A 70,452-nucleotide genomic window follows, 5' to 3' on the forward strand; every position below is an offset into this window, starting at 1 on the left:
CAAAGGGTACCTCCTCCCTCTTCCCATCCTTCTCCTCTCCCTCTTCCCTTCTTTTCTCCCCAGAAAAGGGAAACGCCCCCTCTCCCTGTATCAACCCTCTACAGCATATTAAACCACATCAGGACTGAGCATATCCTCATCCCCTGAGGCTGGGCAAGGCAACCCCGCTGGGGGAAGTGATCCAAAGGCCGGCAGTAGAGTCCTTTTGGAAACAGTGCCCCCCACCCCCGCCACACACACACACACACACACACACACACACACACACACACACAGGATGAATGCCCTGGCGTTGGCAGCCAGTTAGGACTTGCGAAAAGTAGCTGAAGATACTTATATTCGAGCAAACAATCGTCACACTTGTACAACGTTGTGTCTTAAATCCCAAAGGAACAAAAGGACAGATACTGGCTGTGGGGTTCCCATTCCCTCTAGGTATTTCCATCTTTCCCCCAACGCTTCCACAAGACCCCCAGGGCTCTGCCCCATTCGTGGCTGCAACATCCCAGCATCCGTCTCGACAACAATCCACCCACAAAACCTTTGAGCCAAAAATTACCCTGCCTATAAGAAGTGCAGATATAAAGAGATGGAGGGAACATCCAACCAATGATTGGCCCAACCTGAGACCCACCCCACGGCAGAGAACCAGGCTGACTCTATTAATGATGCTTTGCTACGCTTGGAGACAGGAGCCTCATTTTGCTACTGTTACGAATCATAATGTAAATACCCTGACATGTAGAATACATGATGTGGGGTCCCCCAGAGGGGTCACGACCCGCAGGTTGAGAACCACCGGCAGTCAGAGTCTTGTCTCACGGTGCCATCAGTCACTGAGGCTTGCTGTGTTTTGAACCAGAGTCGGCCTTGTTTCTTAGTGTCAGCCGGAGTCGATCAAGACTTGTGTTTGGACCAATCACGGTCATAGCATCACTCACAGGATCTCTTTGTTAGACCGTGGGATGCGCTCTCCCTCCCGTCAAAAGGGAAACAGTTGCAGGGTCCTCTGAAGTTCATTTAGTACAGGACATTTTTTTCTGGTACTGTGCTTTTAGGAGCTGGATTAATCAGCTGAGGGTTTTGGTTTTCTTTTTGTCTTTGTGTGTGTGTGTGTGTGTGTGTGTGTGCACGCATACATTATGCCCGCCCCATCACTCTCCATCTTAATCCTTTGAGAGAGAGTCTTTCTCATGGAAACTGGAGCTAGCCTCTGTGGGAAATGTAAATGAGACATGCTGTCTTTTCTACCAAAAAAATAGTAAAATAAGGTAAGGCAAGAACCGTTTTTAAAAGAAAATGGCTGTGATGGTTATCCTTGGTTGTTAACTTGTCCTCACCTGGAATTAACTAGCACCTCAAAATGGAGGGGCACACCTTATGAGAGATTTTTGCTTAATCTGAAGAGGGAAGATCCACTTTTAATCCAGATCATTAGAGTGGGAAGACACGCCTCTAATCTGGGCCCTGCCTTCTGCTAGAAGCCAATATAAGGACATAGAAGGAAGCTTTCGCTCTTCGCCTTCTTGCTCTCTCCTGGGCTAGCAAGCCCATTCCTTCACTGGCCTTCTGGGTTCTGGGAGATGCTGAAGTCTATCTGAGACATCCAGCCTCATGGACTGAACAACTACTGGATTCTTGGATCTTCTGTTCACAGGCAGTCATCGTTGGATTCGCTGGACCATTGCCTGTAAGTCATTCTAATAAATCCCCTTTCATAGGCTTAGATTTGCCAAAAACCTACTTTATTTAGGGTTCTTAAACGCTTTTACCTGCCTTCCAACCTACTGACCAGAGGTTGTTAGGAAAGAGGTTGTTAGGAAAAGGGGGTTATGGACCTTTTTAGACGTAGTTCCCGGGGGGGAGGGGGGCAATTCCACTCTTTGTTGTTCAGATACCAGCTTCAAATAGCAAACATCAAACAGCACCATGAATTAACAGAAACAGCGAGATTTCACTGAATCGGCACGAGTCAGGGGAAGCCGTGAGACTTAGCTGGAGTGCCATGAGTTCTCTGGAGCGTTTCTCTCTGAGAAGTGACATGTAGAAAAACGAAGACCAGCAAAGAGATGTGAACCTTACAAAGCGTGGTGATGCGAAAGCATTGTCTCCCTGTCCGTGGGCTTCTATTCATCCCTTCTCAGAGTCCACAAAAGACTGTTTTTCCAGCCGGCAAAAACCACGTTCCTTGCACCCTTGCGTGCCCTCTCATGTGTCTGTTTTCAGCTGATCAAAATCATGTGCCCTCTCACGAGTTTGGTTTTAACTGAGGATGAACTAAAAACATTTTCATAACCCACATTTTGGACCAAAACAAAAGTTAAAAAAAACACACATAAAAGAAACCAAAACTTTCCCTGCACCCTTTCTATATAAAAAGAGGCTCATTTCATAGGTTCTGTTACTCTAGAGAACTGTGACTAATAAGATGTTATTTGGCAAAAATCTTTCCTGAACTCAGCCCATGTGCTCAAGGTTGCATTCTGTCTGTCAACTGCACCATTTTAATTTAGCCAGTCGGGTCAAATGGTGAGGCTACGCTCTAACCAGTTAGAGTGGGGCCTAGGGATAAACCGCTTGCTTCCTTGCTTGCTCGCTCGCTTGCTCGCTCGATTGATTGACTAATTGTTTAATTTGACACAGCTATACAACTTTCTATAGAAGTAAAAATGTTTGCCTCGCTAAAATTCTGTGCTGTTTTTTTTTTTTTTTGTTAGTTTGTTTTGTTTTTTGTTTTTGTCAACTTGGCCCCAAACCTAGAGTCGTTTAGGAAGAGGTGACATCAACTAAGAAAATGCCCACACAATGCCTGTGGGAAAGCCTGTGGTGAATTTTCTTGATTAGTGATTGGGGTGGAAGGGTCTAGCCCATTGTGGGTGGTGCCATCCCTGGGTAGATGGTCCTGGTTGTGCGGGGAGTGTGTAAAAAAGCAAGCCCTGATGAGGAAGCCAGTAAGCACTCCTCAACGGCTTCTCTGTACTTTGACCATGGGCCATAATACAGAAGTGGAGGTGGACGATTGCCTCCCCCAGCTGCTTTTGCTTATGGTGTTTTATCAGAGCCATAGAAAGTCAACTAAAACAAAAAATACTTTGGACCATGCAGTCATTACCCTAGACTCATTTCTTATATCTTTGTACCTAATGTGGCACAAAATCTCTCCATGACTGAAGATCTTAGAGGCTAATTCTCATCCTGTGAAATACACCCGCTGCCTTATAATTGACCTGGATGTAAAGACAGTCCTCCGCTCAGGAACTAATGAAAATCCCAAATTAAAATCAGATCAGCAATATAATGATAAAGCTAAAAGCAAGCAGCACAGTAGCCCACATGAACCAAGGTAGGGTAATTGGATTTTTTAAATTTTGAGATAGGGTTTCTCTGTGTATCCTGGCTGTCCTGGACTCACTTTGTAGTCCAGGCTGGCCTCGAACTCACAGAGGTCCGCCTGCCTCTGCCTCCCTGAGTGTTGGGAGTACAGGTGTCTGGCAGGGCAATTGAATTGTAAAGTCTTTCTGGTCATTGGGTATTTTTGGAGGATAAAAATATAACAGTGGGTAGGTTTGGCAGGCCACTAAATTGATAGTTCTTTTGTTAATAGCAGCCAGGCAACAAGGGAGAATCCAAGAGCTAATTAAATAATCAACTGCCCCATACTCAGTAACTTTACTCATTTACAGAAAAAATAGATATCAGGAGTATTTACAATACACACCTAAAGAACTTATTTACACCAAATAATTTTTAACAAATTTCAAAAGTGCCTTAGCAATGATTAACCCATGCTCAGTTCTCCTGGAGGCTTGCTGAAGTAGCAGAAGTTTCTTTGGCACCAATCAAAATTTTCCTCTGGAGATGCAATCCACCATACCATGGGACTCTATGAACTATGGGAATCTGTCCATTCTTGTCTTTATCCCTTCCCTTCTGTAACCAGAAAGTCACATACCTGTCTTCCCAGTGTGGCTATAGTAAAATTAAGCTTCCTTTTCTAGTTTTATAGACTTCTCTACTCCCTTGTCCTTGGGAGATGAGTATCTAAGTGCAGCTAACTAAGACTCCAAGGAATATTAGAGCCTTTATAAAAGAAGTCATATGGAGGTTGTTTATATGGTAGGAGCACAAAAGTCCTTGTCCCTGAACCAAGAAAGGGGTACAGACCGGACCCTTTGATCTTAGACTTTTTTTTTAAGCTTGCAGAACTCAGAGGAATATATATTTCTGTGGTTGAAAAACCCAGCCCATGCTATTTTGTTTTTCCCCATTCTCTATTGAAATATTTTGGGTTTGTGTGGCTATATGAGTACATATCATAGAATTTACCATTTGAGCCAGTTGGTCACCTGTGAGTACACTCTTGTGCCTGTGAGCTCATTGAATTGTGCTGCTGTGGTTGAACCACTTACTGGAACAACTTTAAAAAACGAAGAATTGGGCATCAGTTTGAAAGGAACAGGAGAGACGCGGTGGCAGGGTTGGCCCCAGGCCAGGACAGGAACAACGCAAAGCAAACTTGCTCACCTCCAGACTAATCAGGAAGCTGAGATCTGGCATGGATAAGACGCACGGCAGCGGCAGCAGGGCACCGATTATGACACAGTCCAGGAAGAAGCAGAGAGCACAGGAGAGTAACAAATTCACCCACAGCCCTCCCTGCCTTCCAAGTCCTCCACCTTATTACCTCTAGTGTCCCATGTCCAGGTAGGGACCCTAATCCTACCACCACCCACCCTGTGGTCCACCCTTTGGGCCCCCCCCATCTCCTGGAATGGACTCTCTAGAATCCGTTTCCCCCCACCCTGTGCTTGCTTTAGGATCTCTTGCCTTGTGCCCTATCCCCACCCCTATTGAGGATCACGTGTCCTGAACATCCTCCTCTAACTCCCCTTTGGCCCCTTTCTCCAGGCAGGGACACGACTCACACTGCCAATGCCACCCTCGTATCCCGTAGCCTGCCTGAGGACCACATATCTCGTGCCTGCTGGCAGGTCCCTGCTCTCCTTAATGGGACCCCAGACTCTTCCTACCAATTTCACCTGCCCACATGGCATGCACGAGGACCCATTCGTACTCGTGTGCCCCATCCCAGATAGGGACCCCAGACTCCCACAGCCACTGCACATACCCCATCCCTGTCAGCAAATTCCTGATCACCTTTTCCAGTCTCTTGGGAACAGGCTGTGAGAACCATCTAACTCTAAAGAAGGTTGGCATCCACGCTTAGAAATATCACCCAGCTGAGCTGAGCCCACAGATAATTTCTGATACCCCAAAACTGAACCCTATATTTTAATGTGGTGTGTGTGTGTGTGTGTGTGTGTGTGTGTGTGTGTCACAGTGGAGATCAGAGGACAACTGTCAAGAGTTGACACTTTCCCTCAGCCAAGTGAATTCTGGGACTGGAACTCATCATTAGGTTTGGTAAGTACCAATAGCCATTGAGCCATGTCACAGGCCCTAGGACTGGATTTCTTGTTTGACTGTAGGTCAGCTATAAAGCAACTCAAAGTTCCAGAAGAGCCAAGATGCATTTTGGGAATCACTCTGGGATAAATTTCTGCATGTTTGAACCCCAGCTTGTTACTTTATAATCATATCTCTTTTCTGTGGAGAGGAATATGCAAATCAGAATTGCTAACAGAGATTAAGAAGGAGTAAGAAGAAAGTAAAAATATAGAAAAATACCATCTAAACGACACAAGGTATAATTAAAGTATCTTCAAGTTTTTTCTTTATATACACCTCAACTTTGTCTGCTGACAGTTTTAAAAGACTCATTTCTGACTCTTACCACACTGAGGCCTATTATATTCTCCTGGAACAGGATTTATATTAAACTTGCTGTACTTTTAAATGAATTTATCTGCCTCCTACAATACACTTCTTGACTTTTCCAGATTTTAAAACGACAGTCTTCGCTTTTGTTCTTCCTTTAAGCCTGTTCCTGTCACTCCTGCTTTTGAGACATCTTGTGTTCTGTCCCTTCCTAGCTCGCTCTCTCTCTCTCTCTGTGTGTGTGTGTGTGTGTGTGTGTCTAGCATCGTCGATTTTCTCCCTGTACCTATTTGCAACATCCTATTAATGGAGGCTTCATTGGCTAAGAAGCAATTGCTCTGATTTGAGTTTTTAAGTTTGTCTTCCAGTTAATTTTTCCTACTATAACACTCCCATTGTGGTCATGTATTTGTTGTAATGTATGACATATCGATATTTTAAAGTAAATTATTTTTAAATATTGGTGGCATACACAGGTAAGCCCCCCCCCAACTATTTGGGAGGCTGAGGCAGAAGGACTATAAGTTCAAAGCCATCCTGGGCTCCATGATGGGTTGAAATTCAGCCTAGGCAACCTAGCAAGACCCATTCATCTCAAAACAAAAATAAAGACCAGGGATGTAGGTCCGAAGTAGTTGGTGCACTTGGCTAGCACAAGGCAGCGGATTCAGTCCTCAGAGGCCACTGTGCCCCGAAATCATTTGTGTGTCTCTCTCTTTGGTTAGCTCTCCTGTGTCCATAGTTCTTAGCGCCCCACAGCTTTGCGGGTGTCTCTATGACTTTGAACCCATTATTTAATGGTTCTGTGCAAAGTTTCCTCATGCATGAAATGATGCATCCATCCAGTCCACGATGGATAACTCTCACCTCCAAAACTGCAACCCAAGACAACAGAGCAATGAGGCCCAGGATATTTCATACTTGGAAACATTTCAGATCCTCTTAGAGGTGTTCAACTATTGAAGTCTGGGGAAATTACTCCAAGATCACATTTCTTTTCAGATTAAACAAAAAATTAAAAGTCTCAAATTTGAAATACATGTAATCCCAAGCATTTCAGATAAGGGATAGTCTACCTGTATCTACCATAGATCGTTGTTTTATTGAGAGAAAGCATGTCTCTTGAGGCAGGGTTTTTTTTTTATAGAAATTAAAGTTTTCTATTCTTTTTTTATATATGTTAGTTTGGTATGTTATAATATGTAATAATGTCACTGCTTTCTTATTGGGAGAAAGTTCAGTTGTCTTAGTTAGGGATTCCATTACTGTGGAGAGACACTGTGACCACGGCAACTCTTAGAAAAGAAAACATTTAATCGGGGCTGGCTCACAGTTTCAGACGTTTAGCCCATTGTCGTCACGGAGGGAAACATGGCAGCGTGCAGGCAGACCCGGTGCTGGAGAAGGAGCTCAGAGTTCTTCCTCTCGATCTGCAGGCAGCTGAAGGAGACTGTGCCACACTGACCAGGCTTGAGCATATGAGAGTCCTCAAAGCCCGCCCCCGCAATGACACACTTCTTCCACATAGGCCACACCTACTCCGACAAGACCACACCTCCTAATCGTGTCATTCCCTATGGGCCAAGCACTCACATGCGTGGGTCTATGGAGGCCATTCCTATTCAAAGCACCACATTCCACTTTTTTTTTTTCTAACTTCTGGAGAAAGTTGTCTGTTATCTGGTGCCCTCTCAATCTTCTCCGTTGATCCCCAATATAATCTTTCATTCCCATTAAGCCATCAGCTCTCAACCTACAGGTTGAAACCATTGGACAGCACATATTTCCGATGCTCCTAGGAACCCCCAACCATAACCTTATTTGCCTTGCTACTCCCACAGCTGAGATCTTGCTGCTGAGCGGTGTCTCAGCTCCCAAGACCATGGGAATTCTGTGTTTTCTAATGGTTGTAGACCACAGGTTGAAAATTGCAGCGTTAAGCCGACTGCCTTTCACCGGAGGTCAGCACAGAGATACTCAGCATTTTGTCCCGTGCCGTCTCCACCTGGAGCATCTTGTACTCTACCTGGTACTCTTTTGGGTTCCACCCATTCTTGTAGCTCTTAACTAAAACATTTCTCTACCGTTAAGTCTCTGCCGGTTCCCCTTCACACTCATCTCAGTCTCTTCTGAGCTCCTCTGACATCTAGAAACTATGTCTCCAGGTTCATAACACATTGTTGTCCTCATCTTGTCTCTCCAGTAAGAATGTAAGTTCCCAGAGGACAGGGAGTGTCCTGTATTCGTTTCATAGGTCCTCTTTCAGATCCCCATTTCTGCACAACTGGATTCTCAGTGGTTATTCATCCATTTAGTAAGCATTCCTGCAGGCATATTGTGCTGGTTAGTTTTATGTCAGCTTGACCCAAGCTACCATCATCTGAAATCAGGCTGCAGGCAACCCTGTGTAGAACCTTTTCTTAATTAGTGATTGATGTGGGAGGGCCTAGCCCACTGTGGGTGGTGCTATTCCATGGCTAGTGGTCCTGGGTTCTATAAGAAAGCAGGCTGAAGCAGCCAAGCCAGTAAGCAACACCCTTCCATGGCCTCTGCATCAGTTCCTGCCTCTAGATTCCTGCCATGTTTTAGTTCCTGCCCTGTCTTCCTTAGATGATGAATTGTGATATGGAAGAATAAGCAAAATAAATCCTTCCGGTCATGGTGTTTGATCACAGCGATAGAAACCCTGACTAAAGCATAAACAATATACAGCAGTAGGTAACAAGCTGTAATGCTTAAGACAAGGTCATGTAACTGGGGGCCCGCTTCCATTCCAGTTGGGAGCGGGGGTATGAATAGTATTCTAGGTAGTGTTTTTTATGGAATCTTTCATAGAAGTTGGTCAGTGTGTGCTCTGAGCGGAGGCTAAGCGGGGCAAATGGCTGGAAGTGAAGACTCCTGATCCACTGCAGTAGCTGCAGCAAGACATGAGAAAAGCCTGGACGAGAGCACTAGAAATAGCGAGGATGGATGCAGGAGCCAACGCAGAGCTTCTAAAAGCAGAGGAACTGTAACCACAGAACATATTGTAGCCCTTCCAAATACCTCCGGGCTTTTACTTGAGCACTGAGGAGCCTTCGGCCTCGGTTGATCATCTTGGAGACAAACCTCTAGGCAGGTCTGTGAGGGCTTTTCCAGAGAGGCTGAATGGGAGAAAGGAAACTCACTCTCTCCATGAGAACCTCCCAGTGAGTGGGCCAGATAGAAAGAGGAGGGCTGAGGAAAAAAAAATCCTATGCTTCCCTGGCTTCATTTATTCTTCTTGAGTAAGTGTGTCCAGCACTGCCGCCGCTGCCCTCTGTTGACGTTACAATCCAGCTTCTTTGGCCTTCCATCATGGCCTGAATACCAGGGACTCACCAGGGATCTTCCAGGCCTGCTGCACCAGTCTGGGACGGGTGAGGCAGCTGAGCAAACTAGGCAGCTGCCAGCTTCTCTGCTTTTCTGGTGTAAAAAAACCAGGTACTGTTGAACTACCCGTCCTTGTTGTGTAAATTAATCCCGAACACACACACACACACACACACACACACACACACACACACACCCAGAGGCACTCAGGCAGGCACGCATGCACCACTCACAAGTACACGCACACACGCATGCATGGGCACGATTGGTTCTGCTCCTCTGGAGAACCTTAACTAATAACAGATTTTTTGGTACCAAGCAGGTACTTAAGGAACAGAATTTTAAGGATAAGTGTTTCTAACATGCCCAGTAGTTTTTGTTGTTTTTGTTGTTTTTCTTTTTAAGAGCTGACTCTAATTTGACTATGCCGACAGTTGCAAAAAGTTTCTTTTGATAATAGAGGGGACATTGTCTGCAGGGAGAACTCTTTAATGGATTATATAAGATGAATGAGTTTGTGACTCCTGATTCACCACTTCTGACAGGCAAGAGATTTAATGATTATATATATATATATATATATATATATATATATATATATATATATATTTTTTTTTTTTTTTTTTTTCTTTAAAGCTTTTCAGTATTTCTGGAAAACTAAGAAACGCAATGAGTCTTAACTGGTTACTGGTAGCATCTGTGGATAAAATAACAGAAGGAAAGAATGAGCCCAGAGATCCCAGCTCCCAGCTCCAGCTATGGGGCTAAAAATCGTCAAAAAATCAGGAACAAGTCACTTAGCTAACTTACCATGAAAGCTTAGGTGTCATCCTTGAAGAGTGTCTACACTTAAAGTGAGGATACTGATTGGAAACACTGGGGTCCTGTAACTTGGACCCCCCCCCCACAAGGAAGGCTTTGCTGTACCTCTGAGCCTCACTGGAGAAGGCTGTGCCATTCCCATAGGGCTGAGGCATTTGTCCTTGACACGGTTGTGCCCATGTCAAGGACACACATTCGCTCAGGGCTTCTGTCACTCAGAGCTTCCTCTGACCCCTACACAACCCTGTCCGCCACTGATTCTTCAAATGCCACCAGGTCTGTGGGTCACCTGTCCCAAGGGGAAAAGCAGCCTGTATGTCAGCCTGGACTTGACTGGTCCCACCTCAGAACTAAAAGATTTAAGCCAGTTGGCATATGGCCAGAGTTATACACCCACGAGAGAAGTGCTCTGCCTCCAAACTCCACATAAGTATTTTACTTCTTTCTTGGTGACAGGAAAGACAGAGTCCTATCAGCGACAGGGGTTAGTGGCTGTATCTCTGGGGGCATTCTGTCCATCTTAGGAAGCTGTCAGAGCTCAGCAAGTTGTCTCCATTTGCTTCACACCAGGTCCACCAGTCCAGGTTTGTGACATTGAAAGAGATGTTTTGGGTGTCTGTCTATCATATCTATGATTCTAGCACATAAGATAAACTGAGGGAAAGGACAGGTCAGAGACTAGTAATAGAATGATGGCTAATAAATGGATCCTCCTTCACAAATACCGTTTGTGAGGGTCAAATACTCATACCCTAAATTAGATTTAAAGTCCCCTTGAAGAATAGGACTTCAATATGTGACTTGGGAGTAGGGGACACACGTGTTCAGCCTATCCCAGGGCCCCACAGCATCCGCCCCCAAGCCAAGTCTTCAGTGTGCTCAGCCCAGGTTTATCATATATAGTTTACCTTGAGTATAGACCTTGAATCTTACAGGCACTGGAACACGTTTTGAAAGTTCATCCTTGATAGTAGGGAGGAAAGAGAGCTTCAAAATGATGATGACAGAAAACTGATGGCACTGATGGGCCACCCAGGAGAACTAAGCCCCAATGGCAGGTGGCCTGGAGCGTGGAGCAGCCGGGCCCTGCCTCCCCTCAGGTTCAAGAAACAGTATCTGCGGGGAGCTGGGAAGGAACAACTGTTCTCACCAAGGAAGAGTTCCCAGGGCCTGAGACCCATAGGCAGGGCCACTTCCCCCAGGGTGGGAAGACTCTGAGGCATCACAGTGAGGGGAGGCCACGTGTGGGCCCTGCAGCTATTTCTAACCTGCCAGGGGAAAGGGAGCCTTGACTGCTTGAAAAGCAGGCTGATTGTCAGGGGCGGAACCCAGCTCAGAGCTGTCATGGAAGCTCCTGGCAGGGGGTGGAGACAGGGGGCTTGGACTGACAGGGCTGTGATTTGGAAAGAGACATCTTGAAGAGAGTGACTTCAAGTAGGAGAGGAATATGATGATTAGGTAACGCCTGTCAGGTTATTTTTTGATGTGTTCTTGGCATTTCATAATCAGCTTGCCCGTAGATGGTAAGCCCTTCCTGGGCCTGGGCCATGAACTGTGCCCCTGGGGTTTCACCCCAGCCCTGGACATGCAGCAGGCATCGGGAGGGATTTGCTGCCTGACCTGTGGTCTCTGTGGTGGAAAGTAAATAATCCCCTAGCAGTTAGTGATGAACCACAAATGTGGGTAAACCTTTACACCTGTGCCCTTTCACACTCACCCAGCAGCCGCCCCGCACCAGGCATGAAACCAGGCCCTAGGGGATCGCAGAGGCCAAGGCTCTGGGAATCCTCACCAGAAATTCAGCCTTCTGAAGGGTAAATGGCTGTGGGGCCCGCCATTGGTGTCAGTTCCTGGTCCTCATCCTCTGGACCCACTTCTCCCTAGACCCCCTCTGTCATGACAGCCAGCTCAGCCCTTAAGCTCAGCATGGCGCTCCGGTTCTGCGTCAGAAATGCTTTCAGAAGCCGGTTTCCTCTTGTTCCCCTTGGCCGTGGGCACATCAGTCTCTGCCGAGATCTCGGGAACTGCACACAGCAGCTTGCTGGCTGGTTGTGCTCCCCCCTTTGCTAGGCCTAGCCAGCCCTCCTCACTGCTGCAGTCTCCCGGTTCAGAATCAGTACAGCATCTCTTTCTAACCCGGTCCAACTTCCCGGCAGGCCAGGGGCCTGTGCTGAAGGCTCTTAAGCCAGAATGTGCCCTGCTCTTTGTCTGATACACAGCAAGAGAGGTGGAGAGGTTTTTCTTCTCAGTTTCGGTTCAGACCTGAGGCTTTGCATGTATGTATCCATACTCTACATTCATGTCACACTCCCAGCCCCTGGACGGGGTTCTTAAAGGTAGCGGGCTTCTTCAGAAATCTTCTCCACGGCCCATTCAGAAAGCTCAATTTGGCCAGAAAATCTTTAGAAATTGCTGCAGAAGGAGACTTTCAACGGCAGGGATAAGTGCCTTTGAGGCAGCAAAGGAGAAACAGAAATGACCACACAAATACACACACACAACACACCACACATACATACATACACACCACACACAGACACACACACACACCTTCCCCGTGCCTAATTCATGTACACGGGCTAGCTCAGAACCGAATCCCACTCCAAAAACCTCCCCCAACCTCCAGTTTACACCCTCCTTTTGAAATGTATGCTGGAATATTTATCTGAACAGGAAAACAACCATTAAATCATAAATCGGAACACGTGACAACAAGAAATGAAGTCGGCATGGGAGGTTTTACTCTCTGGGGACACTTGAGTCCCTCCCGATACTCTGAGAGTCAAGAATTAATGGTCACCAAGGACATTTTTGTTTTTGACAGCTTTTTTTTTTTTTTCTTTCTTTCTTTCATTGCTAGCTTCCTTCAAACAGCTCATCCGTTTTTTTCCGAAAAGTCCTTGGGGAGCCTTGCCTGCCCTGGAGACTCTTGCTGGCAGCACTTTCTGCCTGCTTGGGCGGACAGCACCAATGGCGACTCCTTCACTCTGGAGCAGGTTTTAGGACCAAGGTTTCCTTCGACTGGGAGGTGACTGTGAGTCCCAGGTCCTCTTCCTTCTCTGAGAAAGGAGCATGGCTTCTGCCTCACCAGCGCCGAGGATCGCCTGCCTTTCATTCCACCAGGCACTGTATCTGGGACGTGTCAGCTGCTTTGTGATTCCTAAACAAACCCAAAACATCAGCCCGACCCCGAACCTGATCCAGTCAATCATGAAGTGTCCTACAAATGCTTCTGCAAAATGATTAATTCTGAGCTGACATGACAATAGCATGTCATATTTTAAAACCAATAAGCCTTTATTTAAAGTCTGAAACGTTTAGCGGGGCATAGTGGGACTTGCCTGTCATCCCAGCACCCAGGGAGGCAGAGGCAGGTGCGTGTCCGTGAGTTCAAAGCCAGCCTGATCCAGAAAGCGAGTTCAGAATAGGCTACACAGAGGCTACACAGAGAAGCCCTGTCTTGAAAAACCAAAAAAGGCAAAAACAAAATAAAATAAAATCTGAGACATTGAACGTGTGGATGGGTGTGGTGGTTTGAATGGGGTTGGCCCCCATAGACTCCTGTGTGAATGCTTCGCTCGCATGGAGTGGCACTATCAGGAAGTGTGGCCTTAGTGGAGGAGGTGTGTCACTGTGGGGGTGGGCTTTGAGGTTTCCTGTGCTCATCCTCCACCCGATGTGACATCCCTCTGGTGGAGATGCTGCAGCACACCAGAAGTTCCAACAGGGAGACGGGGTTACTGCAGTGTACTGGCTACCTGTGTCTACCTGACACAGGCTGGAGTCATCAGAGAGGAGGGAGCCTCAGTTGAGGAACCGCCTCCGTGAGATCCAGCTAAGGCTTTTCTCAATCAGTGATCAATGGGGGAGGGCCCAGTGCATGGTGGGTGGGGCCGTCCCTGGGCTGATGGTCCTGGTTCTATAGAAAGCAGGCTGAGCAAGCCAGTGGAAGAAGCCAGTAAGCAGCACCCCTCCACGGCCTCTGCGTCAGCTTCCGCCTCCAGGATCCTGCCCTTTGGTGATGAACAGCAAAGTGGAAGTGTAAGCACAATAAACCCTTTCCTCCCCAGCTTGCTTTCTGGTCATGGTGTTTCATCACGGCATAAAAACACTAACTGAGCTGTGTGTACAAACAAACAAGGAGGCAGGGTTATTATTAACTACAGTGGAATAAGGAATCAGGGTTATACCATACAGAGAAACAAGAAAGGCCTTATGGGCCTGGAGAGGTGGCTTAGTGGTTAAGAGCACTGTCTGCCCTTCCCAAGGACCTGGGTTCGATTCCCAGCGCACACATGGCAGCTCCCAAATGTCTGCAACTACAGTTCCAAGGGACCTGGCACCTTTGTAGGAATGCACATAAAATAATTAAAAAAAAAAAAAAGAAAGGATTTATGGTGTACAGATGAATCAAGGAGGCAGGTTTTGCTGTTCTCGGTAGGAGGGGAGGAGTCTTCAAGCTGTAAATATCTGGAGAGAGAAAGCTATGATGGACGTTTCCTGTACACGCTGTCAACACACACACAGACCAGAAGGCTTTGCCATCCGTCTGAGCCTCACTGGGCCACTGTGGGGAGGCCTTAGCGTTTCCACAGAGCTGCAGGCTGTCCCCATGGCCGTGTCCATGTCCACAGCATCCGTTCACTCAGGTATTCTTCCATTCCCAGAAGAAACTGATCTGCAGTCATTTCTTCTGTTTAGTGCCCGTTAGGGGAAGTTTCAGAGAGGAAAACTATGACCTAAGATAAAGGTCTGACCCAGCTTTACGTTGTGACTCAGGGTAGCCTGAAACTTGATCCCGGCCCAGGCTGGCCTCACGCTAGGAATCCTGCTGTTTCAGCCTCCCCAGTACTGAGAGTACGAGCGTGTACCACCATGCTCAACTCTGCTTGCAGGTTTGAGGATCCGGCCACAGGTCTGGGAAGGCAGCAGCCGGACTGAGCTTTCACTGAGCGGAGCTGGGAAGTCTACGTTTGTTCCCAGGTGATCCTCTCTCCACCCCACCGTGGCCAGTCCAGCCATTGCCAGTCACTTCTTCACCACCATTGACCTTGTGAACCAGGTGTGTCCCCGGCCCTACCTAAGGGAAGTGGAGATACCACACCCATCTCCTTACTGTCAAGTGAGTCCAAGATGGCCAAGGCTACACAGAGAGAAACACACACACACAGATTATCTGAGTAGCCCTGGCTGTCCTGGAACTCATTTTATAGACCAGTCAGACCTTGAACTCAGAGATACACCTGATTTGCAATAATCATCTGTTAAATTGTCATCAGAGAGAAAAAAAAAATTTTTTTCATCAGAGCATCTATCGGTCATTAGTTTCCCTCCCTCCAGAGCCTGTCTGATTTCAGGCCACCTAAGGAACACAGTGGTTCAGTTATTCAAGGCAAGGCATTACTTTCAGAGGCAGGCTGACCTCGCATGCATTTCCCAGCCCTGAGAACTGTGGGTACCTAGTGTCTCCCTGCTCCAGGATTATAAACCCAAGCTTGTCTGTCCCCTTCCTTGCTGGCTTCCTCACAGCCCATTGCTGGCCTGCAGAACAGTGAACAAACACTTGCTGCTTGCCCATTGAATTCAGACCCTTGTCTCCCTTTAACTCTGATTCTTAACCTGTGGCTAGTGAACTTCTTGGGCCCCTTTCACAGGAGTCACCTAAGGCCATGGGAAAACACGGAGATTTCCACTGCAATTCGTAATAGTAGTAAAATTACAGTTATGCAGTAGCAAAATGAAAATAATTTTATGGTCGGGGGTCACCACAACATGAGGAACTGTATTAAAGGGTCGCAGCATTAGGAAGGTCGAAAACCACTTCAAGTTTAACTGCCTGGGCCCCTTGCTGCGCTTGGTCTGGCTGAGGGATCTGGAATGACTGTCCTGGTGCTGCCACCTAGAGGTTTACCTTGGCATTGCACTTAATTCACAGGAACACTACCCTGGTGAGTTTACTTCTGAAGGTGGAAAGGTGTATGTTCCTGAACTTTACTGTCGGTGGGCCTCAGCTCCTCCCCACCCCCACCCCCACTCCATTCCACCCACTCCCTCTGGGCAGGGTCTGCTCCCAGCCTGTGCCTGCTCTCTGGCCACCTTGGAAGGGAGCACCGAGTCTCTGCTTCCTTGCATGTAGTGTGTGAGTCCATGGCTAGGGTGTGGATCCTTCATGCGGGGGGCACCTTGTTCCCCAAGTGGGGATCAAACAGGAGTGGGACTGGCCTCTCTGCCTCCTCAGGACTATGTGAAACTGGACCATGAAGATATGGGGGGCCTTTGTGAGCTCTCTAGAAGGGGTAGGGGGACTCTCGCATAGGTCCCCATCTTTCTTCTTTCTCCCCCCGCCCCAGCTATAATGATGACGTCCCCTGAGTCAGCATAGGTTGTCATGGGTTCAGGAGTCCTCAGGTGGTTGTGATCTGAGGACAACAAGCAACACACCTCTGCTAGAAGTCCGCACCCCAAGGGCTCTCTTACCAAAGAGCTACCTTACCTGGCTCGGTGAAGGCCATAAAGGTTAAACATCTCTTGTCTAGATCCCTTCATGTGGCCATCTGGTGGGACTGGGGTCACTGTCCCTTTTTCATCAAGCTGCTTTAGTTCATTAAGTAAACTGTGTTCTTTAAAGTGTTTCCTTTTTTTCTCTCACAATATAATCATGCGTGGACACCATCTTCTTAAAACAAGCCTTTTGGGCTGGAGAGATGGCTCAGAGGTTAAGAGGACTGACTGCTCTTCCAAAGGTCCCAAGTTCAACTCCCAGCAACCACATGGTGGCTCACAGCCATCTGTAATGAGATCTGGTGTCCTCTTGTGTTATGCAGGTGTACATGTAAGCAGAACTCTGTATAAATAATAAATAAATAAATTATTATTTTTTTTAAAAAAAAAAAAAACAAGCCTCTTTAAGTCCAGTGTGGTAGCTTCAGTCATTTTGCTGTTACCAAGTTTGGAAAACCCATCCGTGCATAAATATCTTTCTCCCACCCCACCCCCAGCCAAGGGCTTTTTTGAATCTTTACTGTCGTGTATTTCACTCTTTTCTGAGGAGCTGCACTCCCATCTTCTCGACTCTGGTCTGGCAGAGAAGAGGCTTTTGCAGTAGTTCTGAGGTCTTGATTTTCCTGATTTTCTTGTTAGGGGCATCACTTCCTTTTATCTCAGAATGATCCTGGAAGTTAGGAATTCCATGGACGGTCTTTCGGGCCCCCTCCTTGTTTTGGTGACATGGCCAACTGGTTCCCTCTCAGCTTGTTCCTCGATGTTAATTTGTATCTCATCGCAGGAGAATGCAGAAGATTGATTTTCATCCCTCAGGTTTAGCCCAGACCAGGTCACAGTACTCCTCTGCAAAAAGGATGGTCATTGTGTTTTTCAGTCCCGGCAACACCCAAAAAAACTTCCAGACAACTCAAACAGCACTGTCTAAAACTGGCACCCAAACAGCAGGGAACACCGTATAAGGAACCAAAAGTCCCAAATCAGCAGGAAGTAGCCTATAAAGACCTCTGCTCCCTTTCCCCTCTAGCCTTCTTCCTCTCTTACCTAGTGTTGGGGGGTTGGAAGGTGGCAGAAATATAAGAACCCCAATAAAAAAGCTAAGAAGATAGCCGTGTTTATAGTTGGTTTAGATTGGTTTTTGTGTTTGTTTTGAGACAGTGTTTTGCTGGGCACTCCTGGCTGGCTTAGAACTTGTTTTGTAGACCAGGCTGGCATGAACTCAAAGAGATCTGCCTGCCTCTGACCCCTGAGTGCTGGGGTTAAAGGTCTGTGCCATCATGCCCTGCATACGTGTGTGCAGGCTCCTCTGTGTGTGTGTGTGTGTGTGTGTGTGTGTATTCTAGATGACAGGCAGATTTGAGATATGTTTCCTGGAGCTGGCTGAAGCTGTCAAAACCCAACTACAGCCCCACCATCCTGGCTCCAGCCCTTGCCTCCCTAAACCAGTTAGGTGTGGGGACATATAATGTCCCAGTGTGTGACTTTTAAAGTCTATTGACAAGGTTCTAAATATCCAAGCAGGAGGCAGGCCAACTAGAAAAGTTAGCTGCTAAAAATGAGTACTTTGTTTTCTTCTAAGGTGTTAGAAATACTCTGAGATGGTTCAACAATCTTGGGCATTTATTAAGTAAAACTGTATTAGAAGTGTTTCATTCGTTACACAAATTCTACCTCAGTTTAAGAAATCCCTGGATGTTGCTTATGCTAAAGGGTTTGAAATTAGACACAGAGGATGCTCCAGTGTGGCGGGAGTTTTAGTTCCTTTAAAAACCCAGTTATAGCACATGAATATGTTTTTCTTTTAATCCCAGGTGTGGGATAAGAGGCTGCTTCACAGCAGGTGGTTATGATTTGACTCGTGCTCTAGCAGGGGCATGACCTTTGCCAGCTTCAGACATTTTAATTCTGGGGACTCTAGCACAGCTATGCCAGAGCCCAGGAATGGGCATGGGGTGCTCTGAGGCAGCGGCTGGTCCCTGCTGCTGTTTACTTTTGCTATTGATAGATTGTGGGATGGCTGGATAGTATGAAGACAAAGATTGGGTTTGATCCAAGGAACCCCACATCCTGAATCAGCAGTAAGTAGTCTACAGAAGTCTATGGCCCCTTTCCCCTCTAACCTTCTCTCTCCTACCTAGTGTTGGGAGTTGAAGGGGATTAAGGTGGAATAGGGATTGGAAGGGAGGCAGAGGTATAAGAACCGAAATAAAATAGCTAATAATAATAATAATAAAGAAAAGGAAAAAAATGCCAACACTCCAGTGCTGAGGTGCCAGTTTCCTGAGGGTCCACTTTGGAGAGGCTGTGTGCCTATGGAGGATGCCAGCACACAGAGAGTCACAGAGACCACAGTGTTCTGCTTTGGTTTTGCTGATGCTAAAACACTAGCCTTAAGAAACTAGGGGGAGGAAAAGATTTATTTGGCTTATGACATCCTGTCATAAAGGGAAGCCAGGACAGGCACTGGAGGCAGGAACCAAAGCCCACCTGCCCAGGGGAGGCACCACCCACAGTGGGCAGAGCCTTCCTGTATCAATTAGCAATTAAGAAAATGCCCCCCACCCGAGGGAGGCAATTCTTTAATTGAGGTTTCCTCTTCCCAGGTGTGCTGAGTTGACAACAAAACTAACCAGGGGACAAAGCACAGCTGTGAGCAGGTGGGAGTCTTTCAATGTGACCCCACCTTGGCTACAGGCCCAAATTCTTCAGTTAGGCTCAGACTTACATATGTGTAAAAAGATTTAGGAGAAGCTGGGCACAGTGGCTCATGCCTGTGACCCCAGCACTGTGGGAGGCAGAGGCAGGTGGATCTCTGTGAGTTCGAGGCCAGCCTGGTCTACAAAGCAAGTCCAGGACAGCCAAAGCTACACATTTCTATCTTAGAAATATATATTTAGGACAGAGAAGGTTAAGGCAACCTAGCTCTCACTGGGCTGTCCAGGCTGGTCTTAAACTTTGCTCAGTCATCCTGGCTTAGCTAGGACCCATGGCCCATGCCGCCATGCTCTGTGTGATCGCTGCTCTTATCACTGCTGTCAAAAAATACCTGACAGAGCAACTTGAGGAAAGAGGTGAAAGTTGCTCGTGGTTCTGGGGCAAAGTCCATCACAGCGGAGAAACCATGACGGCAACACCTTAGGCAGCTGGTTACCTTATGCTCACAAAAAGAAGGCGACGGGATTGTGTTCTGCTGCTTGGCCTGCTTTCTCCATTCCATTGAGTCCAGGACCCCAGCCCGTGGAATGGCACTGCCGGTATTTAGAGTTTGTCTTCCCACCCCAATTGCCCAATCTAGAAATCTTCTCACACGTGTTCAGGTGTGGTCATCCCTGTGCCGTTCTAAATAAGTTGAAAATCAGCATAACCGATACAGACACAAAGGTATCTTACAAACGTCATTAGAATTTATAGCCAGCTGACGGAGTGAGATCATAAAACAGCTGTGCCATAAAACCTGGATGGAAATTCCCAGGGCTTCTGTGGGGAGGAAAGAATTGTGTATAGACAGCAGGTGCAGCACTCCGTGAGAGGTCCAATCTGCCTCCTTGACAGCCCTCCCTGAAGTTCTGCCTCTGGTCAGGTCTCACTGATAAAGACTTCGATGCCAAAATCGATCCTACAGGAACAGGATCTTTTTGTCTTTCAAGACAAGGTTTCTCTGTGTAGCCCTGGCTGTCCTGGACTCACTTTGTAGACCAGGCTGGCCTTGAAGTCACAGAGATCCACCTGCCTCTGCCTCCCTGAGCACTGGGATTAAAGGTGTTCCCAGCCAGAAGCAGAATCTTAAGGATGAGTCTTCCTGGTGGCCTTCCCCATGGGCCTCAGGCTTCTCATCATCCCGTCAGGTACTAAATCTCTTGGTGTCTTTTATTTCTGTCCATTTTCTCCTGGTTCCCACTTTGGTGGTTGATCCCTGATTTATGCATTTGGTCACTTTGTTCTCTGCCTATGTCTTTGTATAATGGAGCCACGTGGCCGTCCTGCATTAGCTTTCATGATGGTGGTGGCAGAGATGTCCCATGAAGCTCTTAGGCAGCTGTCAGTGCAGTGCCTTCGTGAGCTGTGTCCCCTGTACCAAACACACAGACAGAGGGGTAGGCCGGGGGTAGAGCTGAGCCTCAAACTGTAGTTGACCAAGAGGGTCAGGGGTGGGAGGTGTGCTCTGTATTTCCACCCTTCCTGTTCCTCACGAGAGAAGGCAGCTAAATCATGTGAACAAGCCCATGTCAGCGACAGGTAGCACCTTGGCTGACAAAGTCCAGTGGAACTGCCTGACCTGTTTACCCTGTCACCAGTAACCCTTCCGTGCTGCAGGAACCTCGGTGCCCTGGGACCCCAGTGTGTTTTCGGTCTGTCCCTATCTACTGGGAAGTAGGAAGGACCCCAGGTCATTCTGGCCATCCAGCTTAGTCTAACCTATTCAGTGACTCCTAGGCCAGAGAAAGACTTTGGCTCAAAAAAGCAGGGGGTGGGGGATGGGATGGAAGGCATCCTGGAGTATGGGCTCCCACAGTTGACCTCTAGCCTCCACAGGCACATACACCCTCAGCAGAGGTAATCAATGAAACCAATCGTTTGTTCTTCAAAAAGATCAACAAAGCCAGTCATCAGCAAAGCTTACTACACAGGCACGAGGGCTTGAGTAAGATCCTCCGGCACCCGTGTGACACGCCTGATCTCTAAGATAGGCCAGCAGACAGGAGGCCATACTGTCTAGCTGACTGACGAACAGGAACTTCAGCAAGAGATGTTGTCTCAAAAGTTCAGACGGATTTGAGCTAGAGGGATGGTGCAGCAGTTACTAGCACTGGCCGGCTGCTCCGGAAGAGGACAAGGGTTGGGTTGCCAGTACGCACACAGCGGCTAACAACCATTGGTTACTCCAGTTCCTGGGGATCCAATGCCCTCTCTGACTCTTACAGGCCCTGCTTGTATGTGGTTCACAGACAAGACACTCACACACATAAAATAAAGATTAAAACAAAAGAAAGATGGCTAGGAGTGGTGGCACCCTCCTTTAATTCCATCACTCAGGAGGCTGAGGCCGGTGGATCTCTTTCAGTTCAAGGCCGGCCTGGCTACATAGCAAGTGTCAGCTGGCTCTGAAGTCCCTACATCATAATCATGCTATATATACACGGTGTGTGTGCGCGTGTGCGAATATGAACGTGCGTGTGCCCCTGCCTGCCTGCCTGTCTGTGTGTCTCCAGACAGGTTGGGAAGTGGGGCAAAGACCCTATTATTTCCTAAGAAATAGCCTGACTGGCTGCAATCAGCTCTTGCCATCTACGGACATAGTACGATGAGGCATTCGCCCTTTACCAGCATGGTCTACTGAGTCGGCAACTTGGCTACTGCGGCTGGCAAATCCCCGGCTGCTTGTTTACCAGAGTATTTCCTCTTAGATCAGATTGTAGTTGTTTACACATCAAGCTAGGGTTCAGTTCTCTGTGCCTGGAGCCTGCTTCGGGCCAAACCTAAATCAATTCTGTAGACAATATTAGACTGAACTTACCTGTTTGACAATATATTTTACCACAGTTTTTTTTTTTCTTTTTTAAATTTAAAAACAGAGTCTCAGTATGTAGTCCTGGTAGGTCCAGAATTGGCCTCGTAGACCAGGCTAGGCTCTAAGTTAGATATTCCCCTGACTCTGCCTCCCGACAGCTGGGACCCAGCATACCCAGCAGAGCACAATTCCTCTGGGAAGGGAGTTGTCAAGCAAAGCCACTTCACAGTTCTTTTCTCATTCAGAGGGCCCCAACCCTGAAATCACTTAAGACAGAGGAGATAGGCTTTTCAAAGACTGATTCTGCTTCCCCATATAAACAGGGAAACACAAAGTTTTTTACTTTTCTTCTTCCCTCCAAAAACCAGAACCAGAGCTGTAGAACTAGCCCCAGTGTGGAGGGGAAGCTGGTCCAGGCTTGTCATCCCTTCTTTATCCACATGTCACAGAGCATCCGTGGTCCAGGCTCTCTCCCAACACCCAAGCGCTAGCAGCTGCCCACTTGGGCGGTAACCTGCTGGGGAAGGCCTTCTGGGTCACCCACTGGCCCAGGATGAGCCAGGGGTCCTGGGATATGGTGTCTGTAAGCTGTGAGTTGGGCCTCTGCTCTGGCTCTTGTGGATTCTTTCTCTTCCAGTGCCTGGTAAACAATTAGCCCAAGGGAACAGCTAGGGAATAAATGAAGTCACCGCTGGGGACTGTGGTTGAGAGTGTGCTGGTGGGGAGAGATCTGTGAATTGCGTTAAGTTGTGGCTGTGATCTGCTTGTCTGAGACACGTAAATACATAATGCCCATCCTAAGATCATGTTTTTCTTTGACTATGGCATCTCCCTTCAGAAGTCAGCATTTTATAGACTTGGAAAGTAAGAAAAATTAAGAAGGGAAAATTCATCTGTTATCCCTCATAAATAACCCATGACTAATATTTTGGCATGACTCTCTTCATACTTTTTAACATCTATTTTAATGTCTTTGGGTCCATATGTCTATAATGCCATCATTCCGTTGTTTCATGATATGAGCATTTTCCTACATCATTAAAAAAGTTGGTTTCAAAACTGTTTCTACAATCTGCATATTCCACATGTGACTAGTTCCTCATTTAATCATTCTACATCGAAATTGTTATTCACTCACTTATTCACCCGTTTGTATTGTTATGACCAAAGATGAAGGTCTGAACATTTTAAAGTCTAACTCTGGTCTTCGTTCTGTTCTTCAGAGTCTATCTTTAGGACAGATTTCAGGAAATGGACATTCAGGAACCCCGGAGCTAAGCATTTTTGTCTTTCTTGCAAGTTAATCTGTGTGGACCTGAAGAGCTAAGCATTTTTGTCTTACTTGCAAGTTAATCTGTGTACACCTGAGGTTATTAAGTTCTGTGTGGAAGGTCAAGGATGTGCCTGTGAAACCAGAATCCTCAGGCATGAATGGAAGACCCAGGTCTGATATTTCTCTCCCAAACTGGACTGTCAACATCACAGGGTCATTTGATTCTAGTAAATCATTCCTGGTTGAGAAAGTCACACAAACACATTTTTCAGTTGAGTTTTTTCAGGAAGCCATTCCAGTACTCAGCAGAGCCTGATGCTTGCAGATTGCAGGAAGTGTGGATACCTTGATTGCCAGCCACTGTTGAGTGACCTTTGTGATAAAAGTGTACCCCTGGCAGACTACAACAGGCTCAGAATGCCAAAACTAGATCACGAATGTGCTCAGTAGCCCTCGTGGTACCATCACAGCTGGCTGAGCAAACTAGAATATAATAATATGGAGAAGTATCAAAGGTGGTCAAAGAAGCCGTGACCATACCCTTGGCCCGTTTCCTCTTCAATTTCTATCCAACATCACAAAAAAAAAAAAAAAAAAAAAAAAAAAAAAAAGCCAGTCCTTTCATGGACTTGGCATGTTGGAGATGTCACATGCCTCAGGTGGACATTCTACGTGATGCTCTATGCCCTGTATCCCACAAAATAGAACCGTCTGAGTGGGAGCCAAGAATAACTGACTACTTTGGAGGCGTTTAGGGCCATGCTCTGTACAAGGTGAACTCTGGTAGTCTCTGATTGGCAGCAATCTTTCCCAGAATGTCCAGCTCACACCAGTGGATGTGTTGCCATGCCCAACACAATGATAAGGAAGATCCAGGTCATGTGGACGCCGTCAACAGCCTTATTCCAGCGGGCTCAAAGAAAAACATGTTCTTAGAATGGACATTATGACTTTATGTGTCTCAGACAAAGCAGATCACAGCCAGTTTACCCAACTCACAGGTCCAAAGAGAGGAGCCTTTCAACATCAGTCAAGGGGCTAGAGATGGCTCAGTGGTTAAAGAGCACGGACCGCTCTTCCACAGGACCCGTTTGATTCCCAGCACTCACACGGCAGCTCACAATGGTCTCTAACTCCAGTTCCAGGAAACTTGCCACTCTCTTCTAGCCTCCGGTCAGCAAGCACACAAGCGGTGCACAGAAACCCATTCAGGCAGAATACCCATGTATATAAAATCGAAAAGAAAAAATTATAATAAATAAAATAATTGTAAGAAATAATATATACCAGGGGAGGTTTTCTAAGTGGCAGACCAAACTGGGCCACGGGCAACAGCCCAAGATTTAGCCCAAGGGGTAAATGAGGTCAACGAAGTGGAATGCTATGTCCAGGGCTATTCAACAGGTTCTGCTTACAGGGCAGTGACTCATCCACTTTCTGTTTGGTGTGGCTGCTTCTGCGTAAACAGCCATTGCTGGCAGACACTGCCACAATTTCAGTTCCATAAACCCGTAAACCAGCAGAAACTGTGTTAAGGGCCCCCATGGAGCCCGTGGCTTTAAGTATGGCTGTGTTCTCCTCAAAAGGCTAGCTGCCAATTTTCTTCATGTAAAGCTGAGCTACCACCTGGGCCAGGGTAGCTATATGTTTGAATAGACTGACTTCATTTACTACCATGCCTCTTAAGGCTGGCCTTTGAACTCTCTCCTCAGCCCCAGTGCTGGGATTAACGGCAGGTGCCACCATATGCAGAGGACTCGGGTTCTGCTCCCTATGTCCACATGGTGGCTCACAACCAGCTGTAACTCCAGTTCCAGAGGGTCCGAAGCCCACTTTTGCTCTCTTTAGGCATGGCATGCACATGGTGCAGACACACATGCAGGCAGAATCCCTACATACATAAAATTAAAATAAATCCTTTTTTTTTTTTTTTTTTAAGAGACATAAAGTGAGTCAGATTTGAAGGATGAACAGCTGGTCACTGCGTCAGGGACAGTGATCCCCAAATGCTGAGGAACTTCTAGCTCCCCTGTCAGAAGCTCCAATCAGCAAAGTTAGCAAGCTAACAGCTTTCTACAGGGAGGGTTAGGGTTGCTGGAACCTCGGGTAGAGTGAGCCACAGACTGCTGGACCCTTTCAGTACATTCTGCTGTCTGAACATTGCTCAAAGGGTGCTGATTTGTAGAGAAGCCCATAGACGGGATCCAACAGGACAGTGAGGCACTGGAGTTCAGAAGGGTAGAGGGTCTACTTTAGGTGGAGGGCGAGGATAGAGACTACAGCTTCTCTTTGTCTGCTGGAAGGAACTAGAATGGTGAATCTCGTACTCAGCCTGGAAAAACTGAATCGAATCAGAGGATATCAGTCATGTCCTGGTGGAGGTGTCATAACATGTCAAATAAAAGCCTTCTGGACCTGTCATCTGGCTGTGGGCTGGGGCACAGGAAACAAAAAGGCTGGAGTCCTCCCACTGAGCCCCAGCACCCTTCCTATAGATGGGCCATCTCTCTCAACTCAGTCAAATGTCCTATCTTCTTCAAGAGCCTGTCTTGAGTTCTGAAACCCGTAGGTGCTGTCTATCCTAGCCTTGTCCAATGTCAAGGACTGGGTTGACGCCTTGAAGGCAGAAAATGAAATTCCAGTCCCAGCAAAACTAGATATAGCATTCCAAGAACCTGGTTCCCAGCAGTCCCAAAACGATTTAGGGAGACAGGAATTCTGCAAACCAACACAGCTTCCCAATGGCCAGACAAAGAGGGTTAGCACTGTACAGTGAGAATATTTATTGAGAATGGCTCATTTCAAACAAAATATATTTATGTATAAAATCCTCTGCTATGCAAAAGATCCCTTTCATCCTCCTGTGGCGCGAGTGAACAAAACCATCTCCAGTCCCCAGGAGGCCTCAGAGCCCACACTGGGCTGCACGAGAAGCTGAAAAGTGGTGGGTGTCACACACTGTGGGACTTTCTGATGATAAGGCTTTCTCTAGCCGGTTCTCATGATTAGTGCAATGTAACACAGTGTGCCGTGTGCCCTGCCTGTGACCCTCCTTGGACAAGCAGATCTTGAAGACAGCAGCTTTCTTGCTATTCTTACAGATAAGAGGACTTGATAATTCGTGACTTGCCCTGAGAAGCCTTTACCTGGGTCCAGGGACTACATATTTTTGAGATGTCCTCAGGGGGAAGATGACGTCCTCCTATGGAGGCCACCTCCCATGAGCACCTATGGGCATGTGTGCCATGCCTCACCCATCCACCTGTTGTGAAGGCTTCATCTCCTCCTACAGTCAGTCCTACCTGAAGCTCCTCTGAGGACACTCCTACCCATAGCTGCTTTGTGGGACTTCTGAGCTTGGAGCCAGAGTTCCTTGAGGCCCTGGGCCACCCAGCATTAAGGCAATGGAAATGAGACCACACTGAAACCAATACTAGTCTCTGAAACCCAGAGTGGCTGCCTAGCTGACAGCACCTCCTTCAGCCCAAGAATTCATCTAATATTGAAGAATATTATGGGAGAGTGGTCTGACTGCCCTTGTAAACACAGATCACCTCTGTCCCTCAACTACCACGGGGGGCACCTAGTGGTAGGGGGAGCAGCTACTGCCACACCATGCCTTGAGCACTGAAAGACCAAGGCCTGTGGAGTACAGTGATGGTGGGAGGCTGTTGGGGTATCCTTTGTTCTTCACCAGAGAGCCCATGAGGAGTGGGCTCCCTAGTCCCTATAGGAAGAGCCTATTCACTTGTCTTTGGTGCAGCTTCACCATGCAGACAGCTGGCGAGGCCAGGCCAGCCATCTTATTAAGAAAGGACTTGCTCTGGCCTATCTGCCCTATGTAAAGAAGGGTTAGTGGTTTCAAAGTACCTGTATCTATTATTGTCTTACTCCCCACACAGTGGAAACTGAGGTCTCAATAAAACAATACCCTTGCTATCAAGACCAAAAAGACAAGTTAACTAGCTCTATTTGATGCTATCTGCTGTGCTGTGTGGTACTGACATTGCCTTTCTTCCAGACTGAAGAGACCCAGTGTTCTGTGCAAATGCTCCTGGTGTGAACGCAAGGATGGATGGGAAGCTGCCTGCAGCCTCAGGAGCACAGACCCTTTAGCACCCATCCTCAAAAGACTCCCAGATTTAGAGGGCAGATACTGCTGTGGGAAGTCAAGCTGGTGTCAAGAGGCCTTGTGGGTGCAGGGGCTCTCTGGAGCCTCTTGTCAACTCCTTGTTCCTAGAACATCCTCTTCTGCTGTCACCCATTCGGCCCTGCACACTCCTAAAGGCTTTCCACTCTATAGGAGGGTACCTAGAAGCTAAGAAGGCATCAGCATCCCAGGGGTCAGAGAGCCTCAGAATGGCTGAGGTATGCATATGCTGTACGATAACAAGGCCTTGTAACCAGTCCCAGAGACCAGAGTCCACAGGAGGCAGGAGAGGGCAATGACACCACCCACTATAGGGCTTGGAGTGGCCCAGAGCCACAGGCCTGGCTTTGGATGTGCTCATCCCACACATGCTTCTCTCCCCTTGTCTTGGGAGTAGCTGGAGTCAGATCTGGGGTCTTCCTCTGTGCACAGCTGGAGTCGGACTCAGGGTCTTGGGAGACACTCCCCCTCGATGCTCTTGGGTTGTCTCCAGCAACTACAGGGTGTTAAGGGTAAGTGGCATGATGACACTGGTGGACAAAGCAGTCAGAGTTCCTAAAGTCTTCGTCAAACAGGCTGAGACTACAGTTCTGAAGCCCAGCCCCAGCAGCCCTGGGTGTGGTCATCCTGAGTGGGCCTGACTGGGGAAGGACACAGGGTCTGAGGACCTGCCGTGCCCAGCTCCTGCCGTCAGCTGTCCAGGTAGACAAAGAGGATGTCCTCATCTGTGCCATAGCTGGTTCTGGCCTCCTCAAAGTTGCTGATGCTGGTGCTGCACATTCCTGCTGGGGGTGGGGAAGACCGGGGTCAGGTCAACGGGCGGGTTAGATACCCACCCTGCCGGTACCCAGGTTGACCGGATGGGCTCTATGCTCTACCTGCCTCGCCACCTCTCAGCATAAGCCTTCCGCCCCTAGGAAACCTTTCCTGTGCACTCTGGCCTTTATGAGTTAATTCTTTCTTTTGACTCCTTTCCAGTTTAGCAGATAGAGAAAGGGAGTCCAAATGGGAAGAAAAGAATGTTACATATGTTCAGGCCACACAGATCAGAGAAAGAAGCCCTTCTCCACACCATGATGTAAGGATGGTGAACAGTCTGGCCAGACTTGCTAGCTCGTGTTCTGGCTATCCCATGAAGTCCAAGAGTGGGGACTACAGCCTGTGGAAGAGAACTTATCAAAGTGGGGACCTGAGCAGTGGGGTGAAGCTGGCAGTGTGGGAGGAGAGGTGGCTGGTGGCCAGGACAGCAGCAGGCTTGTTTGTGACCCAATAGGCAAGGCCTGATGACAGAATCCCAGGAAAAGGGGCTCTGGAGACAGACATCAGCCATAGCAGCTTGAAAGGGCGGAAGTCGTGAGGTCAAGGCACAGGGGAAAGCAACACAGCCCACCCTGGCCCTCGGGCACCCAGCACTCACGGTCAGCATAGGCTGGGTTGTTGTAGAAGATGCACCCAGTAGCCCTGTTGTAGCCACGCAGAACGATGAAGTGGCCCTGGTAGTCGGGGCTGCGGCAGAAACAGCGGTGGCCACTGGGGGTGAAGCAGCAGTACTTGACAGGGCTGGAGCACAGGTCACAGTGCAGCACCCCTGAGTTCACCAACACGATAGCCACGTGGCCCTGCGCCAGGTGTGCCTGGATGTCCTGCACGCTCACTGTGCTGTGGGAAGCAGGGAGGTCAACCAGTGCCAGAGGGCTCTTGTCTCCACCTCCCAGACTGATGTCCCCCAGTTCACACCCCCTCCTCAGTGTTACGATACGTAAGGACTTGGCTTGTCTGCCCTCTGCCCTGAGCTCCCTGCAAGTGGCAATGTCCTGGCTTGTCACTGTGACCCAGGATAGAGGGGTGGGAAGGCTTACCATTTCTCCACTCGCACCTTGCAGGCCTTGGCTTGTGCAAACAGCTTGTTTACCCGGGTCTCCTCTGTGTCAAAGTGCTTCCTGTAGAAGGACTGACAGAGAAGGGCAGACTGTAGTCACCCATCCTGCATACACACACTCCACTCAAATAAAACAAAGAGACTGTTACAGAAGTAGGGGTAAGAGGGTGCGAGAGCCCTACTTTGGGCAAGCAGCTTTATCAGCATGCCCAGGAAGAAAGCTGTTTCTGGCCCTAGCTGGAGAGTGGACAGGACCACACAGGGGAATGAAGAGGATGCTCAAGAGATGAGAAAGTAGAAGTCTTGGAGCAGCTTTCTGAGGAGGATGGGTCAGGCCATTCTCTGGTAGATGTGAGTAGTAGCCTAAAGCAAGGGAGCACCGAGGACAAGGCTGCCCTCCTACCCCCTGCCAGGACAGCTCAGTCACAGCTCAGTGTAGCCAAGTGTGATTCACAGAACATATTCTGCTTGGTGCTCATGTGACCAGAGCCCCAGGAGGCAGGCCAAAGACATTCTGTTCTCAGGTCCCCTTTTCTGTCTTAAGATTTAGTAGCCTTCTTTACCTGGCATGGAAGGTTCAAAGAAGAATTAGGCTAACTGCCACTGGTCACCATGTGACAGTCCCTCTGCCAAGGAGGCCAGCAGAGACTACTCTGCCAAGCCTTGGCGCCTGGGCCAAGATCGCCTCAAGGGCAGGTAAGACCGGCTCTGGCTTTGCAAAGGGACGGAACTCACTGGTGTGTTGGCACAACCACCTACGATGGCTTGATTTTTCAAGAGAGGGAAAAAAGAGAACGACAGACAAGCAGACAAGACAGCCAATACATGCTTTCTTCCAGGATACCAATTACCTGGCGAGAAGAAAGAAAACAAGCCAATGATAGTCATGTGAGATCAGTGTACTCTGCAGCCTTGAACCTGTCCTGTGTTACAGTGGAGACAGATACAGAAAGGCAGACAGTCCAGGACTCAATGTGGAGAAGCCCCATACAGGCATGACCTCAAGGGCGTGTGTCTGTAGTGTCTCTGCCACTACCACCGGTCGCTGTACACCCGTGCATTTACTCAAGTGTCTAGGCTTTGACCATCCTCTCCTGTGGAGTGTGAAAACTGGGTGAGTGTGAGAGTTGGGTGAGTATGAGAAGTGGGTGGCCTAGGCCTCTGGTTTTCTGTGTGCAGAAGGCCCTCCCAGTGGGGAGCTGCCCACCTGGTTCTTGTAACCCTTGTCAACACCCAGAGTCTGGGTACAGAAGCGGTGTCTCACACCAAAGTGGCGCATCAGGTAGGCCAGGTCGATGGTCCAGATGCTCCTGGTCAGCTGCAGCTCCTGCAGGGCATTTTCAAACTCCCCGTCGTCTAGCTGGCCCAGGTACCTGAGGGCAAGAGGGCAAAGAAATTAGCTTGTTCTTGGAGCAAAGCTAGACCAAGTCACCCTCCAATCTGAGTGCCACAGCCGCTACTGGCACTTTTGATCCTGTATCATGAAACCTCCGTGGCATGCCCACCTGGTACCTGAGTACAACCTAAGGCTTTCAGGGCTCAGGCACCTGGCACACTGAGCCCCAGAGTGAAGGGCCTGGATTTTGGTTCTTGCATCTCTTATGGACTACGTGAACTTGGAAGTTCACATGAAGTTGCTGCTCTCCGGCCTCAGTGACTGCATATCTAAGATGAAGTGCTTGGATCACAGTAGTTTTCAAAATTGCAGGCACTAAACATTTTGTCAAACTCTATCTTTCCCAGAATTTTTGTCTGTAAGGTAGATAAAGGAGAACTGATCTGGGCCTCCTGTTGCCCTTGGTGATGGTAACAGTCCTTTTCGCCTCAGACTACCAGATTCTTATGTTTATGTAGCATTCTGCTATCGAAGGGCTGGAAGGTGAACCAGCCACCACCTCAACACCTGGGACTTCCCTGATCATCCCAAGCATCACCTGAGCCAACACTTGAGCAGCCTGATCCACCCTTGGTTCATGTTTAAGATATGACAGGGCCGAAATGGAAGCTGGGCTCCTGGCACGGTTCAAACAAAGCCAACCCATACAGATGCTGGATCTCCTCCAGGCTGCTTCCCATTTCGCCCCTGGGCCACAGCAGGGGTAGACACTCACCGAAGCACCATCCTGGAGCAGGCCAGGCCGCAGTCCCAGTGGTACAGCTGCTGGATGATGGGCACAGGCAGCTGCACAAAGTCCCCTGCAAAGAAGCAAGGGCGAGGAGTCAGGGTCTCCCCACGGTGCCCGCCAGCAGCCTCCCCACTGGAGACACCACCACAACCGCTGCTGAACCTCCACAGGCTCTCAGGGCCCGGCCCACAGCCACTGCTCTTACACCACCAGCACTAAAGCCAGCTAGCCCTACTCAAAATCCTCCAGTGTGTTGGTCCCCACTTTCAGACAAAGCAGTGTTAGCTGCTGACTCAGCATGTTCAGTTTTGCATCACCAGGGCCCACTGTAGGCAGCATCAGCATCTGCCATGACCCCTCACACTTGGCGTGTGTGTGTGTGGGGGGGTGTCACTACACACAATTTCCTACACACTTTTTGGCTTCTCCCATGAGCTAACCTTGGAACTCACTCTTCTAAAGTGCTGCCCCTCTCCTCAGTGTTTCATTCAGGAGGTCAGCCTGGCTCTAAAGTTTCCAGGATGAGCTACATGGTAAGACCATGGCTAGGAGGAGAGAAATGTCACATAGGCTAGTTAAGCAGAATGTTCCTCCCAACTCCAGCTAGTATGGTCCCTGGGAAAACCTCTCAGCCTGTCGATTCCAGGCTGTGACATGAGCAGAAAGGGGCACACCTAGGCATTCTGGCAGCACTGGCTGACTGAGGGCAGGCAACTCTCTATCCTCCTCTCACTGGATTGAGTTTTGCTATTCCTCATGTTCCAAGATCCTGGCACATGTGCTGTAGCATAGTGACAAGTGACACAGCAAAGTCCCGTTCCAGTGTGTAGCAAGAGCAGATTTAACAGATAGCCAGCAGCTTAGGTTAGGAAAACAATGGGGTGTGCCTCAGAGAACACAGCAGGGATGGCAAACAGCATGTGCTCAGGCCCTGAGGAGAGGACAAGCTGGCCGGTGGCCTGCAGGACCTTAGGCCTGTGAATATACACAAAGTTCAGTCTAGCTGGGTATGGTGACACAAATTTATAATCACAAGACTCGGGAAGCTGAGACAGGAGGAAATCACACACACACACACACACACACACACACACACACACACACACACACGGAGGAAGGAAAGGGGAAAGGGCAATCCAGACTTAAAAAAACCAGGAGGAAGGGGCTGGAGAGATGGCTCAGTGGCTAAAAGCACTGGCTGCTCTTCCAGAGGCCCCAGGTTCAGTTCTCAGCACCCACAAGAAAGCTCACCCCTGTCTGTAACTCCAGCTCCAGGTAATCTGACATCTTCCCACAGACACACATGCTTAATACACATAAAACAAAAAATTTTAAGCTAAAAAAAGAACAAAACCAGAAGGGACTTCTTTAGATTGGTCACCACTTCGTTTACTGGACACACGGAAAGCAGGTCTATCTGGAGTCTCCTTGAGGATTTCTGGGATCTCCCGGCCGGTGACTACCTCTATACAGAGTCATGCAGGAGTCCACCTACCAGCCACCCCCTCTCCTGCTCTCCCCTATCTTCAGAAACTGGCTGAAAGGCCACTATTTCTACAGCTTTCCATAACCCCAGGCTGGTCATTGCCTATTCCTTGATCCTTCCGCTGTAATCCTTTCAGCCCGAGTTCACACTTAGGGTTACAGAATGCAGCCCTTACACTGACCTGATCTGTAGCCTGCCGGACAGGGATTCGTGACTGTCCCTGGCCCTTCACCTCTAGGTGTGCCTGTGGGAGGCAGGATGTAATGGCAAATAGGCCACCTGACCTTTCTCTGTCTGCCTCCTCTTCCAGGAAATGAACCACCACCAAACGACCACACTGAATGCAATAAGTAAGTGGAGCGACTATATGCATAATGTTTGATGTGAGAAATTATGTGAACCACCAGCTGCTGTGCAAGGCCTAGGCCAAGCTGAGGCTTCATGCCCTTCATTCCCTTTGCTCCAAACACCTCTAAACCTAAGTCTTTCCAAGGCCCTCGGCCTTTTAACAGTTTGTAGATTCGGTCTTGCCTGACCCCTTCCCACATCCTGTCCCATCACCTGTCCCTACACACAGCAGCCTGAAGAATTTTATCTACAGTTTCTAATCCTTAGGGTCCTTGGGATGGGCAGATGGCTCAGTAGATAAAGAGCTCAAGGGTAACGACTGGGAGTTCAGATCCCCAGAACCCACCCCTGCCTGTACTCCCAGCAAGCAGATGGAGAGGAAACCTCTAGAGCAGGCTAGCTAGCCACACTAACAGAAATGGCAAACTCAAGGTTGAGTAAGAGAAGACACCTGATGTCAGCCTCGGGCCTCACGTGCATGCACACACATGCACCCACATACATGAGAAAACACATATGCACAACACACACACAAAAAAGATAAAATCTAAATAATAAAAATAAATGAAGTTCTGACTACCACACTACATACGTTTTAAAAAACTGGGCTGTCCTCAAAATTGATAAAGAGTCAAAGGTGACGCTAAACACTTCTGATCCTATACCCCACCTCCTGAGGGATCACAGGCACATGCCACCTTGCCTGCCTTTTAGTGGCTCTGGAGATGGCACTCGGGGCTTCCTGCTGGGTGATCACTATACCAACTGAGCTACCTCTCATCCCTAACCACCTACAACAGCCTGCAGGTCCCTGCCTAACCTGGGTCTGCCAGACTCACTTCATCTGTTCTGGTTGTGCTATAAACCCAGCCGTCCTAATTGTGCAGGAGTGACTTTACCCACATGGCCCCCTCAGTCTGATTCTCTACTGTTCTTGCCATTTCAGCCTTAGTTCAAAAATCTCCTCAGAAGTTTTTATCTGACTCTGAATTTGATGGGTAGGAAGGGCATGCTTTCATGACATCCTGTTTATTTCATTCAGTGCTTGGCAAAAGAAGCTACTGTCACCTCCCTAGACCTTGAGGTTCCTGAACAACAGTGATGGTGTGAGTCTGCATCCCCTCACCAACAACCAAAATTCATGTTGAAACATAAACCCCACAGTGGTGGTGGTAAGCAGTTGTTGAGTCTTGGGGACTGAAGAGATGGCTTAGTGATTATGCATATTGGCTGCTCTTCCAGAAGACCCAGGTTCAGTTCCCAGCACCTACATGGTAGCTCACAACCAGATAGAACTCCAGTTCCAGGAGATCTCCAAATGCTCTTCTGCCCCAAGAGCACACACATGATATACAGACAGACCCACAAGCAAAACACTCATACACATAAAATAAAACCTTTAACAAGAGAAGTTGGGTCTTTAGGAAAGTAATTGCCCAATCATGGGGTCTCTGAATTCGGGCCTTGTAAAAGGTGAGGAAACACTAACCTAGGCCTGTCTTGGTTTCCTTTCCAGTCGCTGTGACGAAACACCCAACAAAATTAATTTAGGGGGAAAGCGTTTACCTCAGCCCACAATTCCAGATTACATCCATCATTTCTGGGAAGTCACAGTGGTAGGAGAGAGCCAGGCATGTTGTTGCCAAAATCAAGAACAGGTAGCCGAAAATAAATGCATGTCTGTCCTTCCCACTTTTTATCAGTTTGGGGCGTGGCCCAGGAAATGGAGCTACCCACATTTAGGGTGAGTCTACCCAGCTCAATTAACGTATTAAGAGAATCCCTCAGAGCAGAGCTAGACAATTTCTTATTAGATTCCTTTCCCACATAATTATAGATTAGGTTGACAATTAAAACTAAATGGCTGGAGATTGCTCGGCAGTTAAAAAGTGCTTGATGCTTTTGCAAAGGGCCCAGGCACAGTTCAGTTTCTAAGCATCTAGGGTGGCTTATAGCTGTCTGTAACTCTACTTCAAGGGGTTCCAACATCCTCTTCTAGCCTCTGAGGGCACCTGCATGCAGACAAAACCCTCAAGACACCTGAAATTTTAGAAAGGAAATCTTAGAAAGAAAGAATGCTAACAGTCACGGGCCTTTTTCTTTTTATCTTTCTCATACTCTTCTGTGCAAGGACACAGTATTTCTCCCTTTCCTCTCTTCCTGCCATGTGGGCACATCTGGAGAGAGTTTCTATAAGGAATGGATGGATCTTGTCCTGAACTTGCCAGCATCTTCATCTTAGAATTGCCAGTCTCCAGAACTGAGAAAATAAGATTTCTCTTGTTAATGAATTTTTCGGTGGTACAAATGGACTAAGACACCAGGGAACATCTTGTTTGCTGTTTCCTTGCCTGAGGTTTAGTAGTAACCTGTTGTTATGCTTGAGGCTGGGGATGTAGCACTTGGCTGGCACTGTCCAGGACCTAGGTTCAATCCCCAGTGCTACAAATTAAAACAAAACAAAACAAAACACACAAAGTCACATTTACTGATGTGAAAGCCTCTGGGCATACCAAGGTGACGTAAACCTTGGTCTCCAGGGACTTACATTCTAAAACAGTTCTCGCACAATATGCTAGTGGAAAAACTCTCTACAGGGTATAGCTCTATCAAGATGGTGTCTTCCCTTTTCAGAACCCTTGTTAAGTCTGTAAATGGCCTTTCTGCTCTGATCTACTCAGGCTGACCACTACCCAGGTTTCCTTTTTATTCAACCATTGGAATGTTGCTTTCTCATCTCTGGCATGCAAATGCTCTGTTCCCCCTATTCTCTCTGTCTCTCTCTCCCTCTCTCTGTGCCCTTTAATATGCTCACAGAGGGAGCATCTACTTTCTCTGTGGTCAGCCTGAGAATCCTATGATGGGCCAAGACTGCACTTGCCTTTTCCCAGCCCTCAACTACAGATGACACTCATTTCTGCTGTTGAACAGGTTTCTGATTTTTGGTTGGTTTGTTTTAAAGCTCCCGCCCTTGTCCACTACAAGTGTCCATTCATTCTAGGCTTCCAGATCCCAACCTTCTCCTGGAGGCTTCCTCCTTAACCTGTGGCCTGAGATCTGGTTCTAATTAGTTGGGTTATGCCTTCTCTTAGACTGTTGTAAAATATGGTACAGGACAGTTGCTCCTCAGGCTCCTAAGAGATTCAGCTGTCTCTCCTCTTTCCTCGGCTTAGAACGTCTAGATCCTGAGGCCTCACAAGCCAAACATGCCTGCTTGACTATCCTGATCCTTAGCACAGACACGATGTTTTCTGGGGGTAGGTGATAAGGGTGGAAGAGGTCCTGGTATTTGTCCTGATAACAGCTTTAGCATTCAGAGCCCAAAAGTGCTGCAGATATTGATGCCTTAAGCCAAGCCAATACTCCACCTGAGAACTAGAGTCCGCTCTGGGGAAAGCCCGGGTCTGGCTTCAGGTGTCTGGTTGTCACAAGAGAGAGAAGGCAGCCAACTCTTCCTGGACACTTTAACCCTCTCAGACTGTCTGCTCACCTCAAAAAGTACAAAAAAAACAGCAGTAGCCTACTTTACTGGGCTTTATGAAAACTAACTTTACAGTCTATAAACACTTTAACACTGCCTGTGCCTCTCAGCGTCCTACACAAGTGAGCCATTATCTGCAGAGGATAAGAAAGGGCAACGATCTTGTCAAAGTTCACAGTGTTAGGTAACTGGAGTTAAGAGAGGAGGAAACTCCAGCTTAGGTCCAAGCCCTGTTCCAGCCTACAACCAGAAGGAACCACTCCCTGAAAGTGATGGATGCCACTCTATAACTAAATGGTTTGGATCCCCACCCTCGACCCCTCCTCCCCCGAGACGGCACCTTGCTATAATAGTTTGTTAATATCAACTAACTCTTGTGCCTTAAGCAGAGCTCCACCATGGCTTCCCGCTTTCCCCACTTTTTGGGGCAACCAAAGGGGCTCGAGGTTTCTAGGGGCAGAAAAAAGCCGACAAAAGCGCCGACTTTGGGATGCCAGAAAAAACAACCACCCCTTCTGCTGAGTGTTCTCTGCCCATTCTCCCGGCCCCAGGCTTTCCACAGTTCCCCGGGGAACAGGATCACCCAACGTGGTTCAAGCAGGACTATTCGTTTCTGGGGAAGGTGGTGCCTTTGCCCCTTGGACTTTTCCCCTTGACTGCTCTCAGAACTCCCTGGGCTTCAAGCCCCGGGAGACTCAGGAGCAGCCAGAAGTGGAGGAAGAAAGGTACGAAGAAATAGCCACCTAGCTAAGATCCACTAGAAGCTCCAGGCTGGGCTGATGCCGCAGACTGCCCAAGGTCGCGCGGCCAGACCCTGCCCGGCTCTAGGGCGGAGTCCCCCTCGGTTCCCCCAGCGAGGGCAAGGCCCTTTCGAGAGGCACTGACCGGGCTCGAGCGGCTGCCCCGCTGCCTCTGCCTCCGTCCTCATGACCCGGGTGGCGCAGGGCTCCCATGGCCCCGGCCTGGAGCTGATTGCAGCTGCGACTTCTGCTGGGCAGCGAGCGCGGCCAGCGCGCGTAGAGTCCCTCCGCCGCCGCCTCCGCGCTTCAGAGACGGGTAGGCGGAGGCTAGGCCGCCTCAAGCCACGCCCGGTCCCTTCCAGGTCTGGGACGTGGAAACCCGCCCATTCTATAAGCCACGCCTCTTCCCGTCCACCCACGTCTCCTCCATAAAGCGCTACCCCCGGGTCGAGCCCCAAAACGTTCTCCGGAAGCCCCGCCTCCTTCCGAGTCCCGCCCCCAAGGCCCTTCCTTTAGCGACGTTTGGTCCCCGCAAACTCTTGCACTTTCCCTCCGCTAGATCTGCCCCTTTGCCGCCTCAGGTGTTAGCTCTGGTCCCTCGCAATGCCTCATCCACCGAGACTCTAGGGAATCCTTTTCCGACTCCCGTTAAGTGATTAGTGATGGTCTCCCGTGCTCAGTGCGCCCCTTCCCTGAAGGCGACCGGATTGAATGCTTAAATTCCTAGTCCGAGCCTCACCTCCTGTCGCCCCAGAGCGTTGGGCTCAAGCCTAAATCCCGCCCAATGCGTCCCTGGAGTACTTTGTAAGTGTGAGTTTTTCCTTTTCGGGCTCGAGGATTGATGTTTCCGGCGGTCCTCCGGCCCTCTGCAGTGCCGGAACTATAGTGCAGGAGATCTCGTTTCCCAGCCGGCATAGTAAGAAGGAAGCGTAATTTAAGATTGCGCTCTCTCCGCTGGGGAAAGGAAAAGGAGGAGCCCCGCGCACGGCATTCTGGGAGCGCGTGGTGTTGTGGGTATTCGGGGCCCGCCATTCCCTCGCTTCACGCCTTCGCCTTCTAACGTTTGTGCGAGAACCGAAAGGCAGCCTGCAGTTAGTTGGCGAGGAAAGGCGGCGAATAGGTGAGAGGAGGCCGAGGCTCTCCTAGAGGGTTGGGGACTGGAAAGGGACGTTGCGGCGGAACTCAGCTAGTGGAGGGCGGGAAGCCGGGGCCGATCCAAACATCGTCTCCCTAGCGCTTGGAACAGTTACTAATTTACACCTAGTCTGCACGTTCTGTGCCTTTCCGGGTCACCGATTTTCGAAGCTTGCAAGCAGTCATTTTCTACCAATTACCTCCTTTCTCTCTTGACCATTATTTTCAACGTCCTTTGCACCTCTGCTTCCACTCCCATTTCGACCCTGGTCCTCATGCTTTCCATGCTGCTGCAGAAGCTCTATGTTCGATCCACGTTGTAGATGCTGCTAATTTATTTATTTATTTATTTATCTATTTATTTATTTATTTATTTATTGTCTTTGGCTATAATCCTGCAGTGTTTTCCCACCGTTCACAGCATAAAAATCCATACTCTTATTAAAGTTGGATGCTGTGGTTCCTCACCGAGAGTACGTTTAAGCATCTTTTCATGAAAGTAGGTGACGTAAGTCGTTGCCTATCTCAGAATTTAAAAAGCTCTGTACATAGTCTTTGTCTTTTAATGAGACAAAATCGAGCGTTTACCCTGATTGTTTTTCAGTGTGCTGAGCATTTCCTGTGTGTAGCATGTATCGCTTTGTGAGATCCTTGATAACTTTATTTTCACCTTTGGTGGGGAGTTAAGATGCCGAATTGAAAGCACAGCTTCTCTTCCTAGAGGTCTCTGGGTTTGGGTCTATGTGTACTATCAAGTACTGTAGCCTTTTCCCAAATTTGGTTGCTGAGGACTTGGAATATTACTAGTGTGACTGAGGGACTGATGGTTTTAATTTACGTTTTGTTTAAATAACTGCATGTAAACATCGATTAGTTTATATTCCAGGTCTGAATCATAGTTGTTTTGATGACTACAAAGCAACATATGGTTGGGATGAGAAAGGGGGTATTCTGTTAGTTTTCTTTGTCCAGCTTACCATCCTTCCCCACCTTACATGTTGTGCCAATTTGCCATGGTGGTTCCTTCAAGCCAAGAGCCTGACTCCTTCCACAGGAAGTGCAGCTCTGACATATTTGGAAAGCCTGTGGAATGTCAGTCCTTTTTAAGCTCTGAAAGATAACTGTTGTCTCTCTTTTACTATAGCACAAGAAGAGTCCTGCCAAGATGTCTATTGGTGTGCCGATTAAAGTCCTGCACGAGGCTGAGGGCCACATAGTAACGTGTGAGACCAACACTGGTGAGGTGTACAGAGGGAAGCTCATTGAAGCAGAGGACAACATGAACTGCCAGGTACCCTGCCTTGCACCTGAGGCTGTGAAGGGGCTGTGGCTTCTCTCCTGGGGGATAAAAAGGTCTACTTGGAGGTCGTGATGAAGTTACTCTCATCCAGCAGTTACTAACTGAATGTTTGACATGTGTCAGGCACTCTCACAGGCTCTGAAATTGTATGCCAATGTAGACTTAGCCCTGAGGGAGGAAAGTCATTTGACAGCCTGATGTCATAGCATGTGTATATCCCAGCACTTGGGAAGCTAAGAGTTCAAGGCCATTGTGGGCTTTATAGCAAGACCCTGTCTGTAAAACAGTTATATTGAACTTTGCTTTCTCTCTTAGAGGTCTGTCTGTCTGTCTGAAAGCAGTGGTGCTGTAGAGTTAGGTTAGAGCCAGTGTCCGTTTTCTAATCTTTAGCTCCCACATTGTGTGTGCTTGCTTTTTGTCTTGGAGGAAGTCTTATCTGATAAACTACCAAAGTTTTAGCATATGTTTTTTGTTTTGTGGTTTTGTTTTTGTTTTGTTTTTCCATTAGTTAAGAGCTTGAGCTTTGGATCAAATCAGACAGAATTCCCTGATTCCAAATTGAGTTGAATCTTAATTATATGACATTGGGTAACTTAATCATTTTGTTCTCTCCTCTGTGAATGAAGATGGAGATGTTTTGGACGCTCTGTGCTGTAAATGCTAAGACAGAGTTAAATACACAGATTGGGGAAATAGCAGTGAAGGGTAACAGAGAGCAGGAGTACATATATAATTAGTTACCTTTCGTGTTGCTGTGATCCAATTCCTGACAAACATCTTATGAAAGGAGGGGGTTGTTGTGGTTCACAGTGTGAGGATACAGTCTGTCAAAGGAAGTCATGGTGGCCAGAATTTGGGGAGGCTGCTAATTACATTGAATCTGCAGTTGAGAAGCAGAGATGAGTGCCTGGGACAAACAAGCATATCAAGTTGGGTCTCCTCACCTCAACCTAATTAGATAATACCACAAGGCATGCTTGTCCTTTCAGTAATTTTAAATCCACTCATGGCAGGTGAGTTTTCAGTCTAGGGAAAGAAAGGCAAGTTGAGCAAAAAGAGCCTTCAGACTACACCGTAATACTGAGGAAGTTTCATCCAAGTAAGAGGAGTAACAGGAGGCAGGAATGTTTCTGCTGTGATCAGTCACTGGCCGCCTGTGGGGAGGACTGCCACAGAGTGAGTGCCACAAAGTGGCAGCTGGAGGCTGTCAGCTCTATACACTCCTCCCGGCCTGTTGTCTCCTGAAAGGGTGAATGTAATATCCCAAGACTGCTACTCATATTTTGGAGTTGTCACAGAGATGACTTACACAAGCAGCGGCCAGCTCAGTGCTTTGCTGTTAGAAGGTTTTAACTGTCAGAATATATGGTGTTTGTTGCTATAGTCCAAGTGAGAAAACTAAAGGTTGGAAAGGTAAAGGACGGTATTTAGGGTCACACCTGTGGGTAGGGTGCCCTGACTGTTGCAAAGGGTTTGTGTTGGTAACTTTTCTGTGGCTGTGATAATTACTATTAGAAAGAGTTTATTTTGGCTTACAGTTCCAGAGGGATCAGTGCATCATGGCAAGGAGACATGGTAACAAGCAGGAAGCTAAGAGTTTACATTTTCAATAGAAAGCATGAAGCAAAGAAAGTAAACTGGAAGTGTTGGAGGGTGTTAATCCCAAAGCCTACTCCCAGTGACAGTCTTCCTTAGGCAAGGCTGTATCCGCCTAACTCCACCCACCAAACAAACAAATCACCACCAACTGGGGCCAAGTGTTCAAATGCCTGCAGTGATGGAGGATACTTTTCATTTAAACTGTTACAGTTGTGCTGGTTAGTTTTTGCTGTTGTTGTTTTTGTCAGTTTGACACAAGCTAGAGTTGTCTTGGAAAAGGGAACCTCAATTGTGAAAATGCCTCCATCAGATTATCCTATAGGCAAAACTATGGAACATTTTTCTGATTAGTGATTGATATGGAAGGGCCCAGCTGTGCCATTCCTAGACAGTTGTTTCTGGAAGGTATAAGAAAGGTAGCTAAAGGCTGAGCATGTTGGTGCAGTGTCTTTAATCCCAGCACCGGGGAGGCAAAGACAGGACGACCAGGCCTACATAGAGACACTTAGCTCAACCAAACCAGGCCTGGTGGCACATGCCTTTAATCCCAACACTTGGGAGGCAAAGGCAAGAGGATCTCTTAAGTTTGGGGTGAGCCTGGTCTATATAAGGAAGTTCCAGGACAGCCAGGGCTGTTAGATAGAGAAACCCTGTCTCAAAAAATCAAAACAAAACAAAAAAAAGTGTGTGTGTGCGTGTGTATGAGTTAAGTGAAATGTAGCTGAGCATGAGCCCAGAGGGCAAGTCAGTAAGTAAGCAGCATTCCTCTATGATCTCTACTTCAGTTCCTGCCAACTTGAGGCCCTGGTGTGGCCTGTAATTGGGATGTGTATGCCAAATGCCCCCCCCCCCCCATGTTACTTTTAGCTGGGATGTTATTACAGCAATAGAAAGCAAACTAAAACAAGATTTAGTTTTCTGCTGGATGGTGTATGCATGTGCTCTCTTTCTTCTCTGCTGGGGATAGAACCCAGTACCTCAGGCATAATAGGTTAAACTGTGCCATTGGCCGATTTGGGATTGCTTTTGAGACAAGATCTCTGAAGAGTCCCCGCTGGTCTTTAACACTTGATCCACCTGCCTTGTCGTCAGTTTCAGGCAGGTGCTACCCGACCCAGCTGTCAGGCTTTCTGAAGTTGTGTCCTGCTTAGTTTGCTTCTGAAGGAAGGTTGTGGGAGATGTAGCTGATTGGCGCTGTGAAGATCTGACCTTTAGTATGCCTTTGTGAAGTGACCTGTTCACACATCCAGTCCTTTTGCAGCATCTTTATTTTGGGGCATTTAGTGAGGAGAATGAAAGGTTTCAGATAGTGACTGTTAGTGTTATTGTGCTGCTTTATTTAAACTTGCTGAGGTTTAAGGGCTTCAGACAGCCCAATTGTATGTGATTTTATCTGGCTAGATGATTGTGATCTTCTCAGAAGTGCAGCCCACATGCTATGAAGCACACAGATCTTGGTGTTACCATGTTGCAACTTGGAAAGTAGTGTATGTCTTGTTTTTGAACTTTGTGTCTCCTTTGCCCTCTCTTCCTCCTAAACTCAGCAATAAACTAACAGGTCAGTGTTCATTTTGATTTACTTACAGAGTCTGTAAACATGATCACACTCTGAAGTATTGGGAATTAGGACTTCATTATTTGCTAATTTCTGCAGGGACACAATGTAGCCCATAATATTGCCCATATCAAGATAGTAAGGCTTTATCAGGTTGACCAGACCTAAGCACATTGCACAAAGATCAATAGGCTGTATAGAGCACAGTCCATCAGCATGTGAGCAAGCGCTCATGTGTCTCTGGGACTGGGATGGCTCCTGCAGGCTGTCTCCTTCCTGGCCCTACCTAGTCCTTTAGAAATGAGGGCACCCTCCCAAACACCTTCCCTGTGGAACATTTTCTTTGTAAACTTGGGGCAGAGTGAGGCATGGTAGTACATGGGTATAGTCTGAGCACTTGGGGAAACTGAGGCGGAAGAATCATCACCACAAATTGAAGGCAAGCCTGGACTTTGTGATATTAACACATGGCAAAGATTTGGGAGCATGGGAGGATTCTGTTACAACCATTGCTTTCCCTGTTTGTGTTGACATAGACTTCTTTACCTGTGTTACCTGTGTGTTTTAATTAGAGATGGCTTAGAAAGTTTATGCAGTAGGATATTCTTTTTGAAGTGCCAGTAATAGAATTTCCAAGTACTCTCTACTCGGCTGTGCCCCTATTCCATTTTGTGGTAGCTTCAAAGTAGGAAATGGTCATGGTGCCAGTAAACTTGATTAGAAAGCCAGGTAACTAGTAGACTATTAACCTGGATTCCCATGCATCTATTAAAGGTGCATTCAGGTGTGAGGCCAGGCAGAAGGAAATTATTTGAGGTACATGAGAATCAGATTTCTCTGGCATTCAGATACAGGAGATCCTATTAAATGGTGTTCTTAGGTGCTGGAGAGATGGCTTAGAGGTTGGGGGCACTGACTGCTCTTTAAGAAGCCCTAGGTGCAATTGTCAATGCCTACATGGCAGCTCATGGCCACCTATGACTCCAGGGGATCTGGTGTCCTCTTCTGTCTCCTGAGGCCACCTGCACACTTGTGGTGCACATCCATATGCACTTGTATTAAATAAGTGTGTAAATATGTCTTTCTTTTTTAATGGTGGTGTTACCAACATTACTGTAATATCTGCTGCCTTTTAGGGTCCCAAGAGCCTTGGCACTTGCTAAGAAAGTATTAGTCCACTGAGCCACATACCTAGATCTTGGTTGTTTTAACATTGCTTGTTGTCGCATATTTGTGTCATTGCTTTCAAACATGGCTGCTTCCTTCCACAAAATAACTTCACCTTCATTGTTTGGGATTAAAGGCTTGTACTACCATGCCTGAACCTAAGCTTTTCTTTACTTGAAACTTGCTCTATACCAGACTGTCCTTGAACTCTGCTTGCCTCTGTCCCCTGGGTTAAAGGTGTGTTTGTATTCCAGCCAGATCACACAGACCTAGAAGGTCTTTGGATGTAATCTCTTGCCAGAGTAGTGATGTTCTGAATTAAAATCCCTCTGCACAAACCTATTTAAAGATGAAAAATGCATTGACTCCTATTTCTACCTCCCAGAGGTTTTGTGATTACAAGTGTGTACTATCATGACTCGATTTATACTTTTTACTGTATGTTGCATTCTTGACCATATTCCAGGATGCTAATACTGGGGACATTGTACAATCTTTTATGAGGGAAGGTTAGTGTATTATCCATATAGTTTTTACACATCAGTATGTCCTTATTGATAATTATGTGATAAATTATTACTTACAGATCACATTAATTCAACTTTGAAAACAAAGTTAGTAATGCTGCTGAAGGGGTCTTGGCTGTGCTGTGCTGCCAATTAGTATGTTCTTTCTGGAAGTGACTTAGTCTGTCAGTAAGTCCTTTGATACAGTCATTCTACATTCAGTTCAGAATGGTAGACACAGCTGTGTTGTTGTGTGACCATTTCTAGACCCAAGCCTGGCTGTGGTGGCACACACCTGTTATCCCAGAGCTGGGGAGGGAGAGGCAGACAGATCTCTAGGAGTTCAAGGCCAGCCAGGGCTAAAACAGAAACCAAAACAAAAACAAACATTGCTAGACCCTGTGGCTGTTAATTTTTTTTTTCAGTGCCAACTTAACACATGAAACTGGGATACTTTTCCAAAATTGACAGAGCAGCTAAAGTTCTAAAAATAAAAATTTATTTGTATTTATTAATAAATATCAGCATGTTATTACAGCAACATATTTTCCAAGTCCTGTAGTGTCTGACCTCATCATGGCTGACTTCATGAGGTACTAGGCATCACACCTAGGGCTTCACTCATGCCTGGCAAGTTCTCTACCAGTCCTTGGTTGAGTAAGCATACTGGTCCTAGCTACTCAGGAGACTGAGGCAGGCGTTTGAGGTCACCTTAGGCGTCATTATTGTAAAAACAATAACTTTTAAAAAAGAAGATGATGAGCATGTGTTTGGTTTATTATCATAATGCCAGTAAATATAATTTAGGAAGAGAGTAATAGGTAGGTCTATTTCATTATATATCAAGAGATAAAATTTGAGCTAGAGAGATGGCTCATAGGTTAAGAGCACTGGCTATTCTTCCCAATGTCCTGAGTTCAGTTCCTAGCAACCACATGGTGGCTCATAGCCATCTGTAATGAGGTCTAGTGTCCTCTTATGGCCTGCTGGCACACATGCAGGCAGAATACTGTATTAATAAGTATTTTTTTTATAGGAGAGATAAAATTCTCAGTAATTTGAGTGGGAGAAAGTGTTAGTGTTAGTGCGTTCTACAGAAGCTAAAATAGTGCTTTGGGAACCAAAAGCAGCACTGTTTGATCTGTCTGCTTGGCTGTGACAAACCTCTCTGTAGATAAATGATCTGTGTGGAGTTGAATGTTATTTTACAAAAATTATAGTCCACAAGAGACTTATCTAGGATTGGGTGACTTAGAAAAAGCAAAACATTGAGGTAACTAATACTAGGAAAGCTTAAAATTTCTCAGTGCAATGTTTTGTTTGGTGGTTTGTTGTTTTTTGTTTTTTTTTTTTTTTAATATTTATGTATTTATCATTTATGCAGTATCCTGGCTGTGTGTGTGTGTACTTGCAGGCCAGAAGAGGGCATCAGATCTTACTATAGATGGTTATGAGCCATCTGTGGTTGCTGGGAATTGAACTCAGGACCTTTGGTAGAAAAACCAGTGTTCTTAACCCCTGAGCCATCTCGCCAGCCCTGGTTTGTTTTTCAGTTTGTTTGGTTGGTTGTTTCAGTTTGTTTTGTTTTTGTTGTTGTTGTTGATTTTTCCCAAAGCAGGGTTTCTGTGTATCCTGTGTATCCCAAAACAGGACTTCTGTCTTGGCTTTATAGACCATGATGGCCTCGACGTCACAGTGATCTGCCTGCCTCTGCCTCCCTGAGTACGGAGATGAAAGGTGTGCACCGCCACACCTGGCTTGCAATGTGGTTTTTAAGATGAGTTTTTCTGTGCAGCCCTCTCTGCCGGGGTCCAGCCCAGTGAGGATAAGGCCTGAAGCAGGTGGGTGCAAGAGCAGATGCAGGGCACCTTTTAGTTTTTTACAAGAGACAGAGAGGAAGCCTTCTCGGTATAGCTTGATCTGCTCCGACAACCTGTGTCTCACAGGCTTTATTTATACACAAAACCGTTTTCCTCAGAGTCTTTAATCATTGATTACATAGCCTTTTAGAATTCTTTTTTTCTAAAATCTTCTTGATTGCATAAGCATATTAAAGTGAAAGAAATCAAGCAAACAACAAATTTCATGAGAACTAAATTTTAACATGATAAAATCAGTTTTCTTTTAACTCGTCTTGTTCCTTAAGATCAGGATCATAAAGCCTATTGGTTACAGAAATGCTAGACAGGATGACTCTGAGTTTGATTTTGTTTAAGTTTGACACAAAGTTAAGAGATCAGATATTATTTCCTACTTCCTGTTATATCAAGCTTCTCTTTCTACAGAAGCCCAACCTCTCAGTCCCTCGTTTAATTCTTCCTTTTCCTCTTCTATTTTTCTTTTATATTTGACATAGGACCACCATCCTTTCCTTCTATTCTTAAAATACTGTGCAGTCTTTCTAGCAGCACACAAACATTACTTAAGCAAAAGCAGCCTGTTCTTTGTTTTTCTACAATATCAGAAAAGTCCTGATTTGACAAGGCTGCTCAGGAAGGCAGGCAGTTCACTGAGCCAAAATGTCCCTCTCTGTGTCTTTGTCGTAAACCCTTGGTTCCATGTGATCCCTATCTTTATTACAGTCCTGTATAGGATAAAAGAACATCAAGATTTCTAGACTGCTTGCTTTACTGCCTCCAGGAAGGTACCAAGGTTTGTCACAGTCAAAATATTTTCCTGTCCATATTAGTTCCATGTTTCTAAAACTGGACATGAAAACCTAATGATTCAGTTATATTTTGTCAACTTCTAGAACTTCCCTAAATTTTTCAGAATCTGGTTTTTCTCAGATTCTGTTTCATGCTTACTGGCATCGCTTATTAATGATCTAAATGTATGTGTCTAAGTAATAGGTTCTATGGAAGAGTCAATTTTCTGCAAAGCTGTTTTTCCCAGAGAACTACCATTGGTTGTATTTTTATTGACACCAGCTTTTGTTACATTATCCCAGCTCTAGCTTTCAGTGAGAAGCCTTTAACAGTAAGGAATATAAATACCAGCAAAAGTTGTGTCCACTAAGGGCAATGAAGTCCAGATGGTCCAAGCACTGGAGCTTTGTCAAACAGCACCTTCAGGACTATTGGCATGGCTACCTGAAACTTGGGGTCATCCTGCCTCAGCCTCCAGTCACTGGGATTGCAGACAAACAGCACCTTGCCCCACTATTTGATTAAATTTCTGTAGATAATATAAGCTACTGAGCTTAAGAAAAACAAATCAGTATTTAGGCTGTATGAACTATTTTCAAGCAAGTGATGTTCTTTGTACTCCTGTAACATTTTTTATGTGTGTGTTTCTTAAGAACAAAGATAGGTCAAATTATTTGGTAGTGTAGTAACATCATCAGAATATCCAGTCTGTGTGTATAAAATTATCCTCAAATATGTGTACATTTTTAGATGTTGGAAGTTCTGGCCATACAGAAGGAAAAAACACCTGAGGCTCAGTGTCTCCTGACACTGTGTATGAGAAAGTTCCCCACATAATAGGAGAGAAATCATTTGTGCATTGTTGATTAGTTGGGTGTTCCTCGTTTAGCTCAGTTCTAATGCTACAAGGAGCAAGCATCACCTATCACTGGTTGAGGTCTTGGTCCTCAAATACTGTCTCCCCGGTTTGTTTTAACCTGTGTGCTGACTGACCAGGTACAAGTCAGTGTTCCTACTGTCTCCTCCTTAGGTTTAATCAGCCTTTGTTTAACCAACTCATAGAATTGAGGGAAATAGAGTTTCAGGTTTATAGCAGAGGGTAGAACTAAGGATACAGATGTGTCAGGCAGGGCCTATGGGCTCAGTTTCCAGCTTCCTCATGACACAGCACCATCCCAGAAATTCTACTTATTCAGCTATCTGGAAGTTCCAGTGTATGTTTTATGGAAACTTAATTGAATAGACAGGACTGAAATATGGACCTCAGACCACTTCTGTGTCCTCTACAGTCATAAGTATGCCTGGAGTTGAGGGGGTGGGTGGAATCCAGGTTTTTCAATTGGGTAAGCCAACTGTAGCTACTTATTTGTGGCAGCAGAGGTGCTGGCATTTGTCCGGGGGCACTGTCGCAAGGACTTAGGAACTGGGAGAATTTCAGGACATGGCAATGGGAAGCCTACAGCTGGTTGGTGGGAAACTAGGGCCCTCTTGCCCTTGAATGTAGAACAGGAACAGTGGTTTGAAATCCTAGAAATCATTCCTGTTGCTCAGGTAAACGGGTACAGCATTAGAGCATTGATAGGTTTTGGCTTTATTTTTCACTGTTGGTGTTCAAGCAGAGACGACCTGGCCATTGAGAAAGCAAAGGAGTGTAAGGCAGCAACACAGAAGACAGAGTCCAGGGTGACTATGTAGCCGAAGATGATCTTTAAGCAAATTAACCCAGTCTTAGAAAGGTGTTTTCTCTCATTTGTGGTTCCTAGATTTTATAGTCACATAAAATCGTGTTATGAATATAGAAAATTAAAGTAGAAGTGAAGTTGTTTAGAAATACAGGGACTAACAGTAGGGAGAAGAGGCAAGAAAGGGGGAATGAGTAATACTCCATTGTATAGATGTACCACAGTTTCTGCATCCATTCTTTAGTTGAGGGGCATCTGGGCTGTTTCCAGCTTCTGGCTATTACAAATAAAGCTGCTACAAACATGGTTGAGCAAATGTCCTTTTTGTGTACTTGAGCCTCTTTTGGGTATATGCCTAGGAGTGGTATGGCTGGATCTTGAGGAAGTGCTATTCCTAGTTGTCTGAGAAAGCGCCAGATTGATTTCCAGAGTGGTTGTATAAGTTTACATTCCCACCAGCAGTGGAGGAGGGTTCCCCTTTCTCCACAACCTCTCCAGCATGTGTTGTCACTTGAGTTTTTGATCTTGGCCATGAAGAAACTGTGGTACATCTATACGATGGAGTATTACTCAGCAATGAAAAATAACGAAATCATGAAATTTGCAGGTAAATGGTGGGACCTGGAAAGGATCATCCTGAGTGAGTTGTCCCAGAAGCAAAAAGACACACATGGTTTATACTCACTCATATAAACATACAACATAGAATAAACTCACTAAAATCTGTACATCTAAACAAACTAAGCAAGAGAGGACCCTAACTAAAATGTTCAATCCCCATCCTGAAAGGCAAAGAGGATGGACATCAGAAAAAAAAACAGGAAACAACCTCGGAACCTGCCACAGAGGGCCTCTGAAAGCCTCTGCCGTGCAGACTGTCAAAGCAGATGCTGAGCCTGGTGGCCAACTGTCGGGCAGAGTGAATGGAATTTTATGTAAGAAGTGGGAAATAGTAAGAACTGGAGAGGACAGGAACTCCACAAGGAGAACAACAGAACAAGAAAATTTGAACACAGGGAACTTCCCAGAGACTCGTACTCCAACCAAGGACTATCTGTGGAGATAACCTAGAACCCTGACAATGGAGCCACTTCTGATGAGAACTGATAGACTAAGATCAGAAAGAAGGAGAGGAGGACCTCCCCTATCAGTGGACTTGGGGAGGGGCATGCATGCAGAAAGGGGGAGGGTGGAACCGGGAGGGCAGGAGGAAGGGGCTTATGGGGGGATACAAAATGAATAAAGTGTAATTAATAAAAGTTAAATAAAAAATTAAAAAAAAAAAGGGGGAATGAGTAGTAGGACATGTACAATGTAAAGTATATACAAGGACAAATTTTTAAAAAGAAAGAAATCTGGAAGCTGGCACATCTCTGCAGTGTAGGCTTCACCCATTCTAGATAAAGTGTAGTCCTCTTCTGCCCAGAGGACAGCAATTAAGCAATTATGGTAAAGGTAGCACCTATTGAAATTGGTGCTACAGGTTTGTGTCACTTTCCTGTTCCCTGTGGGTCTCTTGACTGGATTCATAAAGACTCCTTCCTTTCATCCTACACCTACTCATGTTAGCACGTTTGTCCTCCCAAAATGCTGCCTTAGCCCTGTTAGCCAGTTCTCCATCCATAAACATGAGTGGTTTGCCTGCTCTCTGAAGTGTCCTCAGTACTGTCCTGATGTACTGCTTCAGTCCATGTGTGCTGAAGGTCCTGCTCAAGTCTTCTCTCCTTGTGCAGGCTCTGGAAGCAGGCGCTGTCACAGCCACTTCTCAATCCCTACTTGTCTGCCTTCCTGATGTATACTAAGAGTCAGAACTGTGTCTGGTGCATACATATGACCTTGAAGGTGCCTTTCCAGCTGGAGTACAAGCAGGCCCATGAGGCTGCCGTTTGGACATGAAGTAAGAAAGGCTTTATCCCCGTCCCTCACAGGCTGGCCCAGGAGCCAGTGCAACCTGGAGCTCTGCATCCGAGCTCAGTACTTCCAGCCTATCAGATGTTTGGGAGAGCGGCATACTTATGTCTGACATTTCTATGAAGTGTACAGTCACTGGTGCACACAGGAAGTGCCAGCTGTTGGCTGTGATAGTTCGCCATCTTTGTCTGGTTCTTTTTTATGCTGGTGTTAGGCTTTTGTATTTCTAAACTTAATCTAGTTAGGCTCCTTGGCTTTGTGTGCTCCAGTGCTTTGACCTTACAAATAAGCTAGTGATTTTTTTCCAGATGTCCAATATCACAGTCACCTACAGAGATGGCCGAGTGGCACAGCTGGAACAGGTGTACATTCGTGGCAGCAAGATCCGATTTCTGATATTGCCTGACATGTTGAAAAATGCACCTATGTTAAAGAGCATGAAAAATAAAAACCAAGGCTCAGGAGCCGGCCGAGGAAAAGCTGCTATCCTGAAGGCCCAAGGTAGGTACCCCTCTGGGGCTGGCTTTAGAATTCTACTTACCTTGTTTCTTTTAGGGAAGGCACTATTGTTGCTTGGGGACAGGGGTGAACCTGACTGCATCTCCTTGCTATTCTGTCCTGATCTGCCCGCAAGGCTTTAGGTCCTTGGTAATGGGGGCCTTTCCCTGTTTTCTTTCTTGCCTTACTTGATCCAATCACAGAATTTAGTGTAAAATCCCAAATTTGTCCTTGGCGGGGGTTGTAGGGGTGCAGATTTCTTAGGAAAGGTGTGGTGGCTCACACCTATAATCTTAGCACTCAAGAGCTGAGGCAGAAGGAATACAGTGAGTTGGAGCCAGCCTGAGCTACATAGCAAGACCCTGGAGAGACAAGTAGAGACCCAGTCTTGAGTGATGCAGTCTGTAGTGAAGGTCCTTCCTTTTCAGAAATTCTATCCAAGAGGGCTGGGCAAACTGGGTCTAGTGAGGATATGGATTGATAACCTGAAACAGTGTGCTGGCGTTTCCAGAACTGTGTGTGATTTCCCACCCCACACCCAAGATAAGTTTTTTTCCTGTTCTCTCAAGATAGAAAGGGTAACAACGAACCAAGGAAGCCACTGCACTCACATTGTCTTGATAAGCAAATGAGCTTATTAGGGTTGCCCAGGAGCATGTGTGCCCCTTGCAGATTCATGGGTGACTGTCGGGTGCTAGTTCATGAAGCTGCTTCACTGGACTTCCCCATCAGTTAACCATCCACTTTCTCTGTACTCACCTCCTCCCAAGACTGCAGTGGGGGCTGGATTGGGAGGGTAGGAGGGTGTGTCAGGAGGAATGAGTGAGTGGCTATGATCTGAGGTGAAGGTCTCCTGTGGCTTATCACAGCTGCTCTGATTCATGGTGTAAGCAGCCATGTCCTGTCTGGGAAGTGATGTTCCACAGCAGTAGTGCAGAGACTAAGTGGCGCTTCTAGTGCCCCATGTGTCCAGATAAACTAGAGCCTCGTGTGCCTAGGCTGGCCTCAGGCTCTGTGTACCTGACAACGACCTTGAACTTCTGGTGCTCTTGCCTTCTAGCTCCCAAGGGCTAGTGCCCACATGCCCAGTTTATGAACAAACTCACAAAAGTATCATCAGGCAAGCACTCTACCATCCCAGCCCTTTAGTTAGAGCCATCTTGTTGGTTGGTTGGTTGGTATTGGTTGTACAGGTTTTTTTGTTCTTTTAATTTTTGTTATTTTTTAAAATTGTGTGAATTAGCTTATTTGTGGGGTGGGGGACACAAGTGGAGATCAAAGGCCAACTTTTCAGACCAGTTCTCTCCTTCCACCATGGGGGTCCTCGGGATTGCACATAGGTCGGCAAGATTGGCAGCAACAACATTTACTTGCTGAACCATATTGCCAACCCTTGTTTTACCTTTTCTTTCTGTTTTGTTTTGTTGTTTTATTTTTGTTGTTTTGAGACACAGTTTCTCTATGTAGCCTTGGCTGTCCTGGAATTCACTCCTTAGACCAGGCTGGCCTTGAACTTACAGAGATCTGCCTGCCACTGCCTCCCAAGCGCTGGATCAAAGGTGTGTACCACCATTGCCTGGCTGTTTTATATTTTCTTAAGCTTGACATTAAATCCTACTTTGACACATACAGCAAGTGTAACCATGATGTCCCCCAGTGACTACTTAGCTGCTCTTGGAAGCTAGCCCAATTGTGGTCTGTAACTGCGTCCCTGAAAAGTTCTGCCTCGTTATTAGTTACAGAAGCATAGTCCTAAGCAACTACGTTGTTGTTTGGAAAAGGATTTGATGGTGTAAAAGGCCCTGAGTCCTCCATCATTATATTTAATGTGTGAGGTAACTTCTGTGTTTAAAGATAGAATAGTTTGTAGTTTTTGTTCTTTTGTTTTGTTAAGACTTCTGAAAAGGCTGATAAAATCTTGGGGCCATCGATGGCTTGGTGCTAAAGGTGATTGTTGCACAAGCCTTAGAGAAGTTGTCCTCTAACTTCTATATACACACAATACACATGCTATTAGAGAGAGAAAAAAAAATTTTCCCTTTACCTCTAAGAGGGCTGCACTTGCTGACCCATCTTCACCAGTCAAATTGCTGTGCACTTCAGGCAGTGACCTTGCCCAGACCCACTGACTGCTGCCTGAGCCACCTGTGCCTTTCCCAGCCCCTGGCTCTAGTCCCTATCAGCAAATGCTTACGTTCCCATCAGACTCCTCCCTCGGGACTGCTCCAGGCTCTGAAGGACAGAGAAGAATGAGACTGTTTTGTCAGTCCACAGAATCCTCCATGTGTCCTCTTGAGCCCCTAGCCTCCTAGGTACATTGCATCACAGAGTGGTAGTCATGTGCCTTTTTATGGGTAGTGTTTGCTATTAAGCATTTCTTTCATGCAGAAAGACTCAAAGAATAATAAAATTCCTTATCCAGAATTAACAGATGCTAACACTTAAGTATATGTATTTCAAGAGTTAAAAGTAAGTTGAGGGCCAGAGTGGTGTAGCTCAGTGGGTAAAGAACTTTACCACATAGTATGAGTACCTGAGTTTAGTCCGTGTGTGGTAGTACCTGTTTGTAATCTCAGGACTGACAAGATCAAGATAGATCACTGGGCTTCCTAGCCAGCGAGCCTAGCCTACTTGGCAAGCTCTAGGCCAGTGACAGACCTTGTCTCAAGAAACGAAGTAGTGGATGGTACATGAACAACATTTGAGGCTTTCCTGTGTCCTGTATATGTTCATGTACGCACAAGTACCTGACCCTACCCCTTCCCCCATACAAAGTGAATTGAATGCATCTGTAATGGCCTATTAGTCTCCGTAGCCCAGCCCTGAGAATTTGTCTTTTCTGTGTACTCAGACTGCTGTCAACATAACCTCCCACCCTGACACCAGGTTATCAGTGCCAACTTCCACCCCTCTTCCTCCCCCATCAGCACGTACAAGTAGTGGATCAGGTGTTGGTCCAGGTGGCCTTCCAGGTCCCATTCAGAGCTGATACCCAGGCTTCAGGTAGTGCTTACTGTGACCATCCCTGACCACATTGACCTCTCTCCTTCTTCCTTTCAGTGGCTGCAAGAGGAAGAGGACGTGGAATGGGGCGTGGAAACATCTTCCAGAAGCGGAGATAATTTTCTCTGTTGAAGGGAACTTTGTTCTTTTTGCTCTTAGGTTATGGCAGGGGTTTCTTTTGGGGGGGGTTACATGTGCGTATGTCCTAGGTTTTCTTTTGATATTTCTCTTTGTATCAGAGAAACTTAAGCTAAATAAAATGTGGCTGTTTTGTGGTTTGTGTATGTGAGGGGTTTTTTGTTTTGTTTTCAAGGAAGTAAGAACTGTGTGTTCATTTTGTAGTTTGCTTTGGCAGCAGGTTAGAATCTGACACATTAGAATTTGACTTGTGTTGGGTGAATGCCAGTACTTTTTAAATAGCATTTATTGATAAAGAGTTTGAGTGCTGTTCAGGCCAGTTTCTAGTTGAGCCAAAAAAAAAAAAAAAAAATTAAAAAAAAAGCTTAACTTAGAGAAGCTCTAGGAACTGTGTTATCTTTACATGTGCACATAATATGGCACTTTGCTCAGGTAACCTTTGTGGCGCACCATCAATCAGCTCAGCTCAGGTAACACTGGGTAACCCGGGCAACCCAACTTGTGAAGCTGTCTCGTACCTAATCTAGTAGTCTAGTGACCCTAGTGTCTCAGCATTTGAAGACAGTCTTTGAAGGCTAGTACTGGAAAGTAGTCCAGAGATTCCCAGGGGACCCATGTCTGCAGCTACTCTGCTGCCTCCACACAGGGCTGTGAGCATCTTGGCATTGATTAGCACACTGATTATTAAGAAAGGAAGGATAAGATATGCAAAATGAGTACTTAGCATAAACAGAAATTAGGAAAACGGCTTGAATCATTCAACTATTGGAAAGAAAGTGTTGTCAAAGGTTGATTCTGGGATGAGCTAACAGAAGTCCTCAAAATGGTCAGTTAATCATTTCTTTTGTTTTTTTTAATCTATGAGTACTCTGTTACGTACATAATGCATGCCAGAAGAGTACATCAGATTCCATTATAGATGGTTGTGAGCTACCATATGGTTGCTGGGAATTGAAATTAGGACCTCTGGAGCCAGAGCTTTTAACCTCTGAGCCATCTTTCCAGCCCCCTTTGTTTTTTTCTTGGATTTGCAGTACTCTTTGATGATATCCTTGGCCTAAGGGGTTTATTGTTGGGGTCAAGGGTGGCCATACTCTTTTACTAAACACCGGTAATCAAGCACTTTACAGACTTTTCAGTCAGTTTCATGTCAACTTTAATAGTTTGATTTGTTGCCTCCACTGACTTGACATGTATTGTCTCTCCTCAGGGTTGGATGCAAGCTTGAGCCTGCAGCATTAGCAGTCAGGCTTCACCCAGTAAGCCATCATGGATGCTCATAGTCACTAGCTACCTGTTTGGTGAAATGTTAACATCTTTACGCTCCAACAGCAGTGCTTTCTATCGTGAGCCGTGGCTGTGGGTCGCCAAGGTGGGAGTGAGAGGCAGCAAGACAGGTCCTCTATGTAGTCCTGCTTGCTTTGTAGACCAAGTGGCCTCAAATTCAGTAATGCACTTGCACCGGCTTCTTGAGAGCTGTGATTGAAGGCGTGTACCACCATGCCCAGCTGTACAGTTAGTGTTGGGATGGATGCCAACACACATAATGGGAGTCAGAAGACAACTTTTGGGGGTTAGTTCTTCCAGCCTCTTGGGAATCAACCTTAGCTTGTCAGGATTTACTTTTAAAATGGCGATTCTGCCCTTTTCCCTCTTTTTTTTTTTTTTTCTTCTGCTTTCAGCTGCTTGCTTTTTCCTCTCAAATGTGTCTGTGTGCTTATTCCTTGCCTCAGTTTATGCACTATCTTGGATCCCTTCCCCTGGCTGCTGTTTGTATTCCCTGTCACCTGTCTTTCTGACTATAATTCTGGTACTGCCATCCATATTCCTTCTTACAATATGACTGGTTAAATTATTATTGGTGAGCATAGATTGCTGAAGAACTTTCCGTAGGAGTAAAGATGCTCTTGCCTTTAGTTTCTGTGTGTCCCTAACTCAGATAAAGACCTTGTGCCATCGTCTGCTATCAGGTGACTTTATTTGTCCAGTCTGAGCTAGTTTGCATCATTGCTGACATCCCAATTTCTTGCGGTGCCCTTCCTCAGCTTAGCTCCTGTTTTCTATGTGTAGGTTCTTTCTCTTTGTTTATTAATTTGTATCAATAAGTGGTACGTGAAAAGTGATTTTTTTTTCCCCCAGACTGCCTGTCTAAGTTGGAACCGATTTTTCATTGTATTGAATGACAGAGGACAACTTTCAGGAGTTGGTTCTCTCCTACCACCAAGGGGTCCAGGGATCAAACTCTGGTAACTAGGCTTGTGGAGCAAGTTCTTTTACCTCTTGAGCTATCTCTTAAATTCACCAAAATTGACATTTGTTATTCTATGTTGTAAACAACCAGCCAGTGCTGTGCAATGGATAGAATAGAGTGGGACATCCTGGTCCAGAGGGTAGGAAAGGGAAGGAAGGAGTAGGAGAGCAGAGGTCAGCAGGAGGTCTTGGGACCAGATGAACCGGACCTAAGATATGACTAAAAGCAAATATAATGGGTGAAATCTGAATAGTAGGAAACTATGCGGTCTTGAAGGTTTAGGATGGCGTGACTATTGCCCAACATTATGCTCTAGGTTAATTAAATAAATCCTAGTCTCTGTGTGGTGATTTGGGTATACAGCCGGTTTAGGAATAACTGCTGCTTAACTAAAAAGTAAATCAATAATTAATAACCCACAACATGTTGGTAAAAGTTTTTTTTTAAAGTTCTGTTTACTGTTTTCCATTCTTAAAAGATGCTTATGAAATCACAATTTATCATATTTATATAGCTAAGTTTTGTTTTTTGTATATAGAAAGTTTGCTCAGAATTTTTAAAGGTTAAATGTTTTGTGTGTATGAGTGTTTTTCTTCCATGTGTGTAGGTATACTGTGTGAATGCTTCATGCCTATGGAGGTAAAAGAGGGCATCCAGTCTAAAACTGGAGTTAGAGATGGTTGTGAATCACCATTTGGGTTCTGGGAACCAAACCTGTATCCCCTTAAGAGCCACAAGTGCTAGTAACAGCTGAGCCATGTCAGAATTGGGAAGATGACTGAGACACTTCCGAAAAAAGAGGACCTGAATTCAAATATCCAGCATAAAAAGCTAGACATGGCCAGGTAAGTCTCTAACACCACATGTAGGGAACAGATAGGTTTGCTGGCTGCCAGCCTAGCACCAGGTTCAGTGAGAGTCCTTGTGTCAAGACAATATAAGGCAGAAAGCCATAAGCATAGCACACCTATACACACTGTCCATACTGCAAATACGTACATGCAGAGTCTATTAGTGTTGAAGACAATATGCAAGGAAGTGATTATATTTTATCTCTTATTTTTCAAGTATAAGATTACACTATTACATGTAGTTTATGTACATAAGTAACACCTTGAAATTAAATTATTTAATACTTGACTGACTTCAATAACTGCTGTGAAAAATAAAGAGGGTGTTGCATTTGAAAAACAAAAACAGACTAATAGCCGGTACCTGGGAAGGTCTTGCCTCATAAATCAGGAGCAATTAGCCTAGACAAGCATCATTGTGCACCTGCTTAGCAAGTCATAAAAACAAGACTTGAAAAAGTCAAATTGTTTTTCTAGGCCAATTATGAAGATCCCAGTCTAAACTGGGTGTGGTGACTCATGCCTGCAGCATCGAGATGAGTTCTAGGCCAGACTAGGGTACAGAACAGTTGCCAGGTCTGCTTGGGGTAGAATGAGACTCAACCTCAAAACCAAACAATTTTAAAATATATATAGCAGAATAAGACTCAAGAAGATGTTATAAGAATATAAAAATATTAGCATCCAGGTAAAATAAATAATGTCTGGCATCCATTCAAAAATTGGTGGCATGCAAAAGACGGAAAGTACAGTTATTAATGAGAAAAGCCAAAAGAAGTCCAAAGCCAATACAGATGTTACATTGGCATTAAAGGAATTGTTACAACTGCATCCTGTATATTCAAATAGTTAAATACAAGAGCTTGATAGATGGCTCAACAGTTAAGAGTGCAAAGAGGACCCAGGTTTAGTTTCCAGCATGTGGTGGCTCATAACCATTTGTAACTCCAGTTCCAGGCTATCCAACACCGTCTGCTGGTCTCCAGAGACACCATGCACATGGTACACAAGTTTCATACACATAAAATAAATTCAAATAAATATTAAGTAGAAACTTGAAAGTGATTAGAGAGGAGGAAGAAGAGTCCAGATTGAATCTCTGTGTGGGAATTAACATCAGGTTACTCATTTCACAAGGAAAGTTCAGTAAAAGCTGGACCTGCTAGCCCAGGCCTGTAATCCCAACTACTCAGGAGGCGGAAGCAAGATCAAAAGTTCTAAGACTGACTGAAAGCATCCTGTCTCTAGAAAGTAAGAGTAGTGGGTCATGCCTGTAATCCCAAAAATTGGGTAATAGAAGCTAAAAGAACAGGAATTCAAGGTCATCCTCCAATATACGGTGAGTTTAAGACCAATCTAGGTTACATAACTCCCCTCCCCCCCAAAAAAAAATCTTAAAAATGGATGGAACAAAGGTCTGGGGATACAACTCAATGGTAGAGGCTTGCCTAACATGCGTGGAGCCCTAGGTTCAATCCAGTACGAGTAAAGACAGGTTTTCTCTATGTAGCCTTGGCAGTCCTGGACTGAATTTGTAGACCAGACTCACAACTATCTGCCTGCCTCTGCCTCAGAGTGGTGGGGTTACAGACATGCACAACTGTGCCTGACTTGTGGGGTGGGGTATTAATAATTAAAGGAAAAAAGAATGGCAAGCAAGGGGGCTCTATGTAAAGATGATTTCTGCCAAGCTCATGATCTAAGTTCAATCCCCAGAACACATAGTGAAAAGAGAACCAACTCTACAATGATGTACTCTGATCTCCACATATGCACTCACTAGGAAAGCTGATGCAGAAAGATTGCGGTGAGTTCTAGGTCCAGCGTGAACTATGCAAGAAGATTGTATGTCAAGAAAGATGAGCAAAAGTGTTTGCCATGTACACCTGAAGTTTGATCCCTGGAAACGTATGATATACATACACACACACCCTCACAGATAAACATAGAAAGACATTATATCATCATTTTTTTTAGAGTATTTCTGTGTACATAATTTTTTAAAAGTGTGTTTACCATTTGTTTGGGTTTTTGTTTTTAAATGTGATCTTACTCTGTATCCCAGACTTGGCCTTGAACTTTTGGTGAAATTTAGACTTGTATTTAAGTTGTAGTTTTCCTGCCTTACCCTCCCAAGTGCTAGGATTACAGTCATGCCACCATGCTCTCCTCAGCTCAGAAATACTCTACATGTAAAAATATAAATAGTAGAAATAAGAAAATTAAAAAGTAAGCACCTCTAGCCTACCTCCATCTCCTAATGACACGGCCCATTCATGCAGGCCTGGGTCCCCACAATTCTTTCTTGTTGCCTTCCCTTCTGTCTAGCTGATCTCCATCCCTTTACAACCTCCACTGGCCAGCAGGACCACTCTGTATTGGGGATCCCACAGCTGTATATTTACTAAAGATCCAGAGTGGGTAACAGCAACCAAAAGAATAAAATACCCACCCAAAGGAAGATATCTAACCAAGAAACACTTCAAAACCATAAATCCAAATGCTTATATTCCAGTATAAAAACACAGGCATGAACAACCAAAACAATGCCTCTTCCAGAAGCCAACAACTTTTTTTGAAATAGGAACTGAAAACAATTTACCTGAAGCATAAGACAAGGACTTCAAAGCATCAATTATGGGTATGTTCAAGGACCTCAAAGAGAGTATGACTAAATGCCTTAGTGAAGATTATAAAACAAATGAATGAAATAATGAAAACAATTCAAAACATGAAAGTAAAATTTAATGAAATATAATCACTAAAGAAAACCCAAATTGAAACGAAACTGGAAATGGAATACTCAGGATGTCAAATGAAAACCTCAGATTAAGACATGAAAGAATCTCAAGTGTTAAAGATGTGGTAGAAGAAATGAATACCCCAGTCTAAAAAGAAAAGTGTTAATTCTAAACAAACCCAGGCACAAAACAGCCAGGAAATGTGAGACTATGAAAAGACCAAGTCTATGAATGATGGAAATAAATGAAGTCCAGGATGAATGCACAGAAAAGTATTTTAAACAAAATAATAGAAGAAAAGTTTCCCAATCTAAGTAAGATTATACAAGAAACAAACACCAAATAGGCATGACCAAAAGGGAAATTCCACATGACAAAGTAATCAAAACACTAAATGCACAAAACAAAGGGTATTAAAAGGCTGGGGGGGGGCGCAAAACATAAACAAGTCAAATATAAAGGCACACCCTTAGAATAACACCTGATTTTGCAATGGAGACTCTGAAGGAAATCTTTCAGATGTTTTAGAGGCTCTGAGAAACCATAGATACCAACCCAGACTACTATAACCATCAAAACTTATCAGTCATGTCCACCAATCCAGGTCTAGTGAAGGCACTAGAAGAACACTTCCATCTGAACAGAAGGATAACTACACAAAGACACAATGAATAAATAACCCCAGCAAAAGTAACAGGAATTGATAAACCCTGCTTATTAATAACGCAATATTAATGGTGTCAGTTCCCCAAGAAAAAGGCACAAACTAAAAGACGATATTTGATTACAAAATGGGATCCATCTTTCTGTTGCAACCAAGAAACATACCTCAAATCAAAACTAGACGCCAAATCAGGATGGAAAAGCAAATGGACCTAAGAAGCAAATGTAGCAATTTTAAGATGAAATACAATTTAAAGATGAAATACAAACAGCTGGGAATTTTTTAAAAATGTTCAACATCCTTAGCTTTCAGGGAAATGCAAATTAAAATTTCCTTGAGATTTTACCTTGGCTGATTAGAATGGCCAAGATCAATTAAAAAACAAAAATGACAGTACTTGCTGGCAAGGATTTTGGAAAAGGGAACAGTGATTCATTGATGGCAGGACTGCAAACTTATACAGCCACTATGGAAATCAGTGTGGTGGTTCTTTGGGAAGCTAGGAATTGATCTACCTTATGATCCAGCTATACTACTCTTGGGTGTATATCCAAAGGATCCTATATCTTTCTACAGAGATGCTTGCTCATCCATGCTTATTGCTCCTCTACTATAATTACCAGAAACTGGAAACAGCCTAGACGATCATTAATTGATGAATGAATAGTGAAAATTGCTACAATTACACTGTGGAATATTAGTCAGCTGTTAGGAAAAACGAAATTGTGAAATTTGCAGGTAGATGGATGAAACTACCAAAAAAAAAATCCTTTTAAGTGAGATAACTCACCTAAAAAGCAAATCTTGCATGTTTTCTCTTACTAATGGATTTTTACTCTTTAAGCTTTCAATATGTGTGCTTAACTCTGAATAATCACAGAGATTCGGTATATAGTAGTGGACCAGGGGGAAAAGGGCATCTTCTAAAGAAGGGGAAACAGTGTACATTGTTATAAAGAAATAAGGAGGACACTGTTATAGGAGGATTAAATGGGGCTAGGAATGAGAGGACAGGCTAAAAGAGAAAATAGGAGGGACAGCTAATATGAAAGACCTTTTAAAAAGTTTTATGGAAACCCATTATTGTAGAAGCTTCCTAAATATATTTACATCTATGAAAGGTATTTAAATGAAGTCACCATGTAATGGGGGAGACAATGCCCCAACTAGACATCTTAACTACAAATAAAACCTCCAGGGCAAGGAATGGATTGCATCTTGTTGAGCCACTGGCCAAAGGGGTCCCATAGCCCTGGGGGGTTGGGGGATTTACAGGCTATTGCCAAGGCTCTTGGTTACTCTTCACAACCTGACAGCAAGGCTGTGTTGTTGAAAATTCCACTTATGCCATTGAGCATGATAAAATCAAGATGGTGCCTAACTAGAAGCTTCAGCCCTAAAGATTAGCATTGATGGTATTGGAAGGTATTCTTCATGCTACCAGAGGGGAAAAATAATCAATATGACCCAGCTACAAACCTTTTGACCTACAACAATGACCTGCCTGTGAGATATACTGGTGCAGAAGTGGCACAGATGTTATAGGAGTAACCAACCTCTTTTTGCTTGGCCCACTCCATGCAATGAAATCCATATGTGACACAGCTCAAGTGGCCAAGAATCTTGGACTAGATAGACCATGAGCTCCAGGAGAAAACTTCCTACTGTTATTCTACTAAAGGAACATAAGCAATAAAGTGACTTCTCATGACATGTTATCGTGCCTGTAGATCAGTGCATTGTTCAACCTTCATCAGAGAACTCTCTTTTCAATGGATGGTGATTAACTCAGATTCACCACTGGACAATGTGCAGAAATTGAGAGACTTGAGAGCACTTAGTCTTAAGTGGGATGTCTTTGCCAACACCCTCCTCTCAGGGCTCAGGGTTCTGTACAGAAAAAGAGGCAGGAAATTACAGGTGCCAGAGGTGGTCAATGCCTCCGAGAAAACAGTGTCTTCCTGACGACTGATAAACACATTAACTCATAGAAACTATGATAGCATACATAAGACCAGCGCAGATTCAAATTCCTATCACTGAGAAGGGAGGTAGATTATAAAGTCCCAACCCTGACCAAGAAGTTATTTGCAGCTGATGCCTTCTGGGAAAAGGAAAAATCGGGTTTCTCCACTGATTTTAACATATCACTGAGTCTGTCAACCACTCCAGGACAGATTGCATGCTCAGGAGTAGTTGGCTACTACAAAACGGACTCCATTTTCTATGTGTGTTGGGGGTACCTTTTGTTTCATTTTGGTGTTTATCTTGCTGGGTTTTTGTTTGTTTTTAGAGGGGCAGAATAGAAGGTTGAATGTGTAGAGAGGCAGAGAATATCTGGGAGAAGCTGAGGAAGGGAAGGATATGACCAAAATATATTGTATGAAAAAAAGAACAAAATAAATATTGATGAAAAGGCGCTTGGGGGAGATGCCTTAGTGTTTAAGAGTGCGCTTTCAGAGAACCTGAGTTCAGTTCCCCAGAACCCATCTCTGGTGGGTTACAATCATCTGTAACTAAATCTCCAAGCGGTTCCAGTAACACACACACTTAAAAATAATAATAAATATTTAAAATAAAATGATAAAAAAGCACATATAGTATGTGTCTTAGGTTTTCTCTTGCTGCAATGAAACACCATGACTAAAGAAACTTGGGGAGGAAAGGGTTTATTTCAGCTTACAGTTAATGCAGTCCATCACTGAGGGAAGTCAGGGCAAGCACTCAATTAGAACAGGAATCTGGAGTCAGGAGCTGATGCAGAGACCATGGAGGAGTGCTGTTTACTGACTTGCTGCTCCTGGCTTGCTCAGCCTGCTTTCTTATAGAACCTAGGACCACCAGCCCAGGGATGGCACTACCCACAGTGCCCTGGGCCCTCCCATACCAATCACTAATTAACAATAATATACCACAGGCTTATGTATAGGCAAATCTGGTGGGTATATTATCTCAACTAATTCTTCCCAAATTACTCTAGCTTGCATCAACTTGACATAAAACCTCTCTATTAGTAATAATATAGCTATGATTATTAAGCATCATGTGACTAATTAATCTGAGTTAAACACATTTCAGAAGAAGGAATATCACCAGGATATAAGAGTCCTTTTCATGATGATAGCAGGAGAGTTAATTGAGGGTTCATAGCAGTCTTGAACATTTATGTTCCCAGTAAGAAATCTTCAGAAAACACAAAGCAAAAAATGGTAGAACATCAGTGAGAGACAAATTCACCATTATAGTCAGAGACTTCAGTGTTCCCTCTCAGCAGAAAAAAAAAAAACAACAAATAGGCAGAAAATCAGCAAGCGTAGTGTAGACTTAAACAATACTCTCAACCACTCTGACTTTGATTAATGCTTATTGATTACCCAACTGCAGTGGAATTCACATTCTTTACAAGCACATACAGTTATTGGCCATATAATGAGCTGTGAAACTAGCCAACAAATTCAAACAGTTCAGATCCACACTGCAATCTCAGACAATAGTGAAATCAAATTAAAAACCAGAAGGCAATCGAGATGGCTCAGCAGGTAAAGGCTCTTGCTGTGCCACCCTGGCATTCTGAGTTCAGATCCTGGAGTCCATGTAGATATGGAAGGAGAAAACTAAGTCATTAAAGTTGTCTTTTGACCTTCCCATGTGTGCCATGGAATGTGTTCCCACCCTCCTGTGTACACCATGATATTAATTATTAATGTTTTCAATCAATGACTATTAATGTTTTCATTCAACAACTATAAACAGGAAGACCCGAAATCCTGTACATTAATACCAAGACTGTGAAATTATATAAAGACCTTGAAAATCAGTGCAACACTTTCTTAAAGTGTTAGAGACATCTACCATGTGACCTAGGTTAGGATATGAACTGTAGCCTCTAAAGGTTGATATATTAGTGGCTTGATTCATAGCTGGTGGTGCAATATAGAGGTAACTAGATCACCCGTGTTTTAATCCACCGATGAGGTTAGAGTTGGGTGGGTTATTGGAAGAAGGTCACCCAAAGTCTATCCCCGCCCGCAATTTCTCTCTCTCTCCTAGTAGCCACAAGGTGAATGGCTTTGCTTGAACACTTTTAGCCTTTTTTTAGGCCCAAGAGTATAGGGCTGAAGGACCAAGTAAATGTGGATGGACACCCCTGGAATAATTCATGAACCAAAGTAAATTCTTTCTCTCCTAAGCTGTTTCTCATAGGTATTTCCTCAGAGCAATGAAAGACTAATTAACAGACTCATACCCAGGCGCTTACTCAAGAGAAAACGAAATGTTCATGCCACAACTAGTGCATGAATTTTCATAGCAGCTTTGTCTGTCATAGCCAGAACCTAGAAACTGGATATCCATCAACAGGTTCATGCATAAACTGGTACACCCATGAAATATTATTCTAAAAGCAATTCTTGATACATGCAATAATATAGATGTCTCAAAATAATTATGCTGTCTTTTTAGTTTTTAAAAACTATATAAAATAGTACATTTGTACAATCCCACGGACTGGTCTAAATCTAGCAAATGTAAATTGATCTATGGGAGCAGAACACAGACCCGTGGTTTCTGGGGGCGGAGGGGAGGGGTCAGCAGAGAACACAGCAAGCTTGGGGCTGACAGACACATTTACTACTGTGGTTTTTATGAATGTGTAAATCTGATAAAACTATGCTGCACACTTTAAGTTTGTCACAGTGTGTTTGCTTTATTATGTTGCAATTTTTATAGACGCTTACTACGTCGCAACAGCTGGCCTACGGGCATGTGCCACCACACCCAGCTCAGAACAACTTGGTTTTGTTTTAAATAATTTACTGTTTTAAAAAACAAAAAGTATGCAGTTGGGAAGAAAATACGGAAGGTTTTTGTTAGTGGAGATGACGGGAGTGGTGACAGCTGGCAACAATCTCCCAGGACAAGTGTGCTTTCCTTTCCACCCAGAGGAAACCGTGGTGCTTCAGGAACCAGTTGCCCATGATTCTGGATTCTCAGCAAGATTGTGCTGGACACAGTGACACAGGCCTGTCATTCCAGCACTCAGAAGGCAAAAGCAGGGTGATTGAAAAGTCAAGCCCAGGGCAGGCTCCATCTAAGAGTGTAGCTAAATAAGTAATAAAATGAATGAATGAATGAATGAATGAGTGAATGAATGAATAGAACATGGAGAGCTGGGATGCAGTGCTGTAAATAAAATACTTGCCTAATATGCTTCAGGCCCAGAGTCCAATTCTCAGTGCTAAGATAGATGATAGATAGATGATAGATAGATAGATAGATAGATAGATAGATAGATAGATAGATAGATAGGCATTTCAGCCTACCTCTTGCCAGACTTCACCACACAGAGAGCCTGGGTGAAGGACTCACCGACACTGGCATGCTGGCCTCATGTGACAGGTCCTTTTCAAGCCTCATTTCCTTCTTATCTCATGAGAACAAAGGGGATTTTTGTACCTAATTCCCTAATGGACCATGCTGCTAGGGAGTGAGGGGTCTGGACCCAGGTTGTATGCCTCTAGGTTGGCACGTGAGCAAGGTCCTACATGCTTTTTTCTCTCCTGGTCAGTGCTCTCTTAGCCACCGAGCTGAGTGAAGCGCTGCAGGCTTGAATAGCTCCCTCAGAATGCGCGCACTGAAAACCCAGAAGGCCTGACGTATGATTTAAAGAGTGATTAGGTTAGCAGGGCTCTTCCCTCTTGCATGGAAATCCTTGTTGCCCCTTTCATGCTCTCTAGCCACGTGACGGAGACAATGACACAGCAAGAAAGCCCTCGCCAGATGCACCTCTTCTGCTGACTTCCCAGCCTTCGGAACCATGAGCTAAGTGAACTTGTGTTGTTTATAACTGACCAGGATGTGGTGTTCTGGTACAGTAGCACACAGACAAGGCACAGCCCTCACTTCTGGAAATCTCTGTCCCTGCTCATGGAATCTCCGTCCTGGAGGTCATAAGAATTCCGTGAAGGGCCAGGACCACTTGCATAGCAGCAAAGCCAACTTTGCCCACATCTCCTAAAGCCGTCTCAGGATCTAGCTCAGCTGTTACGTCACTTGCCTCCTAAAGGTGGAGAAATCGAAGCCATCTGCTGCCATCTGGATTTGCCTGGAAGCTTCGGGGAGACACATGGGTCTGGTTCTCACATACCATCCCAGGAGGAGTCCTGCTGTGCAGTGATATCTGAAGGTTTGTGGGCTAGCTTCAGGCCAGCTGTGGGCAGAGGAAGGAGGGCAGGAGAGGCTCAGAGCTCTGCTTTTTTTACGGCAAGGAGTTACAGGGAGAACTCAGCCGCCTGAGCATGTGATGGGGTTATCAGTCTGCTGGGCCCAAAGCTGGCCCTCCCCTCTTTCCCTCTGCTGGTCCATGCTCCATCCTGCTTTGCCTCATTCCAGAAAGCCCCAACCCTTGTCATGAGTGGTTAAGGCAAAGAGAAAGTCCCACAACTTCTAAGCCAAGTCTCTAAAACAAGGGGGAGGGGGCCAGGTAGTAACTCAAGATGAAGCACTGGATGTCAGGAGCCAAGACAGCGAGTTCTGTTTAACAAGTAGGAGGAGTTGGGTCCCAGACCCAAAGAGATAGAGGACCCGGGCAGTCCCCCAGGAAGCACAGAGCCAAGCCAGAAGCCCTGTGCTCCTGATAAGCAGTTATCTAAGGCGGTGGAGAGTAAGGTGAACTCCTTTTCCTCACCTGCCCTCTTTCCCAGGCCTGGGACCTGATGTAATCCAGCTCTCTCCCTTCTTGGCCACCCTGGGCTGGGGATGTGCTGGACTTGGAGTTTCATGTGGTCTGGATGTGCTGTCCCTAGCCCACTTGGAACCAGACAGGGAGGTTGGGGGGTCAGAGCTGGTGGGCCGTGGGCACACGAGTCCAGGGTGACACCCGCTTTAGCTTGGCTCCGAGGCTTTCATCTGTCACTGGGTCTCTCCACTGTCACTGGGCCTTATGTCTTGACTCTACCCAGAGGCCTTAGGCCACTGGCTTCCCTATCCTGTGCTTCTCTGAGTCTCTTCCTCACTTGCCCTGCCTGTCTACTAGTTGGGCTAAATGGGGTAATGAGGGTGACCAGACATTAGGCTTCTAGTTGGAAGGCCATCTTGAGGAATTTTGGAAAGGAAGACAGTAACTCCCTATAGAGATACCGTTAGGTCAGTTCTGCCCTGAGAATTCCTGATGCTGTCTGGGCCCACCCTGCCCCCTTATATGCTGTGTGTAACCCCTGAACTAGAGGAAACACTGCATCTCTTCATCTTCAGCCAGATGCATCTCCTCGCCCTGCGAGATGTTCACTTCCCGTATCCCAGAAGCCTGGAGACTAGAGCTAGGGAAGATGGGCAGTGCTGTGTCCCTCAGATCTGCTGTGGCTTTGCCTTTAGTGAGCGAAGCTTTGTCCCAGCCCAGTGCACACTGAAGGGCCCTGATTGGGGGCTCCATGCAGAACTCTGCCTGGCTGTGACTCCCAAAACTCCCAAATGTATAGAGCTCAATCCCTGCTCTGAGGCCAGGTCTTCTCTAACTCCCGAGCCCACACCTTTGAACCCATGACCCCTACGTCTTGGTCTCTGTGGAGCTGAGTGAGCACTAAGGGACACCAGCATGGCTGTGGTCCACCCACTCTGGACAGGTGGGGTTTTTTTCCTACCTTTGCAACCGGCCTGGAGCTCAGTTGAGTTTGAAGTCTGTGGAACCTAAAACCTGAGGTGAGGGATACCATCCTTTCCTGGAAGGTCTGGGCTGTGGGCGCGGGGGCCCCTCTTACCAGGCAAGGTGGAGCCCCGAGCCTGGGCTGGCCGGCCTGCCTCCCACAAACCCTTCTCCTTCCACCCACTTCACTCCAAGTTGAGCATTTTTGCTGTCTCTCTGTAGGACATCGTAGGCCTCCAATACCTGGCTCTCAAAAGACCTCAGTCAGTAGCAATGAGCCAGATCAGCGGTACGTCACCTGGCACAACAACCCTGAGGCTCTGGTCCTGGCTCAGTGGCCGCAGAGCCCCAGGTGGAGACAGCAGCAGCGGTCTCAGCCATGCCACCCCCGGGCTCGAGGTCTGGGCCCTCGTAGATGGTAGGCAGCGAGGCGTGCTGACTCAGTCGCCGTCGCAGGCCAACTAACAGGGGCTGGGGAAGGGAGGACACATCCACATTGTTACCCAGATCCACCCAGGCCAGCACGGGGAACTTAGAGGGGTCCTTGATGGCCTCGGTGAGTTCACGGGCAGCAGCCCTGGTCAGTCGGTTGCCATTGAGCAGCAGCTGGGTGAGGCGGGGCAGAGCCCAGAGGCTGGGCAGCAGCAGGTGCAGCAGCTCATCGCTCAACTCCGTGAAGCTCAGGTCCAGAACCACCAGCTCAACGCCGTGGCTGCCCAGGTAGCGCGTGATGTGCTGCACATCTCGGGCTGAGAGCGGGATGCCAGAGAGGTCCACAGTCTCCCCTGCCAGCAGGGTCTTCTGGAGGCTGCTTTTGAGGCTACGGAGGGATGTGGGTGGGAGCACTGAACCAGGGAGGACCTCAGCTACCACACAGTTCACCCACCAAAGGCAACCTGGGTCCTCTGGCCTGGCTACGCCTAATTTAAAATGCCACTTCTGAGACTGGAGAGACGGCTCAGCAGTTGAGAGCACTTGCTGCTTTGGCAGAGGACCCAAGGTCAGCTCCTAGCACCCACATGATGACTTAAGAACTGTAACTGCAGTCCCAAGGAATTAACACCCTCTAGCCCTCTCCGGCACCAAGGACACACACGGTACACACACATGCATGCAAGGCAAATACTCATACACTTAAGAAATAAAAATAAATAAAATGTTAAGCCATTTTTAAAGTTGGTGGCCAAAGGCAATGCTGGAAATCTCTCTGAGTTCAGTTTCCCCTCTGGTGAAATAGGTTACATAGATGCATTAAGGCTCCATATGTGGACTCATTATTGTGGCTTTCCGCATCTGTTAATATTACTCATTTTCATGACAACCCGAGGGTGTATGGGATGGTCCACTCTATAAAGGAACTGAAAGAAGCGTGAAGGGTCTCCTGGCTGTATGTCACTGAGTGGGGACCAGGGCTCTAAATCACAGTACTCTGATCCCTGAACCTACACCCTTCCTCCTGTGCTCCTCTGGAAGTTGCATCCTTTAAGATAATGAAAAACTGCCATGAGCAGATATGGTGTCATTCTGGTCCTTTCAGTGTTTGGGACTAGAGGTGAGACAGGCAGCAGTGAAAGGGGAGGAAGGAAGTAGATACTGTGGGGGGGCTCCTTCTACAGGAGGCTGTGTTAAGCTGTGTTAAGCTGGAAGAGGCTTTTAGAGGCTAAGAAAGGCTCTTGCGGGGCTCCTGACCCACTCTCGCTTTCTCTCCTGTTCTTTATCCC

At 46.1% G+C, this 70,452-nt stretch overlaps 3 protein-coding genes across 7 annotated transcripts in view; 1 reads left to right on the top strand and 2 right to left on the bottom strand.

Moving 5' to 3' along the window:
- Positions 1-25,993: 25,993 nt before the first annotated feature.
- Positions 25,994-38,255, bottom strand: Gucd1 (guanylyl cyclase domain containing 1). Of its 4 annotated transcripts, none has more exons than XM_055598953.1 (6): positions 38,184-38,255; positions 31,375-31,459; positions 30,471-30,636; positions 29,244-29,335; positions 28,802-29,043; positions 25,994-28,169 (listed from the first exon to the last, which is right to left on the bottom strand). In XM_055598953.1, the coding sequence occupies exons 2-6, from the start codon at positions 31,383-31,385 to the stop codon at positions 28,075-28,077; spliced, it is 606 nt and encodes a 201-aa protein (XP_055454928.1). In that variant the 5' UTR covers positions 31,386-31,459; positions 38,184-38,255; the 3' UTR covers positions 25,994-28,074. The 4 variants fall into 4 exon arrangements, with proteins under 4 accessions (XP_055454928.1, XP_055454926.1, XP_055454927.1 ...); XM_055598951.1 differs by lacking the exon at positions 38,184-38,255 and adding an exon at positions 37,590-37,792; XM_055598952.1 differs by lacking the exon at positions 38,184-38,255 and adding an exon at positions 37,590-37,790 and having other exon boundaries at positions 25,994-28,166.
- Positions 37,984-54,731, top strand: Snrpd3 (small nuclear ribonucleoprotein D3 polypeptide). 2 transcript variants are annotated; one of them, XM_055598956.1, is made up of 4 exons: positions 37,984-38,248; positions 39,723-39,869; positions 51,255-51,447; positions 54,505-54,731. In XM_055598956.1, exons 2-4 carry the CDS (start codon positions 39,744-39,746, stop codon positions 54,564-54,566), a joined length of 381 nt encoding a protein of 126 aa, XP_055454931.1. In that variant the 5' UTR covers positions 37,984-38,248; positions 39,723-39,743; the 3' UTR covers positions 54,567-54,731. The 2 variants fall into 2 exon arrangements, with proteins under 2 accessions (XP_055454931.1, XP_055454930.1); XM_055598955.1 differs by lacking the exon at positions 37,984-38,248 and adding an exon at positions 38,350-38,564.
- A 9,021-nt stretch (positions 54,732-63,752) lies between these two features.
- The window catches only part of Lrrc75b (leucine rich repeat containing 75B), an 11,829-nt gene continuing 5,129 nt past the window's right edge, over positions 63,753-70,452 (bottom strand). The window contains exon 4 of the mRNA XM_055598961.1: positions 63,753-69,551. Coding sequence (XP_055454936.1) covers positions 69,026-69,551 — 526 coding nt within the window. The 3' untranslated portion in view covers positions 63,753-69,025. The remainder of the gene's footprint in view (positions 69,552-70,452) is intronic.

Source organism: Psammomys obesus, unplaced genomic scaffold (genome assembly GCF_907164565.1).
Source record: "Psammomys obesus unplaced genomic scaffold, mPsaObe1.curated_primary_1811, whole genome shotgun sequence".
Classification (NCBI taxonomy): domain Eukaryota; kingdom Metazoa; phylum Chordata; class Mammalia; order Rodentia; family Muridae; genus Psammomys; species Psammomys obesus.

Bases quoted from the DNA above. Each gene is read 5' to 3' on its own strand.
- Gucd1 (XM_055598951.1), bottom strand. From the start codon at position 37,632: ATGAGGACGGAGGCAGAGGCAGCGGGGCAGCCGCTCGAGCCCG. The intron at 31,460-37,589 runs GTCAGTGCCTCT...GCTTCTTTGCAG, and splicing joins GGGGCAGCCGCTCGAGCCCG to GGGACTTTGTGCAGCTGCCT. The intron at 30,637-31,374 runs GTGAGTGTCTAC...TCTTGCCCTCAG, and splicing joins TGCTCCAGGATGGTGCTTCG to GTACCTGGGCCAGCTAGACG.
- Snrpd3 (XM_055598956.1), top strand. From the start codon at position 39,744: ATGTCTATTGGTGTGCCGATTAAAGTCCTGCACGAGGCTGAGGGCCAC. The intron at 39,870-51,254 runs GTACCCTGCCTT...ATTTTTTTCCAG, and splicing joins AGGACAACATGAACTGCCAG to ATGTCCAATATCACAGTCAC. The intron at 51,448-54,504 runs GTAGGTACCCCT...TCTTCCTTTCAG, and splicing joins TGCTATCCTGAAGGCCCAAG to TGGCTGCAAGAGGAAGAGGA.